Here is a 70,427-nt window from a genome sequence, read left to right on the forward strand (position 1 = left end):
AGAAACTGAAGACTCTGGCTTCCATAAAGACTTCAGTAGGTCCACAACTTGCTGTTTAACTATCTACTACTATTAATGTATATGGAAAGCATTTATGCATTGAGGCTGTTCTAAGCAGTCATAAGCTGTTTATTGTATTTTATAACGCACTATGGGTGTAAACGAAGGCACTATAAAGCCATTACACATAGGTAGGTCATATGATGAAGGCCCCCAATATATGAGCTTTTGCTTGTTGAGTTTTAAGATTGTTTTCTAAAGTTATCCTATCATAAGATCACACAACTCTAACACATAAAACACCTTTATAAAGATGCGGGCGTCTGACGTCTGTTTTGTCATCATCAGGATGAACTTGACTCTGAGATCTCTTTCGTCGATGCTTTGACTATGGTAAAGAAACGGCACTGAGCCTCGCTAACAGAGACCTCCATCATACTGTCACAAAACAAAGACCTTGTTCACAGGCATCAGCTCTGAGCAGATAATGACCTTTATAAAATCTGAAACAGAGTGTGAATTTGATTGACAGATGTAGATGATATAAAGATCATTGGAACGGTGCAGTGCAGTAACTGCTGAAGCTGATCTGGTGAACAAGCAGTGTGTGTGGGTCTGGTTACTGTGTTGATGGTGGCTTTGAGTACCGTTTTGTTGTAGTGAGTGTCGTGTGTTGGAAGTGTGTGTATACTGTAGATAGTGAGCTGTTGGGTTGCCTTGGTTACAGGGTGTGGTGTCTCTCTCTCGGATCCCGCTGATCTCAGGGGGCTCTCTACGGGACTTGCTGGGCTCTCTCATTCTGTCTATTGTAGGTGGGACCAACCCTCTTCCCCCTGCCTGCTCTCCCCTTTCTTTCTCTGTTTCACTCCGTACCTGACCATGTTTGTCCACCTGAATGCCCTGAAAGGCACTGTATTTGAGACACCGCGCAAATCGAGGGCACTCATTTGCTAAAACTGCAATCAGTCCACTTCCTGATCCCTGTCCATTCATCACTACAGGCATGTTTTAGGCACAGCAGAGAATGTACTGTCCCTCCACCACCACGTCTTCACAGAATCCTGATGACTCTAAAGTTGAACTTTGGCCCAGGCGTCATCAAAGATGGACCTCACTGTGTTTACATTGTACCCCTAACAGGGTACAACAGTAACAATCCAACATTGTAGTACATACCCTTACTGTGAATTGTTAGAGGTGGGGAGAAATTACCAGAAGGAAATAGTAGTGTCTTTTCTGTGCTGAGATTTTCTCCAAAACTAACATTTGCCCGAATTAATGATTTATGTACAAAGTATACACAGTACATACAATATAATGGTCAGTTGTAAGAGTTAGTCATGTATATAAAGTCCATGGAAAACACAGCCATGTCCATTGTGAATGGAAGTCATAGGCATTGACATTTATGCCCAAACTTTTTTTAAAGTTGCATGATTTAACAATCTCCATGCAGACCAGTTTGACTGCTCAAACAGAGGATGTGTGTCACAAACCCAGGCATCTCCATAGCATCACATCACACAGCTTCTCCGGCCCATTCTCACACAGTACACCTGTTTGCATGTTAATGACAACAGAGTTTTAAAGGTCAAAGGTTATGATCCTGGATGTGTGGAACCTCACCTGTGTGTCTGTCTCACCTTTCCTGTGCTGCAGGTGGAGGATGAGCTCAACTCTCCAGTAGTCGTGTTCAGGTTCTCCCAGGAGACCAGTGCAGGTGAGTGGTTAACACTACTCTTCCTGTTCCAACACATTTTCCTCAACTAACCAGGAACTCTTATTCAGCTGCATCCAACTTACTTTAGATGCAATGTGTGCATTCAAATGATGTAATAATGCAATCAAATGAGAATCACGTAAATATACTATGTATTTGAATTTGGCATGTTACATGTAATAGGTCATAATGCTATGCCCTCTTCCCTCTACTCAGAATCCAGTGGTGGTTCTGTGGAGGGCTACTTTGCTGGAGAGAGAGAAGTGCTAGATTCCCTCAACAGATGGGTGAGCATTTGTATACATGTGTAACGGGTGAGACAATCTTGGTTGGTTGATTGGTTGATTGATTGTGTCTGCCTGTAGCTGTGTGAGCGGTTGGCACAGCTGGTGCCCGCCAGCGGGGTAGACATAGTGGAGTTGGAGGACGAGGGCACCTGTGTCCGCTTCACCCCTCTTATGACCGCCGCAGGTAACACACACAGACTCACCTGTAGGACACACGTACATACATCATAAAGAAAGGCACACACTCACCTGTAAAATAAACATTCACATGTAAGACACACACTCACCTGTTAGACATACCATAATTTGTATTACACACACTCACCTGTACAGTTAATGAAGAACACCTGATCATCGTCAGTCAATCCACCCACCATAGTGGGTGTTAGTCAGGCACAACTCTCCTTTTGTTGACCCTGTAGCTGTTGACCTCTGAACTCTGCCCTCTGACCTGTTCCCTCCCAGCCCTGGAGACCCAGAGGTGTGACGTGGATCTGCTGGTGGAGCGGTTGACTGAGCTGGTTCCTGTGCTGAACTGTACGCTGCGTCTCAGACTGGACTTCAGAGAGGAGGTGTACCGCCACTCTGCCCTCAGTTACATAGAGGACCTCAGCTGGCCTGGCCTGGGAGCCGTCAGGTAGGAATATACTGTTATTCATTCAGTATTAGTATCATTAGTAGCTATGTAATTACCATTTTACCATTCCATTTCATAGTAAATACCTGGTCATTTCTGTACAGTAAAATAATGTGCAACTGCAACCAAAATGTTTTGTGTAAAGCAATGTGACTTGTCCACAAAATGATTGTGTGTATCCACTCAGGTATGAGCCGAGGATTGAGGAGCTGAACGACAGTAAGAGACAGCTGGAGGTGGAGAAGATCAACAGTGAGCTGCTGGTGAAACTAGGGGATCTGGACGCAGACCTCATCTTCTCCACCGGTCAGTACTGTGCCTGTCCACAGCACAGAGCTCCTTTTATCACATCTGAAACGCAAGGTTTCATTCTTTCACTCAATTCAAGGAATGATTCAGACCTGGTTCTGATTCTGCCTGCTTTACCTCTTAACTTCTCTCCCTCCATCCTCAGGCTTGGAGTTCGGACCCGAGAAGGACTGCATATTTATTGGCATGGCAACGGAGGACCTAGACGTGGCAGAGCTAGTGGATATGATAGCCGCCCTGGGGAGGGACATAGAGGAGAACGGCAGGGTAACGCTATCTCCTTCTACTCTGTTTACCTACAGTCTGTCACTTCCTCCAATATGGCTGGTACTTCTGTTTACCTCCAGTCTGTCACTTCCTCCAACATGGCTGGTACTTCCAGATTATATAGATTTTTGATGATAAAATGTAATCAAATCTATGCAATACTACAATCCTATTGCATTGATTGAGTTGTAAATGACTTGTCTTCTGTCCCATCTTGTCACTAGCTATTAGAGAACATGACAGAGGTCGTGAGGAAAGGCATCCAGGAGGCAGAGCTCCAGCTCCAGAAAGACAACCAGGACAAGCTCATGGAGGAGGTGTGTGTGTGTGCGTATTTTTGTATGTGTATGACATTAATCAATGCTTTGTATACATGCACATTTTATGGACTGATTTGTATAAAAAATATTCACCATCATCTCTCTCTCTCTCTCTCAGGGTGTGTTGAGACAGATTCCTCTGGTCGGCTCTGTGTTGAACTGGTTCTCTCCGTTCCAGAGCACTGTGAAGGGCAGAACCTTTAACCTGGCTGCAGGTACACAACTGTGTGTGTGTGCCTTCTCCTAGGTTGCTCCTGTACATCTGCATTCCGGTGGTATAATAAGTGACTGTGTGTTTCCCATAGGTTCCCTGGACTCCACAGAGCCCACCTACTCCATGAAGGCCCAGACAGGTGGGCTGGCGTCACCAGAAACCCCTACCTCCTCTGCCAAGAGACTGCCAGGTATGGTCTCACTTAATCTATAGATGGGATATTCTTGTTATTTCGCAGTCATTCTCTTTTAAAATCAAGGGACATATTTTATTTATTAAAAATACTGGAAATCTTAGACTACTATTCTCTGATTCCTCCTCTTTTTCTTCCTCCACTTGCAGGACAGAGGCTGTTCCGGCGCGAGGGTGCGGGGGGCTCTGACTCCCACAGTGAGACCAGCTCCGTGGGCCAGGCTGAGGATCTCTCCAGGGAGAGGGTCCCACAACCCACCCCACCTTACCTTGTCCCAGACGAGGCGGTTTCCATGGCCCCTGAGATCTCAGAGACCCCCCAGGTGCCGGCTAAACCCGAGCCCACGCAGGAGAACGGCGAGGTGGGTACACAGGAAGGGGAACAGGAGGAGAGACAGCCTGAGGGCCAGGAGGCACCAGTGGAGGAGACAGGCAGATAGGACAGCCCCCAGGGCAGGGTTATTTGAAACGAGCTCTGAAAGGTTCCAGGCCAGTCCAGCAGGTTTTGCAGAGCAGGGATTCATTCCATTCTCAAATAATTCTTCCTTGCCTCTTTTCTTGACAACTGTCTCCTTATAGATCTAAAGGGACTGGAAACTGGGATGAGAGATAATTAGACAGCAAAGGCTTCATTTAGCCTACCAGAAGGGTTGTCATTTTATCTCTACTTTATTTTTTCTTTCCAGTCCCTTGATGACTGGGCTCTAGGTCAAGGACAAAGGGAAGGAACCAGGATTTCAGAATGGAATCCAGCCTTAGTCTCTAGGGTTGTGTCTGACTGTCTGAGGACTCAATCATTGTGGGTTAATAAATAACTATGTTGGAGTAGGACCTAAGAACTCTGGTCAAGCAGGAACTACACCTGAGGCAGGGAGTCAAAGGTGAAGGGTCGTCTGAGGACTTCCTGGTTCATGGCCTCCACTCTACTTCAGTCGGTCTCGTCATGGCCCGGAGGTAAAACGGCTTATATGCAAGCCAAGTAATGTGTGACTAACACTGGAAATAAAACAATTTTAGTTTGTATGTAATGTATACACACCTATTTCTATCCACTCAATCGCCATCATGATCAGTAAAACCAGCTCTATATAGAGGGAAATGTAGTAGAAAAATGAAAGCATACTGTGATATGAATTGAACGAGAAAGAATACACACATCCACCTGTTTCTGATCTTTAAACACACCCACAGTATATGTGCACTACCCCAATAGACCCTCCACGGTTTGTCAAACACCCTCCTGTTAATTTTTTCACATACTTGGGTCTGATTGGTGTATGTTTTTAATAATATGACCAATGGGGCTAACATTTCCTTACATCCCAAGCAAAGTCTTGCTTAACATGCATTCTGAGGAAATACTTTTTTTTTTTCTTTGCCAAAACATATAGTGGCTGTAAGTTATGTTGATGTTTCCCGTGAGAAAGACATACTGTAGCCTAGTAGCTATTATAATGCCTAGACTAATGATAACATATTTGCAGGTTAAAGGATTTGGTTTCGATGCAGCTGTTTAAAAAAGAAACGATATATTCCATTTGTTCTGTCCATTATTACTGCACTACCTTATTTAATGTTGCACATAGTATGTGTTAATCAAAACCTTTTCAATTCATTTATTTTTATTCTCAAAATAAGTCTAGAATTTGTTGCAATAACTACTTTGATGAAGAATTATGATTCCTGACTTGAATTGACACTATTTCCGTCCTGCTTCCATTACAATCTCTATTTGATTTCACATACCTTTTCTCTAAGCCCTTTGTCAAGGATCCAGTTTTATGTTCCTTACATACGATAGTCTTCAAAAGGGAGAAGTTACCTAGAGAATTTAACTATTCTCGACCTACAGCTCTAAAGGGGTTTACGACATGTTTTGTACACAGTTGTAATTACTGAAATGAAAGGTGTTACATTCTCGTTGCCCAATCATATTTCTGCTATGTAGTCATAAAAATTGGGAGAACTTTAATGACCTAGGGTGTCAGACTACTGACGTTACAAGGACTTTGAAATGTGAATCATTTGCTTATAAAACTGCTTTTGTATCCACTGTACAACACTGTGCCGTTAGACATTTTTATATCCAAAGCAGACAGAATGGAATGAGCTTATACTTTTAAGTTTTTCTTAACTTAGAATGTGCACTTAACTTGAAAATACAAACGTAATTGTTGTCTTCTGAATTTGATACTATAAAGATGATCTTGGTTCACTGTACTCTGATATAATTTCCGTTTGTCGTAAGGCTTTGTTATTATGTCTTTATCACCTTACTTTATTGAGGGCATTGTTTTCATATTCATTAAACATGTATGTACATGTTACTTTTTATTCCGCTCCTAATCAGCAATTCTGGTGCAATAATCTACTCATAGCAAAGGAGAAAAATAACATATTTAATGTTGAACTGGGAGTGTTATTTTTGATACACCATTAATTTAGTTTTCTGAAGTGAAAATATTGAATAGATTAATGTTTTAAGGACATAGGTGGTTGAAGTACTGCACTAGTATCATTGAAGTTCAATGCCTGTTTCGCAAAGATGTCTGAAAAAACACTGGTCAAATGTAATTTCATGGGATGGAAAGAGGGATATATTGGATTCTTCAATCAGCTTTATTAAAACATGATATAAAACAGGTTTGTGTTATCAATCATTTGCAGGGACTCTTGAATTTACAAGTCAAAAGTGTTAATCATTGTTAGTTACGAATGTATCAGTAATTCCACAGTCAACATCATTGAAATCCTGATTAGTACCAATGTCAGGTTGATGTGTTTCTCCCCATCAGAAATAACCAGTGGAATCAGTATGGGGAATTAAAGAACCCAAATACACTCTGCAATGCTCAAACCTTTTCCTCAGTGTTATTTCGCCCTGCCTTTGTTGATGCACCGTTTTGTGCTGCTGGACATTTTGCTAGACATTCTCCCCCTAGTGGCAGAATTAGTACTTTGCACCAAGGCCTCAGCTGAACCTCAGCAGTGTCCATACAGAACAAAATTATAAACGCAACATGTGAAGTGTTGGTCCCATGTTTCATGAGCTGAAAAAAAGATCCCACAAATTATCCATACGCACAAAAAGCTTAACTCTCAAATTTTGTGCACATTTATTTACATCCCTGTTAGTGGGCATTTTTCATTTGCCAATGTAACCGATGTGAAATGGCTAGTTTGTTAGCGGTGGTGCGCGCAAATAGCGTTTCAATCGGTGACGTCACTCGCTCTGAGACCTGAAGTGGTTGTTCCCCTTGCGTTACAAGGGCCGTGGCTTTTGTGGCGCGATGGGTAACGATGCTTCGTAGGTGTCAGTTGTTGATGTGTGCAAAGGTCCCTGGTTCGCACCCAGGTTGGGGCTAAGAGAGGGACGGAAACACTGTTACACCAAGATATGCAACAATTGTAACTTGACAGGTGTGGCATATCAAGAAGTAGGAGTATTTCTGTCTGTTGGGAACTCATTCTGGTTGGCTGGGCCTGGCTCAACAGTCACGTTAAATCCATAGATTAGGGCCTAACGAATGTATTTCAATTGACTGATTTCCTTCAATGAACAGTAACTCAGTAAACACGTTAATTGTTGCATGTTGCGTAAATTTTTTCCCCCCAGTATGGTTCACATTTATGGGAATGAAAACGATCTATCTAGAAAAAAGAGAAACGCACACCTATAAAGGCGAGGTGCTGGCTAGCGGAGTAGAACACTAGAAAATAAAGGAAAGCCGCACACTCTAAGAGCTCAGATGCAAAAATTTTATAACCAACGTTTCGACAGCGAAGCTGATGATGATACCCTGATGAAGACAGCTTCGCTGTCGAAACGTTGGTTATTAAATTTTTGCATCTGAGCTCTTAGAGTGTGCGGCTTTCCTTTATTTTCTAATGAAAATGATCTAAACTTGCATATGTTTACCTATGTGAAAAGGACTGCAATGCCATTAGATACCCACTGTCTGTCAATAGAGAAGGCCTACACTGTGGAAAGAACTCAGAAACAGGCCTATACAAAAATATCCAATGATACCGTTTGTTGCAGATGCACTTTCTAGATTTTTGTGCGGGATGTTAATTTGAGGTAATGAAATTGAAGTTTAAACGGGATACGTGTGTTTTGTAAATAATAATGTTCAGACTGGCCTTTGCGCGTCTCGTGCAACGTTTGCCGAATCGGAACTAAAAAATGTTGAACCTGCAAGATGGGTCAGCAACGTTGACGTAAAAAGTGTGCTTTCCGTGTGTATGGAAATGTAGTTTTCTCGCTTCCTCCATTACGTTCTTCCGAATAACGGCGACACCTGCAATGCACAGCATCTCCCAGTATGCAACTGGTTGTCGCTCCCGTCGGCTGGGGAGAGTCAGCAGCACACGAGGACTTGCTGGGAGTGCTGAGTCGAATCTTGCTTTCTCGTATCCCTTTACCGAGAGAAACCGGCTATTTTATCGCAAGTAAATCGAACACATATTAGACAGAGAGGGGAAGTTTTATCAATTTTATCGGGTGACCTCAATAACGGGTTAATAATAGGGGCGGACACTAGCCAGTTCAGCAACTGCGTAACGCAAGTATTTATCCACAGTAGTGAACATCTAGCAAAGACCCACGATGGACCCGAGAGACGCTGCCCCTGATTCCTGGGAACAAGAGGATGATGTTGAGGTCCCGGTCGACGGGAAACTCGATAACGAATTCGCCGCCCTCAACGTGAATGCCAAACCGTTTGTCCCCAACATAAATGCCGTCGAATTTGTCCCGTCCTTCTTTCAGAAAGGCCCCTCGGAAGATCCTGATTCCGGTGGTAAGTTCGCGGTCACTCACGTTTGCGTTTTGCTAGATGGTTAGCTAGCTTGTTAGCAAGTTAACTTAGTTAGCTAGCTAACAAGCGCCACAACACACATGCGTCTACACTTCAGAGACCGCGTAAAGTAGCTAGTTAACGTTGAAGGCAAGCATTAGTTACCAAATTAACGGTATTTAGCTAGGCTAGTTAGTTAGAAACCGAACGTTAGTTTGTTAGTTAGCTAAGTTACTAACGTTAACTGTATTCGGTAGTTGGTGGATTGTTAATGGCTTGTTAGTAGCTAATATTTTCGGTAGGTTTTAGCTAACTATAGAAACCTTATGTTTCTAACCACTACTTAGTAGCTAGTTGCCGGTTAGCTAACTTAGCTTGCATTTAGCAAGCTGTCGCCGACAGTGTCTATAGTTAAATACGTTAGCTAATATTAACCATATGTGAGGTTTTGGACATTCGAGGTTTTAGTTAACTAGGTAAAGTAGCGAACGTTATCATTTTACCGAATGTTAGTTACTGGCATAACTAAGTTAACGTTAGTTAGCCTATCCTATGTCAGTCGTGTGACAATTGTGTACGTAACGTTGGTAAGACAAACGGTCCCACATTTTTTTACTGTCTACGTGGGCTATGTAGTCAGAAATGGCTAGCTAAGACATTCTTGGCCAATTGTGCTTTTTTTGGTCTACCTCCCACAATGTAAGTTAAGATTTCAAGATATGTACCCAACTAGCTACTGTAGATAGATAACTAGTAATTATTTGAACGGGTACAACCTTGCCCCTTATAAATTGCAAGACATGACAACTTTAGGAGCTGGTAACTAGTGTTGACATTATTGGTGTGACGTGGACGATCTTACTTTGCATACGGTCCATAAGTGGAAGACAAACTTGTGAACAACGTGTCCCAATTGAGCAGACCAAGAAAGCAGAAATAACTAGTCAGAGCCATTTATACATGTTACTCTTACGTTTTGATGTAATGAAAATGAGCTGTGGCATGTTTTGGTCAGTTCTGTCTTTTGCCAAATCCAATATGGAGGGGAATGTGTAAGGTGCTTGTCTTGAAACATAAATTACCATCCTTTCTAGAAAAGCTCTTAGGTTGTGGTGGTTATGCATTATCTATTAGGCAATACTAACTTGTAAGTCATGAGGGGATTCAAATCTAGCTATTTTCCCAGTCTGATATTTTTGACCTACAGCTGTCTTATCCTTTAACCTCGGCTTACCTGTTAACATGCTGGACACGCCTGTACAGGCATTCTGTTGTTGATGGACATCACCAATGTGTGTTTATACTAAAGATATTCAACCGCTCTCGAGGAAAATGTCAGCCCAGTAAAAGTATAGTAAACATCGAGCTGTTGGTGGGTTAACCTCTTCCGGTGGAGTGTTGTTGCGTATGGATGGGCTAGCCGACAATGTCACAAGTGGTTGACGCTTCAATGGGGCAGAAGTCAGATGTTGTGATTCTGGATGGCCAGATGGCTACCAACAATGACAAGAAACTGCCATGCGGGGAATCGTGACTACTGTCAGCTAGTTTCATCTTGTTCTTGAGACCATTTCTTGTGTTCATGTGTTTTAACTGATTCCATGTTAACTGAAATTTGCTAGCTGACCAAGAACTTTAACAATGTATTTGAGATCACAAGTGCTGATTTTGCACACAAAAAATTCAATGAACATTGAAGAAATATAGTTTACATGTTGTCAATAATCTAAGCCAACCCGTATGTTTTGCCCCATAGTTGCGCAGGCTTTGGTTGTTGCTAAACAACCAACCTGTCTATAGTACATATTGCGAACCAGTTAACTGGGGGAACTGGTGTTGCAGTTTGTTGGCCTCATAAGAACTGTGTTAGTTGTGACCATTGTGGTAGACTGGAAGAGCGCTGGTCGGTAGATTTCACACCAATCCCACCTTACATTTTATTTGATGAATAATGTCTGATGAAAGAAGCGTTAATGTGAATATGCTCTACCTCTTTTTTTTAGCGGACATTGAACCAGTTGTTGCCACCATGGAGGTCGCAGAAACTGCAGGTATGTATATGTGTGTGTTTTACACCTGTGGTCATTTTGCTCTGTTCAGCGTTATCCATGAATGGCTTAGCTAGCCTCACAATCTATGGGCCCAGACTCTGGCCTCCGTAAATCCTGTCAACACACTGTTCAACGTCCACCAAAGCAACGGTCACTGGCATGAATCACTAATTGATGCTCGTGGGCCTCAGTCTTCTCACTTAGTAGTCACGAAGTTCTGACATGTATCTAGTACAGCTTCTAGAACACATTTCTGGTGCACATTCATTGTTGCCGTGGAAGGGTTCTGTATGTCAGCTATTTTTGGCCGCTGTGTGTCCCTTCTAGTCTCATTATGTGTAGATGACCACCAGTTGACTAGCTAATGTCTTGTTACATTATATTTAGACAAGAACCCACCCTCTCTATTATACGTACAAATTAAGGTGTGTTGTAATGCCAGTGAATTCTTTGAGGGTGCTGTACTGTCATAATAAACAGATTGATGCTGGCTAGCTCTGTCTGCGCACATAGCTTTGGTGCAGACAAAGACCAAACTTGATGTCTGGTGTGGAAACTTGGTGCCTTATTCCATTTGGAGTAGCTGCAGTTCTTAATTTTCTGGGAAACGGAAGTTTTGGACTGAAGAGAGATTTCTGCGCATGTGCAGGATCCGCTGCGTGCTTTCCCCTCCAAGTCCTTTGAGCTACTGCTCAGTGCTTGCTCACTCCGTGACTCCGCTGCCACTTGTTCGAAGAAACGTTGTTCTTTGTCTGTTGTAACAGTAATCAAAGCGAACATAAGCACGACACAACAGGCAATTTATTTTTCATGGGGGGGTTGTTATTTAGGCAAGCTGTATGTACACAGCCTATCAACAAAGCAAGACTCAGGCAGTCAGTAGTACGGGTGTAATGGTACAAAGATTCCTACTGAGCCGTTTGGTACAGGGACCTGGGTTCATTCCGCACTGTGAACCTGAATGAATACATAAATAAAAATGCTAGGCATGCACTGCGTTGTATGCCTCAAGTAAGTCAAAATTGGGAAAAACATTTTGGGATATTCCGTTAACAACTGGAGCTTATGCGTGCGTTGTAATCAAAACTCAAATGTTATTTGGCGCATTTCAATCTGTTCTTTTGTGAGGCGCTGCCGGTAACTAGTTTTGTACGATTGTGAGTGGTGTGTTCAAAAAACCAGGACGATTCTCCGTTGTTTAAATCTCCAGTTTGGAAACCTTTTTGCTTACCAGAAGATTACAGCGGCAATGAACAGAGTATGTCGCCACTGATCAACAAAAATGCCTATACAACTGCCAACGCCTCAAACATGACACATTTAAGCCGACTTCACCCCGGTATTCCTACCACTGGAGCAAGATGGAAATGCAAAACAGTAACTGTCTCCCCTCTGCATTCAAGCAACCCTTTGCAGCTGATTCTGCCACGGAAATTACAAGAGCGATAGCTATGTTTTATAGCTGCAAATATTTGCGCCCATTCTCGGTTGTTGAGAAGAATAGGGGGTTTCATCACCTCGTGAAAGTGCTCAAGCCACGTTATGAACTTTGCCCTCTCGCACCCGTTTCAGCAAACGGGTGTTAGTCCCCGCTCTATGTAAGCAAGCTAAAGAGGAAATTGTCAATTAATTGACCAATGCACCCTGTGTTGCCCTTACGACAGATGGATGGACCACCAGGGCTACAGAGCTACTTCACTGTGACAGCCCATCACTTTACCCCGGAGTGGGAAATGAGAACTACTGTGCTACAGACACGCCTCACTCGAGTCACACGTGCGCATATTTTTCTTTGTAAGAAAACATAGCATAGGCCTACACAATGTTTGAGTCATGTTTACATATTGATTTCACACAGATATTGCACTTTTATTTTAGTTTTGTAGATGGGTGGTCGTGTGTTTTCATTTAAGAAAATACAAAGTGTTGGTATTCCTGATTTGTGCTCTCATCAGGTATTATGACTCATGATCATATATGGAATTTGTAACTGTTGGCATTTAATTTTCCGCTTTACCGAACCGTGACCCCAAAACTGCAATACCCACCTAACTGGGTTTGGTAAACCGTTACAACCCTTGTCAACAGCGATGTTCTTTATTTTTTTTTTTGTATTTTCTTTTTGTATTTTTTTTTTTTTAATATGCAAATGTTGGCTATTGGGAGGCAGAGTTCTTTATCAGTAACTATGTCGGCATAAATCAAAAGATTTCATCACAAAACTCTGATCGTTTTGCACCAATGCAAAGTGCAGACTACGTCTTGCTTGTGCTACAGCAATATCTGTTACAACAGACGGAGCCTTCATATATATTTTTGGAATGTTCGTTTCAATCAGCTTTTCAGAACTGAGGCAGATAGACGGGCTACATGTCAATCAAATTGGTTGAGGGTTCAGTAAAGTGTGAGTAAAGCATAGAGTTTATTTCACTTTTTGTATATTACGACTTCACTTGCTTTGGCAATGTATAACATAATAACCTATGTTTCCCATGCCAATAAAGCCCCTTGAATTGATTTGAGTAAAGAGAGACTTGAACGTGCGTGTGTGTGAAATAACATGCGCAGAACATGATTCGGCTCATTCGTTTTGAGAAGTTGGGGGTGGAAACTCTGTAATTGTAGCCTCTGCCTATTCCATTTTCCACTTTACCCCAGAGTGTGCACTCAACCTCATGGTGAAGTATAATTAAAGTTTTACCGATGAAACGTCTGCTTACCAACCATTTGATCTCTATCAGTTTCATGGGGATTTTCATTTAGATCTTGAGTTCTACAGTTTGGAAGTAGCCTACAGTTGTCTAAAATGATGAACAGTAACCAGGTTTCCATCCAATTTTTTTTATGCGAGTAAAGTACACCGGATAAAAATGTAGTGACAGGCCTGATGTGAGTAAAAAAATGTGGGGAACTTTCAAAATGTCGACAAACTACGCTACACAATGTGGGATCTTTTTGTTGGTTTAACTGAATTCTAGAGCGCGCGTGCCAATTCCAGAGTTGGCACACGCTATATTATTACGTGTTTTTTGTGTGAGAAACCCATCAGTTGAAATGTGAAGGAAACCCATTTAACTTGTACCGCAAAGGGTATTTTTATGTGCACTGTCATCACGCACAGCCTTATCTGCAACAGGTATATTTGATGGAAACGCGTCTCTGGTGGGGAAATGCGCATGTTGGTTTTTATACAGATTTGAGAATGTCAGCGTCAACCTGTGGCCAATTGGATGGTAACCGAGCCAGTGAGTGAAGTTCAGAGCAGATGGTGTTAAGAAGCTGTAGCAGAGCCTACCTGTGTGTTTAGTTTAAGTCAAAGCACTTATTGAGTTTTGGACAAGAGTAACTCGTAACATTATACTAGTTATTATATTATGTAGAAGACTATCATTATGTGATCTAGCAGACATTGATTCAGCTTTGCTCTAACTTTATTGAATGAGCGCCATTCGTCTGAGTAGAGCAGAGACTGTGGGTAAAGTAGAGAATCCGACACGTGCAGAAGCTTCGGGACCTTTCGCTGTTGGGAAGAGGGGTCCAGAATGATCCCCAGTCACTCCATTCAATTAGTCTGACTTTTCCTGTGACTGGCAAAATGACTTCAGCCTGCCTTACTGTTGAGGTCTTACATAATTTACATTAGGCTAAAAGTTGTGAATGTGCAGGATGGAAGAAAGGCTTGAAGTCCAGCCAAACAGGTCCGGGCCCAGGCTGCCTTGGAGCACTCACTGACCTCTAACCCATATTCTACTGCAAGTGTTTCCTGGTCCTGGGGACCCAGAGGGGTAGACATTTTAGTTTTTTCCCCTAGCATTACACACCTGATTCCACTAATTTAACCTTTGATTAAGTGGAATCTGGTGTGTAGTAAGTACTAAGTTAACCAAATGTGCACCCATTTGGATTAAACACTACGGATTTCACTGTCTCGTAGTTGGAATGATGAGCCATGCTCTTCAAGTGTCAGCATGGTCTGTCATCACTACTACGGTCTTTAAAGCAAGTAGGGTGCTGAATGGTTACACTATTTCAGGCGTTAAATGGCTTTTTCTAGAAATCAAAGAAGGAAAAATTGTATCAATGTTATTGGAATGAACTCTGACCTTAAACTCTAATGTTCTGTAGATTTGGCATTCTGTAGTTTTAGCTGTAAAATCTTGTCAAAACTGATGCCAGAAGTTTAGCTGTAGTAACCATTAACAAGCTTACTCGTAGAACAATCCCCTCATGGCTAATTAATTGGCTCTAACTGTACTATATGAGTACTCTGCATCAGTGCCAGCCTGTAGTGTACCCCTAGTTAGGTTTTCCCCTTTGAATATGAAATCTTATGTCAAACTAATTACATTACATTTACATTTATTTTATCTATCTAAACTAAAACATTTGTAGAGAAACTTAATTTACTAAATTCTTAGCTACGGTGGTAGGCTTTTTCACATCAGACCTGAGACCAAAGGAATCTATTTTCAAACTCAAATCATGATTACTTATTCCACACCACTAATGCTCTGTTCGGTTTGTCCCTGGTCAGCCCCGGTGGAGAACGGCGACTCTGAAATGACCACAGAGGAGACGTGGGACCTGAAAGGGGTGGAGCCCAATGAGGAAGAACCAGGAGGAGGGCCTGGTGGCGACGGGGGACCAATAGTTGTTGAGGAGATTCTGGAGGAGGAAGTCCTGGAGGAGGAGGAAGATGTGCCAATCATGCCTAAAGTGGTAGCCCTCCCACCAGACGCGCCCAAGAAGGAACATGTGAATGTGGTGTTCATCGGTCATGTTGGTGAGTGGGGGCACATCTGCTTATTTCTTCCTCTTTTTCATGGCTATTGCAGTGGTTTCACATACTATCACTTAGGTGTGTGGGTCATCTCTGCGTTGCTCTGTTATTTCTTGGTTTCATTTGATCCAATAAAACATGTTTATTGGCAGCCCTATATAACATCCAGAGTGTATAGTTGTCACTGCCACACCTGGATTGCTGATTGGGGTTTCTGTCAAAGAAACAAATCTAGGGGAAACGATGCTATTGCCTTAATAGGAAACAGTGAAAAAACTAGGCAATGTTTTGTATTTTTTCATTTAATCAGCCCTGTTACAAGGCTAGACAGCACAGGCCATTTTTATCTGCTCTCACCACTCCCTGTTGTCCCTCATCTCTCCCTAGATGCTGGCAAGTCTACCATCGGAGGACAAATCATGTGAGTATCTCTCTTTCTGTTGTGGTTATGAATCATTCAGTCCAATGGGGCTTTTAACACCTGTTGCATTTCTCACCACCCCTCCACTCTTTGCGCCTTCCCCCTCTCTTCATCAATCCATCTGGTTATCCCCTTCCTCACTGGTAGGTATTTAACGGGCATGGTGGAGAAGAGAACTCTGGAGAAGTATGAAAGAGAAGCCAAGGAGAAGAACAGGGAAACCTGGTGAGTTACACTCTGCTTTTTACCAGGGTCTACTGCAAAAAGTATATGAAATGGCATGACTAAAGCCTGTCAGTATAACAAGGGTTTAACCCCCTCCCCTCCTCTGTTTGCCAGGTACCTCTCCTGGGCTCTGGACACTAACCAGGAGGAGCGAGACAAGGGGAAGACTGTGGAGGTGGGCAGAGCGTACTTTGAAACTGAGAAAAAGCACTTTACCATCCTGGACGCGCCAGGCCACAAAAGCTTTGTGCCCAATATGATCGGAGGAGCGTCGCAAGCTGACCTGGCTGTGCTGGTGAGTCCATAGTGTCATGCTGTTGTGGCTGCAAATACCAAAAATATCCAGTTGAGAGACAAAGATCTCTTGAAATGGTAAATATAAAGATTATAAAAATAACGATTTGAAATTAAGAAGGAACCATGATAAATATTTGTTTACTTGGTCGTAAAATACATTGTTTTGAAATCTACACAGCAATGTCACGGTTCTTTGAATGATTTTCGATGTGTATTTCTCCTGCCTAGGTGATCTCAGCCAGGAAGGGAGAGTTTGAGACGGGCTTTGAGAAGGGTGGACAGACACGGGAGCATGCCATGTTGGCCAAAACGGCGGGGGTGAAGCATCTGATCATCCTCGTCAACAAAATGGACGACCCCACAGTGAACTGGAGCCTAGAGAGGTGCGCAGTTACCACTTAGAGCACAGAAATCACATCAGGCTACAGGAAACTGGTAGTCATGAGTGCTTGTTTCAGTTTACATGAACATGAAAACACCCATTACAGACAAGATGCTATAGTGATGGTCAAAGCCTAGGGTGGAATCCTTTGTTGATGTAGGGTCTTTGTAGAACTTTAACCACTTACATCAAGATGTGCCGCTAGCGGAACGCCTCGCAAATATCCAATGATAGAGCGTGACGCGAATTACAAACACCTCAGAAATCCAAAAACTTCAATTTTTCAAACATATGACTATTTTACACCATTTTAAAGACAAGACTCTCCTTTATCTAACCACATTGTCCGATTTCAAAAAGGCTTTACAACGAAAGCAAAACATTAGATTATGTTAGGAGAGTACCCAGCCAGAAATAATCACACACCCATTTTTCAAGCTAGCATATGTCACAAAAACCAAATCCACAGCTAAATGCAGCACTAACCTTTGATCTTCATCAGATGACACTCCTAGGACATTATGTTATACAATACATGCATGTTTTGTTCAATCAAGTTCATATTTATATCAAAAACCAGCTTTTTACATTAGCATGTGACGTTCAGAACTAGCATACCCACCGAAAACTTCTGGTGAATTTACTAAATTACTCACGATAAACGTTCACAAAAATTATTTTTTTAAATAGCTTTTCGGTGAAAGCACATTTTGCAATATTCTGAGTAGATAGCCCGGCCATCATGGCTAGCTATTTTGACACCCACCAAGTTTGGCACTCACCAAACTCAGATTTACTATAAGAAAAATTGGAAATCCATTTGCTGTTCTTCATCAGAATGCACTCCCAGGACTTCTATTTCAACACCCAATGTTGTTTTTGTTCCAAATAATCCATAGTTGTATCCAAATAGCTGCGTTTTGTTCTTGCGTTCAAGACACTATCCGAAGGGTGACGCGCCGGCGCGTATCGTGACAAAAAAATTCAAAATATTCCATTACCTTACTTCGAAGCATGTCAAACGCTGTTTAAAATCTATTTTTATGCGATTTTTCTCGTAAAATAGCGATAATATTCCGACCGGGAGACCTTGTTTTCGTTCAAACACTAAAAATAGAAAATGGAGTCTTCACATGCACGCGCCCACCCGTGTCATTGTTCTCAGAACGACCACTTTCCAAAAGCCCTACTGTTTTTCGCCCAGGGACTGCAGAGTCATCATTCCCCATTCTGGCGCCTTCTGAGAGCCTATGGGAGCCTTAAAAAATGTCACGTTACAGCAGAGATCCTCTATTTTCGATAAAGAGGCTATAGAAGGACAAGAAATGGTCAGACAGGGCACTTCCTGTATGGAATCTTCTCAGGTTTTGGCCTGCCATATGAGTTCTGTTATACTCACAGACACCATTCAAACAGTTTTAGAAACTTTAGGGTGTTTTCTATCCAAATCAAATAATTATATGCATATTCTAGTTTCTGGGCAGGAGTAATAACCAGATTAAATCGGCTACGTTTTTTTATCCGGCCGTAAAAATACTGCCCCCTATCCTAAACAGGTTAACGGAAATCATGCATACATTGAAATCATTACAAGATTTGCTCGAGAGTTTAACATTTATTCTCATGCATCAGAAATCCAGCTCAACCAACAATTAATTTTTTGTTTAACCTGAAACCTCAGGTACGAAGAATGCAAGGAAAAACTAGTGCCATTTTTGAAGAAGGTTGGCTTCAACCCCAAGAAAGACATTCACTTCATGCCCTGCTCCGGCCTCACAGGAGCCAACCTCAAGGAGCCTGTTGAGTCGTGCACTTGGTATACGTGAGTATCACCAGCTTTTACACTGCTGTTCCTGGGCTGTGTTCACTAGGTACGAAACGGAGGAAAACAGTCAAATGGAGAGGTACTATCTGTTCTTGCCCAGTAAGAAACACTCCTTCCTTCTCTGTTAACGAAGCCACACCAAAGGTACTATAACGTTCCAGTGTGAATGGATTGAATATTCTCCTGACGCTACTGTCCTGACCTGTTTATTTCCTCTCTGTCTGTCTTCCAGGGGGTTACCATTCATTCCACATCTGGACAGTTTGCCAAACTTAAACAGAGCGAGCGACGGACCAGTCAGATTACCCATTGTAGACAAATACAAGGTGAAGACGACCACATTATGGAACCTTAATATTTTTATTCTATTGCCATAAATATGGCAACCAACTCATTATATTTAAGTGTTTATTTAGATATGGTTGTCCTTTACATGACAGTATTTTGATGGTCAACAACTGTAGTGGGCCATGTCATTCGTACTGCCCACATCATCAGCAGCTACTGTACATTTAACATCCTATTTCCTGGTAATAAAAAGCCTATTAAACCACACTAGTTTTTAAGCCTCTCACACTACTGTAGAATACCTTTTTTTGACTTGGGTTACTTTCTACTGTTGTTCCCCACCCTATAGGACATGGGTACTGTCATCCTGGGGAAACTGGAGTCAGGGTCCATCAGTAAAGCACAGCAGCTTGTCATGATGCCAAACAGGGTAAGACATTCTCCAGCAGCCTGCCATGGAACATCCAACGCCCATCAGAGCATTAGAGCTATAGCTAATCCTAGCTAATGGGGTGGCAAGTATCTTAAGCCAGAGTTTAGTCATAGGTTTTTTTTTCTCATATTTTCCATTTGTCTGTGCCACACGGTATCGCCCTCTGTTTTTTTTACCATAAAGGTGTTCGCTCCATCTCTTATGAACGTGTGTTAATGGCTGCGTATCCCTTCCATCCTTCCTCCTTCCATCCCTCCTTGTAGCACACAGTGGAGGTGTTGAGCCTGCTGAGTGATGACGTGGAGACAGATGATGCTTCTCCTGGAGAGAACCTGAAGCTGAGACTGAAGGGCATCGAGGAGGAGGAGATCCTGCCAGGCTTCATCCTCTGTAACGCTGAGAACCTCTGCCACTCTGGACGCACCTTTGACGCCCAGGTACGCCAGTCACCACACGATACTAAGGTGGTTGGAGTTGGCCCGTAGTCCTGTCTGAATGTCGCCCTAATGGCAAACATTTTGGATTTATTGGTGTTTGTTTTTACTCAGTGTTGTGTGTTCTCACAGATTGTCATCATTGAACACAAGTCCATTATCTGCCCTGGTTACAATGCTGTCCTCCACATCCACACCTGCATCGAAGAAGTGCAAATTACGGTAAAGATACTGTCATAATGCCATAACCTACAGAAGGAACCATCTTAATTTTGAATCTGCAATGTATTCCCTTTAACTGCACCTGACAAATAGTGTTTTAAAGACATGCCACTATAGTTATTGTGATGGTTCCGCTCCACATCTAGGCCTTAATCTGTCTGGTAGACAAGAAGTCGGGAGAGAAAAGTAAGACGCGACCGCGCTTTGTGAAACAGGACCAGGTGTGCATTGCCCGTCTGCGCACTGCCGGAACCATCTGCCTTGAAACCTTCAAAGACTTCCCCCAGATGGGACGGTTCACCCTACGGGATGAAGGTACGGGCCTCTGCCATCACTGGGACTGTTAGTAGGCGGCAGGTAGCCTAGCGTTGAGCCACTAAAGGAAAGGTTTCTCGGTCGAATACCCAAGCTGACTACTTGAAAAATGTCGATTTGCCCTTGAGCAAGGCACTTAACCCTGATTACTTATGTAAGTTGCTCAGGATAAGAGCATCTGTTGACTGATGAAAGTGTATATGTAAAATTTTAGTAGTCCCTAAATGGCCATGCTGGAAGGGACAATGGTTTAAATGTAGTCCAAACTGAAACCAAGGTTAAGGTAGGGCTGGGTGATATACCGTATTTTATGATATACCGGTATTGATGCAGGGACCGACTGGTTTGGGTTTTTACTTTACCTTCTATACCGGTATTTGAATGTTTGGTTTGTTAAATGTGATACGCGATGTGTAATGTCCATTTTTATAGGTTACTTCGTTACTTGAGTCAGCTCTCCGCTCTTTCTCTCCGTGCCACTTTCCACACAGACCTAGCCACGCCCCCTGTCACTCAAGGAGCGCATTTGATGTTCCTTAACCACTAGACACTTGTGTTGAGTCTGCATGGTCAATGCAACAATGTTGATGACAGCAATGCTGTTTTCACTTTGCTTCTTAATATAAATCCACTAGCGTTCTATAATGACACTTAGTGTGTTTCTTACATCAGCAAACAGCTAGTTTGTCTTTTCTTAGCAAGTTGCCCTAAATCTTGAGACACTAATTGTTAGCCACTAATGCTAATAGATAGCTAGCTAATAAATGTACTGAGTAAGAGTAAACGTAGCTAGCTAATACAGCCTGATAATACCAGTGATGGTGTAGACCTAAATCAGCATGTTTGTGCAACAGTATCTTCTAAATCAAAGAGGAATATGCAAAGCAAGAATATGTTAGCTACATGAAGTAGTTAAGAGAACATGCAATGTAGCCAAAGCTTATCGGGTTCCCTAGGAAGCACGTATCAACACTTTAGTTCCTTCCCTGTCACAATAACTCCTCCCTGGCATTTTAATTCGTTGTCATCTCAAACACTGTATTCAAAGTGCCCACTATTATATTCTAACTATAGAATTAGAATAGTCATTATATTTCCATGATTCAAACAGTTTTACTCTAATTCGCAGGTCAAGTTGCATTTGCAACATTTGGTTAAAAATAAGTTCTTGATTATTTTCCCATATCGTGCAGCCCTACATGGCAGTATGGAAATTCTCAATTGAGCAGTGGTGTAAAAATACTTTCAAGTTCACCTTGTTTTTTTTTGTATCTGTAAATTTTACTTCACTACATTCCTAAAGAAAATAATGTACTTTTTTACTCCATACATTTTCCCTGACACCTAAAAGTACTCGTTACATTTTGAATGCTTGGCAGGACAGGACAATGGTCCAAGTCACGCACTTGTCAACAGAACATCCCATGTCATCTACTGCCTCTGATCTGGAGAACTCACTAAACACAAATGCTTTGTTTGTAAATTATTGTTGAGTGTTAGTGTGCCTCTGGCTATCCGTAAGCAAGAAAATGGTGCCGTCTGGTTTTCTTAATATAAGGAATTGTTAATTATTTTTGCTCTTGATACTTAAGTACATTTTAATCAATTACATTTGTTTTTTATACTTAAGTATATTTAAAATCAAATACTTTTACTCAAGTAGTATTTTACTGGGTGATTTTTACTTGAGTAATTTTCTATTAACGCATCTTTTACTTTTACTCAAGTATGACAATTGGGTACTTTTTTCCACCACTGTAATTGAGTGCAGGAGATGCAGTAATGATAAGTGCTGACATTTGTTTTGGTTGAATTGAACACTATAAAACAATCAGAATGGGGGAAAGACTCATTGAAATCACTTAATGTATGTGTTGCCACCCTAGGATCACTCACTACTCATAAAGTAAATGTAGAACTTTTATTCAAAAACGAAAAAGTCTTACTGTCAATTTTTTTTCAAATACCGTGATAGAATATTTTGGTCATATTGCCCAGCCCTAGATTAGTCTGTTAGTGTTTGAGTTGCATTCGTGGTGAAAAAGTACTGTTGGTTGGGGAGTGGGGTAGAGCGGATGGGTCATTCATTGGGACCCTAAACAGGGAGGGAGTCTGTAGGAGGGGGTCGGAGAGTGGAGGGGCTCCACTTATGACGTTTTGATTTTAATTTAAAACTAGCCCATTTGGACACGAGTAGACCGGGGCTTTGCTGTTAACCTACGTCTCTGTGTCCTCTCCCCAGGTAAGACCATTGCCATTGGTAAGGTGTTGAAGCTTGTTGCTGAGAGGGACTGAAGCGGTTGCATGGGAGTCCCCGGTCACAGTCCGGCACCATGGTGGGGTGGGGGTGGGGGTGAAGAGTGGGGTCAGGGGTCATCGATGGGAACACAGGCGGCGGTGACGGAAACTCTGCTCGCGGCCCTCCTCTCTTCTCTCCCCCCTTTGACCTGTTGATGATCAGCTTAAAAAACTTATCTGAAAAAGAAACCTGTTTTTAAGCAAATGAAAAACGAGATCAAGTACACACGAGTCAGCTTTCTCATATTGAGAGCTCAGCTATGCCATTTTTGGGTTAGGCCCCGCCCCCCAAACCCATTCCCTCACACCCCTACTCTGGTCTACTCATGACCATAACACAATTGTTTTCTCTTCCAGTTTTTTATTATTTTTTCTTCCATTATTGAAAATGTAAAATGGCAGCAGTTATATCTGTAACCAGACGAGGACCAGGATTTGCTTGTAATACAGAAAAATATATTATTTACAAAAAAAAGATGTTTGAGAATTTAACAAGTTGAAACCAAAATGTTATTATCTTGGTTGTACAAACGGTTGCAAATATCCACTAACTTCCCAAAATTCAGAATCGGGGGAATAGGCAGGAAATCTGGAATCCTTCGGCCAGGATTTCTGGAAAACCTGGGAATTTTGTGAAAATTAACAGATTTTTGCAACCCTAGTTGTACATGTCTCCCATTGCTTTTACCCACTTTTGGTTTCTCTTATATGGCGTTCTGGCAGTGTGCTTGAGCGCCTTCACATGTTGTTAAAGCAAACTACTATGACAATAAAATATAAAAATTGGAGATGTGCTAGTTCTTTATTTGGGCTGTTTCACAGAAGTGTTTAACGCTAGAGGAAAAATATAATTAAGTTGACATGAAATTTGTCATTTAATCTTTATCATGCATACCAATTTTTTTTATTTACCCTGTGAGAAAGATGGAATTTAGTAGAGCTGTTTCATGGCACAAGTGTGTTCGGGCAGTCCTTTTCAAAGCCTTAAATACTTCATTTCAACCCATACAGAATGTGCCCTACAGCTGGATATTTGCCTGTGTGTAATGATGACCACTTGTGTACCTTTTGTACTCCTCTAAATTACATGACCAGCAGGTGGCGCCTCTCTTTTCTCCCTTTTAAGTTTTACCGGAATGGATATTGTTTTAATCACAGATCAATTTAATAAATCAAACATGACTTGTATTTACGCTAACCTAATTATCCATACACAACTGACATCTGGACCCAATTAGAATGTGTCTATAATACTCTCCCATACCATAAATTGCCCATTCTCCATAAGCATCATGCCCTTTTCAAACTTAAATTCGATCAATTTGTAGCATTCAAATGTACAGTATTCAATTGATTTTATTTGTAGAATTTGGCCATCAGGCCCCATCAGAAACAGTCCTGATGGCATGGCCCTGCCATAGCCCTTCCAGCTGACATCTTAGAAAGAATAATTTGCTGTTCCATTTTCCCATAATACATAGCCTAAAATACCATGTGGGAAGAATATACTGTATGTCAACAGGGCACAAACTGGAGCAAAGCAGAGATTGTCATGACATGGTGGAGGGACACAGAGCGGGATAGGGAACTACAGGGTGGGGTCACTGTTCTGTGGGTGTGGCTTTGGCCATAGTGGTTTTGACAGTAGTCATCAGAGGAGCAGCCAGCCAGCCTCTGACCAACACTGGGCAAAGAGCGAGAGGCAACACAGGCGAAACGCCTAATGGTAAGTGAGGACATCGTTTTTTTGTTGTTGTTTTGAATTAAATTGAAAACTACAGGATTTGATTTAATGTAGAAATGGGATGGAATTTCTTTTTCCATATTTTATTGCAATTTTCAAATATGATCTAAAATAGTGAGTTCTGCAATGACAGATTGGTTGATAAAATAGTAAACCGTACATCTCTGAATGTATGTCTGTGAAGTATCAGTGATTTGATAAAGTCCTATACTTTTAAGTGGTGTCTGTTCTGATCTGGTATCCCTTCCTAAGCACAACCCAAGGATGCAATCCACAGTGGTCACCGTTGTTGACGTGGATCGTAAAACCAGCTGCACCAGCACCAACCATGACACCCAGGACACTGAAGTAACGACCCCACTGAACCATGTCCCTGACGGGGTCACCCTGGGCACTAACTTCCCCTGCTGGTACTACACCAGGCCCATCCTGGCCATCCTTATCGGCGGAGTGCTGTTCGGCTTGGGCACGGCCCTCTCCCTGCTCTACTTTACCCAGGTGGGGAACGTGCCCTACCTGCTGGGTCCTATGTTCCTTTCTGTGGGGCTCATGTTCCTGGTCACGGGGCTGGTGTGGGTGCCCATGGTGAAAGACTAGAGCACAAGGCTCTGACCAAGGTCAATGGCAAGGCGCTTCAGGTGCACGAACAGCACTGAAGAGCCATGGACTCTTCAAGCTAAAACTATGTTGTTCTGTTTTGTACTGTAGAGTAGGTCAACTGTGTTAGTGGGGTTTTCTCCCAACATAATTCTGAAAAGCACACTTTCTAAAAGATGTATAAATGTGTGAGGAGGCAGGTGTAACATATCATAGATGTATTTTTATTTAACCTTTATTTATGCAGGTTAGTCTTATTCATATAGATTCCATTTTGCAAGAGAGACCTCTGTGAAATGCACTGTTTATCTTCTGTATGTAGCTGTCCTCTATCTAGGCCCTAATACAAATATGGGATTGAATGACCTCGTCCTGTAAAAGTGCACATCATGTGATTGCTCTGTTGGAGGGTTTTAACATGATCGAAACATGGCCCTGCTGCTGCGGCCCAGGCTACCCCATGTTTCTGTCTGATTGTGATCTGTAATAGTTGTTTTTCCTCCATAAACCGCTGTTGTAGTGGATTGCTAAATCCTTTAGAAACAGGATTACAGAGTCCGAAAATTCTACCGGACATTATTATAGCTGATTGTTGAAGTCATTATGGACACTGAGTGGTAGTGGGTGCACCCTCGCTCTGTCCCTCAATACTGCTGCTGGATTAAATAATATAACCTTTTATGTTTCTGGGTCAAAAAGGATGTGTCCATCTGGTCAAAAGCAAAACATTTTTTAAAGGAGGTGGGGCCAGTGGGATTTGAATTCGGTCTAAGTTAGCCAAAATGTTTACATTTTTACCTAAACTTGAGATGTTAGTTTTACTTTGCATTGTGCATTTGTTCATTCAATCATTCATGTAGGCTACTCTGATTCCATTAATATCCAACATTGTGAGAGCAGCAAGTCTTCAGATACCCTTTATCTTCTTTCTAAATGTGTAATTTTATTTATGAACATAATGCAGCAATTGTGTAATGAATAATAAATTAGATTTGATAGACTAGTCTCATTTTCAATGTACAGTAATAAATTGTATGGGGGCACATGTTTTTCTGTACAAAAGACCACAAGGTGGCAATAGACCTACATGCCATTACTTAGCAGTCAGGTGAGAGGTTGGGTGTATCACATTATACTGAGGCTGCAGACAGGCAGTCCAAATCAGATATTTTTTTCCACTAATTGGCCAATCAGATCAGCTCTGGAAAAGATCTGTGAAAAGATCTGATGGTATTGGACAAACAGTAATTAGTGGAAAAAAGATCAGAATATGGCTGCCTGTGTAAACACAGCCTTAGAGGCTTTTGTCTGTCATTACTGTTTTAATTTATAGAAAAAATCTGGATGTGAATAGATTTCTGCCATTCTTCTTGTGGAAATGAGGGTGAGAAACACGGAATGAGTCAAATGTTGTCCAGAATGTCATTCCACAGGTGAAAGGAATATCATGATGCTTGTGAACAGACATTAGTGTGCCATGTTTGGCGTCTCTCTGCATATTGGACTGATGACCGATATCTAGAAAATCAGAACTATCATGGCTCCTTTCTACAATGCATGTCACACATGTCCTACCTCCTTTACAGTATTAATATGGCTGGTGTCGTGCCAGTATCCCGTCTACCCAGCACCCCCCCGACCTCACCTGTCTAAGGCTACCACGCCCCACCTCTGTGCTGTGCCCTGTGCTGTGACACAGGAAAACCTGAATAGGGCGAGCTTCCTCACCTGTCTCACCTTACCTGTTCAAACAAACGGCTCCGTTTGAAACTCTACCCCAACCGAATTCCACCAGGAAACCAACTGCAAATGATAGTTAGAAAATAAAAAGTGGTCTAAACAAAGTATTTGTTAGGCCTCTATCTCCAAGCCAATTTAGAGGCATGGAGCCGACGTACCGCGGTCTAGGGCGCTGTTCCTGCGCCTTTTGGTTGGCAGTGTCCTTCGACATATTCGGGCTGCTCGTTCTTTTGATCGGTGTTTTTGCGGACATGTTCTTCTATGACTTTTTAATCTACGCCGGGGCCATTATCATCTTCCTCAGCCTCGTCTGGTGGGTGTTCTGGTACACGGGCAACATCGAGGTCCCCCCGGAGGAGCTGGAAGATGACGTCGGGCTCTTGAAGAAGGAGCGGGGCATCGCAGGTGCGGTGAGGCGGTTATCCAGCCGTCTCTCCAACAGTGTCAGGAACTCTCTGCGGAGGAATGGAGGCCCCCCCCGCGGGGTCGCGAGAAGGGCAGGGACCGGGCTGTCTACGACGCACATGAGGGATGCCCAACAGCAACCGAAGCCCCCGCCTGTCGTATTGGCGATGGGGCCGCTTGATGAGGACATGCACACGGTGTCTGCATCCGTGGACACTGACATACCTGTCCCTCACACAGCTACAGAGACCTCGGCCATATGATGCGCACAAGGTTAGCCTATTATTTCCAATCGGTCATTAAGCCATTTAGGCTATAGCCTAGGGATACATTTTGTTATTGGACAGGCCTAATTTTCATTAAACATGTGCATAGATTATAGGTTTTATAGGCCAACTTCATTCTAGGCTATTGTTTTTGCTTGATAATAGCCCACAACTTTGATCCACAATTCAGTAGGCTATAATGTTCCTTATAATAAAATGACAATGTGTTTCAGTGAATGAGGAAAGAAACTGTGTGATCTAATGGAAACAGACTTCCTTTATCTTTCTGTTAACCATTAACGCCATTGAATGGCAGTGCACGCCTAAAGACAAGCCCTGTTCAAACAATACAACTGTTTCTGAGAGGGCGAAATAGATCTGCTGCTACATGAAACAAAGAAACGTAGGTTGACCAGGAATTGTCTATCTTAGGAGTTAGGACACATTTTTGACATCGATCTAAACTGATGTAAGCTACTGTATGACTGTATGTTGCAACTATGACATCATGAGGTGACCATATATTTTGTCCAACAGTAGTTAGAGGCTTGGCAGCACTGAACCCCATAAGGCTATTTCACGTGTCCATCTCACAATGTTTACAAGTGCATTTCGTTTTTAATATTGTCCTATGGGCTTTTTTCTTAACATTTCATTTTTAAAATCAAATTGTGCTCCTCAGTGAGGACTTTTTGTTTGTTTTATGTTAATTTTGTGAATAATTTGTGAATACTTTGTGGATAATCGATGCAATACTTTGATAATACAGAGATTTTTTTCTAGCAAATATGTCAGACTTAAGTGCTACTGAGAAGGTGTTTGTTGTGAACTTGACCTCGCACCTGTATTCTACATCCCCGTCCACAGTGGTGATAAGCAATATAGCACATTAACAACCTTTGTACCCTATGGATTTCCCTACCTTTATTTATACAGACATTACTTTTGTATGTCCATATGGCTGCCTCATCATGCTTTATGATTCCCAAGGTGAAAACAAAACATTTTACCTGTTTTGTATTTCCAACTGACAATTCTCAGATTTTTGCCAAACACAATACCTACACATTGACTAGAGTAACATGAGTGTTACTGTGTGGAATGACAACACTGATTATCTACGATAGGCTAGCTTAAACCTTGACGCCTTGTTACTCCACACAAAGTATGGGAGCGGTGTACTGTATTATGTTTTTTTTTGCTTCAGTCAGGGTCCTTCTATCACATTGACAGTGATTATATGAGGAACTGCAAAAAAAAAATGTAATGGCTGAGGGGTACTACAGATGTAGGATCTTAATTTGATCACCCGGTTGCAGGAGAACTTTCCTGGTTTAAAAAGGCTTCTGAAGTTTGTAATTTCCACTTTGAAATGTCAAACTTGTCCATTAATTATAATCCACATAACAATTCACATTTCTTGTTGCTGCAGGATTATTTTCCTGCTGTAGCAAACTGGCTCAAATTAAGATCCTACATCTGTAGGCTTCCCTGCCAAATTTCAGGTGGCTGAAATTTTGGACATTTTACATATACTATACATACATTCTATCATGTATGAAGAAATAATCACACAGATCTCAAATCATTAGTCACCAAACAAATTATCAATCACAAACAAACGCTTTGTCAGTCAGCAACAGTGGCGACCTGTCATTCAGGGCAGGTGGTGCTTTTGAGCCCCATATATTTAGCCAAAACAAAAGCAGTTTTTTTGGAGGGGGGTTGCCTATTTTGGTATTAATACGTGTCACATATCAGTTTGCAAACATTGTAAAAAAAAATAACATAATAATCATTGAGTTAATAAAGCTGCATACAAACATGGTCTATTTTTTTGCTCTCTTGATTAAGGCAGCTCCAAAATGCAGGTTTTTCAGCCTAGCTCAGTGGTTTCTGTGGTGGTGGGGCAGCCAGCGGAAAATACGGAGCGTAGGGGTTGGCAGTGTTCTCTAGTTTCGCCTTAATTTGCTCAGTGTTCTGTCACTCATGGGGACACTACGTCACCGCCAACTCTAAGCCCCTTGGGCGCTGCCATAGAGTTACATTAGAAGTGCCCATCCAAGAAGGCTCAAGGTCATTGGGGCGGCAGGGTAGCCTAGTGGTTAGAGCGTTGGACTACCGAAAGATTGCAGGTTCAAATCCCCGAGCTGACAGGGTACAAATCTGTCGTTCTGCCCCTGAACAGGCAGTTAACCCACTGTTCCTAGATAAAATGTCAAATCACGTTATATCTACAGTAGCTTTGAATGGACTGATCATGTCAACATCATACTTTCAAAATCTTAGCTAGCAGTCATCATCATGAATCAAGTCGACAATCTACAGGGAAATCATTTTTAATCCTTGTCATATGAAGATAAATAATAGATAAAAATGTATCAGTACTCATCGGCCATTGGACATAAACACTACACATCAAGTTGGAAATTGCAAATTCAACAATGGTTTGGAAGGAATCAGTGGCTAACTGCAAGCATTGGGAAGCAATCACTAGCCTGCTATTCAGTGGAGTGGCTGTGTGGTCCCAAGTCTGGGTTTAAGGTTCTATTTTCCAAGCTTAAAATGATAAACATTCAGCATTGGCCATGCTGTCAATCCAGCATGATTTCTGCTGCACTCAAAACAACTGTTAACTCGGAACTGAGAAATCTGACTTCAGTGAGTTAAAGACAACTGGAAACTCGGGGGGGAAAAAACAACCCCGACTGGGAAAATACGTTTTGAGCGGTCATCCAACGCAGAATTGTAAGTTGGGAACTCAGGCCTCTTTCTAGAGCTACAACCTGAAGATCCCTGACTTCATGATGATTCAACCTTGTTTTTTTCTGAGTTCCCAGTTGTCTTGAGAGCACCATAGATCCAGAGAATGCCAGATTTTGATGACAAAATTTGCCCACAAATGACTGCCGCGCCACCTTCCTGTTCAAGTGAGCACAGCACAACAAGGTGAGTCCAAAAATGTCTTGTATGCTGCTGCATAAATGATGTAATATGACAGGGAGATATGTATACTGTAGCTAAGAAAGTAATACTAAGTGTATGTTGTGCAGTAAGCCTCACCCTAATAATTTGGTCCATTTTCCCCTCTTAATTTCGCCTACTGTTCTGACTTGGTGGTACACTTGTAGCCTATAATCTGTTTTAGAGAAATGTAATCATCGAATATTGGAAGAGCTTTCATTGTCTGCTTATATGCCCCTTTATTTATCCTATGGTTCTGACTTGTTGTACAGGGAAAACACTGTAAGAACGGCCCATGTTCTGAATTCTGTCGCTGCACATTTCAATAGTGCTCAACAAATAGTTACATTGACTACGTCCGTCCTAGCTCGCTTATTAATGTCTTAATCGAAATTACGGATTGCCTCTTATCCGCTTGTCGTCCCCTTATGCCATAGTTTGTACATCTCAATTGTCAGTAGAAACCACATTTGTTTAAGCAAGTCAGCCATATCAGCTATGTTTTTTTAAAAGGCAGTAAATGAGGCTGAATGAAATGTTTAGCTGCCTGACAAGGCTCAGCTGATAGCCAGGTGTAGCAGTGGTAAGGTGTTGGGACTGCTGTTGGGACAGCTTTATGTAGGTCCTAACAGTTTGTGGGCTCAAGAAGAGGAAATGGGTTCAACAAGAGGCAATTATGCTCAGCTTTGGTATGGAATTCCCCTTCCTGTAACTATATCTGGCCTGCCAGCCATGTACATACCGTACATATAGTGCCTTCGGAAAGTATTCAGACCCCTTGACCTTTTCCCCATTTTGTTACGTTACAGCCTTATTCTAAAATGGATTAAATAGATTTTTTCCCTCAATATCTCATAATGACAAAGCAAAAACAGGTTTTTAGAAATTGTTGCACATTTATATATATATATTTTTTATATTACATTTACATAAGTATTCAGACCCTTTACTCAGTACTTTGTTGAAGCACCTTTGGCAGCGATTACAGCTTGAGTCTTCTGTATTTGGGGGAGTTTCTCCCATTCTTCTCTGCAGATCCTCTCAAGCTCTGTCAGGTTGGATGGGGAGCGTCGCTGCATAGCTATTTTCAGGTCTCTCCAGAGATGTTAGATCGGGTTCAAGTCTGGGCTCTGGCTGGGCCACTCAAGGACATTCAGAGACTTGTCCCGAAGCCACTCCTGCGTTGTCTTGGCTGTGTGGTTAGGGTCGTTGTCCTGTTGGAAGGTAAACCTTCGCCCCAGTCTGAGGTCCTGAGTGCTCTGGAGCAGGTTTTCATCAAGGATCTCTCTGTGCTTTGCTCCGTTCATCTTTCCCTCGATCCTGACTAGTCTCCCAGTTCCTGCCGCTGAAAAACATTCCCACAGCATGATGCTGCCACCACCATGCTTCACCGTGGGGATGGTGCCAGGTTTCATCCAGATGTTACGCTTGGCATTCAGGCCAAAGTGTTCAATCTTGGTTTCATCAGACAAAACAATCTTGTTTCTCATGGTCTGAGAGTCTTTTGCTGCCTTTTGGCAAACTCCAAGCAGGCTGTCATGTGCCTTTTACTGAGAAGTGGCTTCCGTCTGGCTATTCTACCATAAAGTCCTGATTAGTGGAGTGCTGCAGAGATGGTTGTCCTTCTGGAAGATTTTCCCATCTCCACAGAGGCACTCTGGAGCTCTGTCAGAGTAACCATTGGGTTCTTGGTCACCTCCCTGACCAAGGCCCTTCTCCTCCAATTGCTCAGTTTGGCCAGGCAGCCAGCTCTAGGAAGAGTCTTGGAGGTTCCAAACTTCTTCCATTTAAGAATGATGGAGGTTGTAAAAACATCTCAAATTGTAAAAACATCTCAATGATGATCAATGGAAACAGAATGCACCTGAGCTCAATTTCGAGTCTCATAGCAAAGGGTCTGAATACTTATGTAAATAAGGTATTTCAGTTTTTTATTTGTAATACATTTGCAAACATTTCTGAAAACTATTTAATCCATTTTAGAATAAGGCTGTAACGTAACAAAACGTGGAAAAAGTCAAGGGTTTTGTATACTTTCCTAATGCACTGTACAGCTGCAATATCAGTGGCTTCAGTTTCTGCAAACCCTGTCTGGAGGAGTTCTGGGAGCAGCATGGCTCTGAAAAAGGTCCTTCCCACTTACAAAAAAAATAAAATACTACACTACACACTGTAGTATCCCTTGATCATGTGTAGGATTTAGCATATCATTTTCTAGTATTCTGTAGAATACTGTAGTAAATACTACAGAAATGTCAGCTGAAATACTACAGTCCACAAAAAAGACTACAATTTTTAAACTATAGTAAATACTACAGTATTTCATTTGTATAGACCCTGCACATTCCCCTCTCCCATATCCCAATATGTGGAACCCGTAAGTGAAAAGCCTACATGTCAAGTATAGACTTTCTATCTATCCTTTTGTTATGGAAAATGTGCTCTTTTAGTGTTCCTCAAGGAGAAGCCTCCACTTCTATGTCAAAGATAATAAAACAAAAACACTTTTGCACTACTATCACACCCTGATCTGTTTCACCTCTCCTTGTGCTTGTCTCCACCCCCCTCCAGGTGTCGCCCATTTTCCCCATTATCCCGTGTGTATTTACAGTGCCTTGCGAAAGTATTCGGCCCCCTTGAACTTTTCGACCTTTTGCCACATTTCAGGCTTCAAACATCAAGATATAAAACTGTATTTTTTTGTGAAGAATCAACAACAAGTGGGACACAATTATGAAGTGGAACGAAATTTATTGGATATTTCAAACTTTTTTAACAAATAGAAAACTGAAAAATTGGCCGTGCAAAATTATTCAGCCCCCTTAAGTTAATACTTTGTAGCGCCACCTTTTGCTGCGATTACAGCTATAAGTCGCTTGGGGTATGTCTCTATCAGTTTTGCACATCGAGAGACTGACATTTTTGCCCATTCCTCTTTGCAAAACAGCTCGAGCTCAGTGAGGTTGGATGGAGAGCGTTTGTGAACAGCAGTTTTCAGTTCTTTCCACAGATTCTCGATTGGATTCAGATCTGGACTTTGACTTGGCCATTCTAACACCTGGATATGTTTATTTGTGAACCATTCCATTGTAGATTTTGCTTTAGGTTTTGGATCATTGTCTTGTTGGAAGACAAATCTCCGTCCCAGTCTCAGGTCTTTTGCAGACTCCATCAGGTTTTCTTCCAGAATGGTCCTGTATTTGGCTCCATCCATCTTCCCATCAATTTTAACCATCTTCCCTGCCCCTGCTGAAGAAAAGCAGGCCCAAACCATGATGCTGCCACCACCATGTTTGACAGTGGGGATGGTGTGTTCAGGGTGATGAGCTGTGTTGCTTTTACGCCAAACATAACATTTTGCATTGTTGCCAAAAAGTTTGATTTTGGTTTCATCTGACCAGAGCACCTTCTTCCACATGTTTGGTGTGTCTCCCAGGTGGCTAGTGGCAAACTTTAAACAAAACTTTTTATGGATATCTTTAAGAAATGGCTTTCTTCTTGTCACTCTTCCATAAAGGCCAGATTTGTGCAGTATACAAATGATTGTTGTCCTATGGACAGAGTCTCCCACCTCAGCTGTAGATCTCTGCAGTTCATCCAGAGTGATCATGGGCCTCTTGGCTGCATCTCTGATCAGTCTTCTCCTTGTATGAGCTGGAAGTTTAGAGGGACGGCCGGGTCTTCGTAGATTTGCAGTGGTCTGATACTCCTTCCATTTCAATATTATCGCTTGCACAGTGCTCCTTGGGATGTTTAAAGCTTGGGAAATCTTTTTGTATCCAAATCCGGCTTTAAACTTCTCCACAACAGTATCTCGGACCTGCCTGGTGTGTTCCTTGTTCTTCATGATGCTCTCTGCGCTTTAAACGGACCTCTGAGACTATCACAGAGCAGGTGCATTTATACGGAGACTTGATTACACACAGGTGGATTCTATTTATCATCATTAGTCATTTAGGTCAACATTGGATCATTTAGAGATCCTCACTGAACTTCTGGAGAGAGTTTGCTGCACTGAAAGTAAAGGGGCTGAATAATTTTGCACGCCCAATTTTTCTGTTTTTTATTTGTTAAAAAAGTTTGAAATATCCAATAAATTTCGTTCCATTTCATGATTGTGTCCCACTTGTTGTTGATTCTTCACAAAAAATTACAGTTTTATATCTTTATGTTTGAAGCCTGAAATGTGGCAAAAGGTCGAAAAGTTCAAGGGGGCCGAATACTTTCGCAAGGCACTGTATACCTGTGTTTTCTGTCTGTCTGTGCCAGTTCGTCTTGTTTGCCGAGTCATCCAGCGGTTTTCTCCTAGAGCCGTTTCCCCCCCCCCCCCGTCTCTGTTTTTCTCCCCAGTCTCTGTTTTTCTCATCCTCCTGGTTCTGACCCTTGTCTGTCCTGACGCTGAGCCTGCCTGCTTGATCATTCTGCCTGCCCCTGAACTCGAGCCTGCCTGCCTCCCTGTACCGTTTTGGACTCTGACCTGGTTAGGAACTCTTGCCTGTCCCCGACCTGCCTTTTGCCTACCCCTTGGACTATAAAAGATATCAGAGCTCAAACCATCTGCCTCCTGTGCCTGCATCTGGGTCTCGCCTTGTGTCGTTATAACTACAGTGAATAATATAGTATATACTCTTTTTTTACTACAGTATTTATACTATAATAAACTGTAAATACTACATTAATGTCTGCAAAAACTGTGACTGTGTGTAGGTTTGTCTGTGTGTGTGTGTGTGTGTGTGTGAGAGAGAGATATAGAGATATGGATAGAGAGGGGGAGAGAGAGATGGAGAGAGAGAATCAGTATCTGGGAATCAGTACCTGGGAATCAGAAGGGACGTGCATGCTACTCTTCAGAGGGGTCATCTTATGTAAAATTGTTCTCAGTTGATTTATACTTTTCTGTGAAGTGATAATGTTCTGTTCATGTGTAGATAAAACATTTTTTTGCACAAATGACCTGTTCACTTGTGGATTCCCCCTTCTCCCATTCAATGCCACATTCAATAACACTGTATTTACAAATATTTGGAGAAAAATGTGTCTGAGGGGCGAAACCTTACAGGCCATAGGTTCAGGTCACTGTAACCATATCTGAGGCAACTGCAGCCTGTTATAGACACATGCATGCAGTAAAGAGCCGTACATTCAACTCCAGCTCTGAGGTAGAATGGAGGCTAAACTCTCCAGGAACACGTGTTCTCCTGCTGTGCTGTATGTAGTGAGGTCTTCACTGTCCCATTGGACCTCAGCTGCCAGACCTGTGGCTGTAGCTTCTGCATACCCTGTCTGGGTGAGTTCTGGGAGCAGCAGGACTCTGAAGTATGTGCATCATCAAAAGACCTCCTCAGAAACCTCCACAGAGAAAGTGTGAGGAACATTGGATCAAACTGTCACTCTTCTGTGTCACGGACTTGCAGCCTATCTTTTCTGAGTGTCCTCTAACAGGGCAGTATGTGGACCACAGGGTGTACCCCATTAAAGAGGCTCTGGAGGACTGCAAGGTATGCTTAATAGAGTAGTTTGTTATGGTCTGTTTCACAGATGTCTGCATAACCTTAAAGAATAAGTTCAGTATTTTACAACTTAATGTTAGATGGTTCCTTAACCTGAAAGTAGTACATGGGCTTAGAGAAACCACAATCTATGGTGCAAACTTGAGCCACCGCTAGATGGGACTGATAGGGGCAACTGTGCAATATTCTACATTTCAAAGTCAAATCAACTGAAATTAACTCCATGACTTAATTTGATGTTACTTTAAGGTGATTTGGTCAAAAAACTTTTGAAAATTATGCTGTTGTCCCAATCATTCTATTGAATTTTAGCTAGCGGTGGCTAATCTCAGCTGAAGTTTGTAGTGACTGTTTAATGAAACCCGAACCATGGACTATAGTTTCTCCTGGCTAATAGACTACTTTCAGGGTTAGGAACCATCTAACATTAAGTTGTAAAATAGCCTAAAGATAAGGCTATTTATGTCTCATGCATGATTTAGCCAAGATTTTGAGTACCTTAAAAGTTTGGGCAGTAACACCCAGTTTTTAACCTCAGCCCCCATTCCTCCTTGGGTCAGTGTGAAGTCGGTCACTCATGTCAGTCTCTTCAGTCAGCTATATTGTAGGGTGGGATGAACCACCATATGTGGGCTCAGTTGATTGGCTCTTTCATTGGATGGTTGTGTGTGTGTGTGTGTGGGTGTATGTGTCAGTAGTACCTGGTAATCAGAAGCGTCCCAGTGTCGGCGCTGGTGTACATTTGCATAGTAGCTGGAGTCCATCATTGAAGAGTCTCTGTACTTACTTCATGCTGCTCATCAGAGGGGTCATTCTGTCAGGGAAATTGATCTCAGTTGATTTTTTTGTTGTACTTTTAACCGCTTTTTCTCCCCAATTTTTGTGATATACAATTGGTAGTTACAGTCTTGTCCCATCGCTGCAACTCTCGTACGGACTTGGGAGAGGCGAAGGTCGAAAGCCACGCGTCCTCTGAAACACGACCCTGCCAAGCCGCACTGCTTCTTGACACACTGCTTGCTTAACCTGGAAGCCAGCCACACCAATGTGCCAGAGGAAACACCGTGCAGCTGGCGACAAGGTGTCGCTAGAGCATGATGGGACAAGGACATCCCGGCCGGCCAAACCCTTCCCTAACCCGGATGATGCTGGGTCAATTGTGCACCCCCTCATGGGTCTCCCGGTCGTGGCCGGCTACGACACAGCCTGGGATCAAACCCAGGTCTGTAGTGATGCCTTAGACCGCTGCGCCACTCTGGAGGCCCTCAGTTGATTTTGAAATTTTGTCTGAGGTGATAATATTCTTCTCAAAAGGTAGTTCATTATAATCACAAATTATAATAATTTTCCAGTTCAGGTTCTCTCACAATTTACAGTGGCTAGCGAAAGTATTCACCCCCCTTGGCATTTTTCCTATTTTGTTGCCTTACAACCTGGAATTAAAATATATTTTTTGGAGGTTTGAATCATTTGATTTACACAGCATGCCTACCACTTTGAAGATGCAAAATATATTTTCTTGTGAAACAAACAAGAAAAAAGCCCCAAAAAACTGAAAACTTGAGCATGCATAACTATTCACCCCCCCCCCCCCCCCCCTAAAGTCAATACTTTGTATAGCCATCTTTTGCAGCAATTACAGCTGCAAGTCTCTTGGGGTAGGTCTCTATAAGCTTGGCACATCAAGCAACTGGGATTTTTGCCAATTCCTCAAGGCAAAACTGTTCCAGCGCCTTCAAGTTGGATGGGTTCCGCTGGTCTACAGCAATCTTTAAGTCATGCCACAGATTCTCAATTGGATTGAGGTCTGGGCGTTGACTAGGCCATTCCAAGACATTTAAATGTTTCCCCATAAACCACTCGAGTGTTGCTTTAGCAGTATGCTTAGGATCATTGTCCTGCTGGAAGGTGAACCTCCTTCCCAGTCTCAAATCTCTGGAAGACAGAAACAGGTTTCCCTCAAGAATTTCCCCGTATTTAGTGCCAGCCATCATTCCTTCAATTCTGACCAATTTCCCAGTCCCTGCCGATGGAAAAACATCCCCACAGCATGATGCTGCCACCACCATGCTTCACTTTGGGGATGGTTTTCTCAGGGTGATGAGAGCTGTTGGGTTTGAGCCAGACAGAGTGTTTTCCTTGATGGCCAAAAAGCTCAATTTTAGTCTAATCTGACTAGAGTAGCTTCTTCCATATGTTTGGGGAGTCTCCCACATGCCCTTTGGCGAACACCAAATTTGTTTGCTTATTTTTTTCTTTAAGCAAAGTCTTTTTTCTGGCCACTCTTCTGTAAAGCCCAGCTCTGTGGAGTGTACGGCTTAAAGTGGTCCTATGGACAGGTACTCCAATCCCGGCTGTGGAGCTTTGCAGCTCCTTCAGGGTTATCTTTGGTCTCTATGTTGCCTCTCTGATTAATGCCCTCCTTGCCTGATCTGTGAATTTTGGTGGGCAGCCCTCTCTTGGCAGGTTTGTTGTGGTGCCATATTCTTTCCATAAAAAAAAAAAATGATTTAGTGGTTCTCCGTGGGATGTTCAAAGCTTCTGATATTTTTTTATAACCCAACCCTGATCTGTACTTCACAACTTTGTCCCTGACCTGTTTGGAGCGCTCCTTGGTCTTCATGGTGCCACTTGCTTGGTGGTGCCCCTTGCTTAGTGGTGTTGCAGACTCTGGGGCCTGTCATAACAGGTATGTATATATACACAGATCATGTGACACTTAGATTGCACACAGGTGGACTTTATTTAACTAATTATGTGACTTCTGAAGGTAATTGGTTGCTTCCAGATCTTATTTAGGGACTTCATAGCAAAGGGGGTGAATACATATGCACGCACCACTTTTCTGTTTTTACATTTTTTAAAACAAGTAATTTTTTTCATTTCACTTCACCAATTTGGACTATTTTGTGTATGTCCATTACATGAAATCCAAATAAAAATAAATTTAATTGACAGTTTGTAATGCAACAAAATAGGAAAAACGCCAAGGGGGATGAATACTTTTGCAAGGCACTGTAGATATTCACTTGGGCTGAATATTAAGTTCACACTTGATTTACAAAGCTTGGAGTAAAATAAATGTCAGAGGGGCGAAGGCTCACAGGCCAGCGTAACCATATCTGAGCCACTGCGGCCTATTATAGATGCATACCGGAGTCCAGCTCTAGCTCTGTGGGAGAATGGAGGCCAAAGCTTCCACTCTCCTGGAGGATGATGATCTCTCCTGTGCTGTATGTAGAAAGGTCTTCTCTGTTCCTGTGGTTCTCTGCTGTCATACTGTAGCTGTAGTTTCTGCCATCTCTGTCTGGATGAGTTCTGGGAGGAGCAGGGTTCTGAAATATGTCGTCTGTGCATTATCGACTACCCTGGAGGTCCTCGGAGAACATGTGAGGAACACAGGGACAAACTGAAGATCTTCTGTGTCACAGACCTACAGCCTATTTGTGATTATCATTGGTCAGTTGACCATAAGGATCACAAAGTGTACCCAATAGCTGAGGCAGTGGTGGACTGCAAGGTAAGCCGCGACAGCAAATCTATTTAGTGTTTAAATCTATTCCCAGTGCAGGAGTTGATCCTTGTGAGCTAACTCCCACTACCCAAACTATTAGGTTACTATAATAATAGTTTCGGCAACCAGAATGCACATTCAGCTAAATGCCACTAAACTTTAATGACTTCGTCCCCAATAAATAGTCCCTAAGTGTGCCCAAAAGTGTTGCTGTTTTGATGTTCCTCTTATAAAATCCATGATTCTGATTTGAATAAGACCGTCAGGCACCAGAAAGCTGGACAGAACAACAAAATGAATACATTAAAGGGATAGTTTGCTTTTTTTAAAGTTTGGCTTATTTTCAACTTTCCTAGGGTGTTTTTGTTTCCACCAAACCGTTTTTAAATGAGCTTGCTGGTTATTTAGTAAAATCCAGAAACAACAACACCCTAGGTTGAAAATGAGCAAAACTTTTTAAAAAGCAAACTATCCTTTTAAGACATTATAGGTCTTAGAAATTATACCTGTAGGCTTTGGATAAAGTGTTACCAACAAATGCAGGTTAGTAATTTACAGTGACTTAAATTGACTTATTTAGGACAAAATAAAAAATAAAGTAAATTATGGCCCGTTTGTACAACAATTTAGTATTTTAAGACATCTTGGACCCTGGGCTGTTTTTAGGACAGGGATTTGTCAAATGTTAGACCCAGCACTTAGTCAAGGCTAAGGAAAACTTTGCAGGGGTCAGTGGAGGTGTATTTTCTTACCCTCCTCCCTCCCACCTAATACATTCTCGCCATCTATTAATACTCACCGTCTTCCCATCTTTTCTTGGTTATTGTGTTTCTTCCCAGACATCCCAGACGGACCGTATCAGTCTTATGGAATACGCTGGCCTCACCAGTCTTGTGACTTATTAAATGATCAAATGATTATTGCATCACCCTCATCAAAATGTTATTGGCTGTATAAGACAGACCCCCTTGCATCATCACTCTGACGTGCCAATCTCCTCCCTTTCCAACAACACTGATCTCAGAACACTGCGTCAATGAAATGGGACTATCACTCGCTCTCTGGTCTTCCTTCAAAGATATCTGGTGGATAGCTGTGATTTATCATGCAGTGGGAGGTGTTTATTTGCATATCCACTACTCAAGCCGATGGAAGCCCTATGGACATATTCATTTCCTTTAAGCATTAAAGTTTAACTGAGGTAGACCCCAGAGAACCCCAGCAACAGCGGTGGGAGGAGCATAGTAACCTTATCTGACCCTGCTGCTGCTCCAGCCCTGTTTTAAAAACCTGACAGGCAGAATGACGTCCAGGCACCGCCAAGACAATCTCTCCTGCCCCGTCTGTGGAATTATCTTCAACCAGCCCGTTGTGCTCTCCTGCAGACACAGGTTCTGTAAAACATGCCTTCAAGACAGCTGGAGTACCCAGGATGGTGAGGACGACTGCCACTTCTGCCCTCTATGCTGGAGACGTTCCTCCATGAATGAGATTGTGGTAAACACCATTCTGGAGAAGACCTGCGAGTCCTTCAGGAAGGAGATGAGCAGCAGGAATAACCCTATAGTGTGTAAGGAACACGGAGAGACACTATCACTCTTCTGTCTGGACGATCTGCAGCCCATCTGTGTTGCGTGCCAGACATCGGTGGTACATAAGGGGCACAGGCTCTACCCCATTGGGGAAGGTGCACACGACTGTAAGGTAGGCGAGCACAACCTTGGTTGTCTTCACCGTGCCGTCAGTGTCACTGTCACTGAATGTGTCTCTCATCAGCCATACCCTCGCTCTTAACTTTGCTTGTCAGAGGGAAACTAACTTTCATCTGTACGTTCAGTCTCATCTAACCTCCGGCTGCCATCCTTTACCGCCCGCATTGTCAAATAACTTGCCCAAAACTTTCACAAGTTGCTAAACCAGCAGCACTTCTTTCATCATGAAAAGGAATATATTACTTTTAATTTTTTTGTTTGGCAGTTTTGTTTTGTAAAAACGTGCGTGTTATAGAAACCATCTTTGACACAGTGGGATGGTTAACAGGGGGGTTTGGAAAAGTTGATCATTCTATTAATAGATTCATATGTTGGGTTGGTCGATGCTTGGGCCCCTGGGAGGAATGAAACCAGATCCCAGGTCTCTCAAGTGTACCCCTCTACATTCCCCTCCTCCCCTGGCCCACCAGCTGTCTTTGACCCTGTTTTAGGAACAAGAACCATTTTAATGTTAGACTTTAATACTCAAAGACAACATCAACAGAGCATGGATCATGAGCTTCAGTGTGCCTCAATGCAGAAAACTCAATGTCCAAACTTTCTACATTGCTCTGGCACGTTGACTTTCTGAATCTGTGTGTAGTCTTTTGTTTCATCATCGTCTCCACCCTCTCTGTCCCTCAGTCACATATTAATGTTGCCGTGGCATTAGCTAGGTCCAGCTATCAATTGATCTGGATCTTTCAGTCAAGGAGGTATTGGGAACTTTTACACATGCAGCTGAATGCTGTGATTGGGCTGCGATGCAGCGGTACCTGACAGATGAAACCAACACATTGTGCTGTTGACAGCCTGGCTTATGGCCAGCCTGACCCTGTAGTATGTGTTAAAGTGTAAATATCTTGCCATTACATTCCAGGAGGAACTCAAGACTGCATTGACCCCATTGAAGGAGAAGCTGCAGCTGTTCAAGAAGGCTATGGTCGTCTGTGATCAAACGGCAGAGCACATCAAGGTGGGATATTGTATTTCTAGCACTTTAGAAAGATTTTGATGGTGTCCTATCTGGATCAATACATCTTCTAATGCTGATGGAACACATCATCAGTAATGTAACCTGGGTTCATTGAGTGTTCCAGGTATTTCATGTCTAAACATGTCTAATTCCAGAACCAGGTTGAGCATACTGAAAGGCAGATAAAGGATGAGTTTGAAACCATTCGCCAGTTCCTGAGAGATGAGGAGGCAGCCAGATTGAATGTTCTGAAGGCAGAGGAGGATCAAAAGAGTCTGCTTCTAAAGGAGAAGATTGAGGAGATGTCCAACGAACTGACGTCCCTCTCAAACACCATCAGAACTGTAGAGCAAGAGATGAGGTCTCAGGACATCCCATTCTTACAGGTATACACAGTATGAAGTTAAACCCTACTTACAGTACAAAGGGAATTCCCATAGCAAAATAAAGACTAAAATATAGAAACATAACATGCATGTGGAATATTGTAGCTGTCCATCTAAAAGTGATACATTTACTTGCTTTTCAGAACTACAAGGATATCATCAAGAGGTAAGTAGAGTCAGGAATAGCCATTCGTTTGACCCATGGGTTGATGTCATGAGCTAACAGAGGCAAAATACAAAAATAGACAGAGATCCATACTGCCTCACTATCATGTGCCCATAATATACTAATGAAAACAGTCATCTAGCTAGTGAATGTGGCAGACACATCTAAGGCTGTGTGTTTCCAGATTCAATTATTATCTTAACTTAGGCCAAGAATCAATCAGATCGATCTTTAACCAGCGATAGCCGACACCTGCATTGCTGATGGTTTGGCGGTATCGGTGGTGTAACTGTGTTGGAGCTGTCAGAATGGTGAGCAGATGCTCTTGATCATAGTCACAAAGCCACACCCCTCCCACTCACGTTGAAAGTTTAAAATGAGAAAGTTTAGGCAATATAGAAATAATGACCCTCAAATAGAAAATCATAAAACTAAATAATAAGGATTTGTATCAGCCTAATTGAGGTGTAGATTACATCTCAAACTCCAGTATTCGAAATTGTAAACAAGGCGACTCTGTGCAGACAATAGCAATGTCCACTTTAGGTGTAATGCCAGGAGCCGCTTGTGTATTTGACAGCTCTAACACAGTTCCACCTCCGATATCGCCAAAACAACCGCTATGCGGATGTCGGCTTAAGCATAACTGATTGAAAAGAGCCTTTAAAGGTAGACTCAGCGATATGACGCAGGTGCACAAAGTAAACAGCATACAACAACTAAGAGCGTTGAAGCGCGAGGCTAAACTTCTTAGCTGTTTTGGTCCCTACCACGCTTTAACAGCATGAAGGGAACCCATGCACACATAGATACCGTGTATGACTGTGTGAAAGTCTTGCATCTCGCTCATCGCAATATCTGCGGTGCTGCTCGTGGCAATGTAATTTCACAGAGTCTACCTTTAATAAAAACAGATCATCATGTTAAAATGAACTTTACTTTGACACAAAATAGCAATAAATATGATACAATCCATCATACATCAATTTCATGGTAAAAGAAGATATATTTTCGCTGGTATAATAGACAGGATATGACTCATCACTGAATGTCGTCATTCCAGAACCTGGCATATGCCGCTGGATCCAAAGATGATTCCTGGAACTCTGATTGATGTGGCAAAGCACCTGGGTTCTGTAAAGTTCAACATCTGGGACAAGATGAAGAGCATCATTCAATATAGTGAGTATTAATGAAATATGAGTCAGTAGAAGTGACTGTACTGTTTCCTCACTGGAAATAAAGTTATTCTATATATTTCACTTAATCTCAGTTCTGCCCTTTCTATCATCTCTGTCTTCCATTTGAGGCTCATCTCTTCTCCTCTCTCCCCAGCTCCTGTGACTCTGGACCCCAACACAGCCGCTAGCTGCTTCATCCTGTCTGAGGATCTGACCGTGGTCCAGTGCTGCTCCCAGGTCTTCAAGCTCCCAAACAACCCCGAGAGGTTTGACATCAGCGCTGAGTTACTGGGCTCTGAGGGGTTCTGCTCTGGCCGCCACAGCTGGGAGGTAGATGTAAAGGCTAACACGTACTGGGTGGTAGGCGTGGCCAGCGAGTCCATCAACAGGAAGGGCAAGCACGTGCTGACGCCAGCCGAGGGCTTCTGGACTATACGCTTCCGCAACGGCGAGCACAAGGCGTGCATGGCACCGTGGGCACCCTTGACCATGATGAGGAAGGAGCCCCAGGTCATCAGGGTGGTGTTGGACATGGACAGGGGCAAGGTGACCTTCTTTGACCCCCGGGAGAGGACACCCCTCTATACGTTTACAGACCTCATCTCACCCCGGGTGTTTCCTTACTTCTGCACGGCCTGTAAGGAACACCCACTGAGACTGCTGCCCGTCCGGCTGTCTGCTGCTGTGGAGCTCTAGAGGGCTCCATGGGGGTTCATCACTAACAAGCAGTGGAGGCTCAGTTACTTACAGATAGATCCAGTTGAGTTTACTACCTAGTCCTAGATGATGAAGGCTGATCACTTGGAAGGGACAGTCTGGAATAAAGCATGTAATGGTCTTATGTTTGTGAGTATTATGTGTCTACAGATGATATACACTGAGTATACCAAATATTTGGAACAACTTCCTAATATTGAGTTGCACCCCTTTTGTCCTCAGAACAGCCTCAATTCGTTAGGGCATGGACTCTACAAGGTGTAGAAAGCATTCCACAGGGATGCTGGCTCATGTTGACTCCAATGCTTCCCAGTTGTGTCATGTTGGCTGGATATCCTTTGGGTGATGGATCATTCTTGATATACACAGGAAACTGTTGAGCATGAAACACCCAGCAGCATTGCAGTTCTAAACACACTCAAACCGGTGCCACTGGTACCTACTACCATACCCCATTTGTCTTGCCCATTCACTCTCTGAATAGCACATATACACAATTGTCTCAAGGCATAAAAGTATTTCTTTAACCCGTCTGTCCCCTTCATCTACACTGATTGAAGTGGATTTAACAAGTGATATAAATAAGGCATCATAGCTTTCACCTGGTTAAGCTTTGTCATGGAAACAATAAGTGTTCCTATTGTTTTGGACAGTCAGTGTACATGTTGACTTGAGAAGTAGCAAGTCCTGAAATCGGTAGACCTGAAACTAGTTAGCAGCCCTAAAAAGGTACAAGTTTGTCCTAGCATGCCAGAGCCCTTATAACTCTGTTCTGAATCACAAAATAACATAACACTGGTGTCTTTTACAAACCTTTATTCTGAGTTACACCTAAACAAATGTATGAAAATGGAGAGCTAGACTAATGTTCAATCAATTCTACAATATTGCTTTATTACATAATAATAGGGCAACCATGATCGCTGACTAATTGACAGATTTTCAAGATATTGTTTAAATAATGTTCTTTCTTATGTATTGGAGTTTCTTAGTCAGGTTAAGCATAAACCCCCAATAGTTCCAGGACACACAGGGCTCCCACAGGGCTTCCACAGGGTTCCCACAAGGCACATAATATCAATGTGTGTGAACCTGAGTGGTCAGTCAGTACATATCATCCATTACTTCAAACATGTTACGTAATCGGGTTTAGTTTTACATAAACAAATGTAATCTCACAATGGAAACTCCTACAGTTAGTTTTTGGAATAAGAGGCATGTTCAGCTGCAGAATGTTCTATCATACTACTAACACACTGGTAGCAACACCTCATCCAACATGGACACTCAAGTACTGCTAAAACCTGTTCAGGATTTTGTTCTTTACATGGTGGCACACTACTATTACAAGGTTGGGAGCAAATAGCCTGGAACACAATCTTCTTCCAGAGACTGGTATCTCAACGACTGTGGTATATTCAGTCCCAGCTCTTTTACACTCTCATTGTAACAGACGTCCTGGTTTCAAGTGAAAACTTGTTCTACTCTATGTGCATCGTAGTGTTGAAGGCTTGAACGTTTTCATTTGGCTAAACTAAGAAACAACACAAATGAAGAAATATATAAATCCAACCTTGTCCTTGGACATTATTGATACAGTGTTAAAACATGGTTTTGTAACAGTACTAAGGTTTCCCTATTGATGAATCAGTAGCCCTTCGGTCCCCTGATCTAGACTAGATCCAGGGAGCTGGTGTAGGGAGAAACACTGATACATGGAGACTTCAGCAATAACACTACTTAAAGCCTGCAGGTGTAATGCTTTATAACATGTTCTAAGCACAGATGAGCCTTTATAATAAGGCTTATACTATGTTATTTTTCACAACATATGAAAATATCAACTGACAAAATTGCCGGATGTTTAGACAGGATCATTATGAGTTGATAAGACATAAGGGGTCATGCATGCTTATGACAAGTCTTATAACGCATTGTAACAGCATGATAAGGCTTTTCCACTCCAGCATATCAGTCTCCAGTATCTGACACCTTGACAGTCACTTTCCTAAAGCCGGGTGTGCACTACATGACTTTCAAAATCCTAACATGGCTGAACCTCTCGCACTAAACGACCGTCTTTCCTGTAGTATTTTGTTGTCTTTCCAACGTAGTGGTGCCACACAAAACGATGTGGCACAGACAGGGGTCACACTACAAGATTCCTCACTTGGTCGTGAGGATTGTCCATACCAATGTGTCTCGCGAAAACAGTTATGTGGTTAGATTTAACGTAGCTACAACAAGCTGTGGCTCAAAGCAGCCTCATAAACGTGTTGTGTAAACCCAGCTTAAAGTAGTCCATCTCATAGAGCCATTCTACCCTCCACTATAGCACTGTGTAGCTCCTCATTCACAGCCTCATAACGCCCTGCTCTGGAGTTCAAAAAGTAGATCTGGTCAGTTGATAAGCGTGGATCGTATCCCTCCCTCTGCAACCGGGTCTTCTGGATTTTAAAGGTACCTAGGAGGAGGGAAACAAAGAAAATAGGTCATTAATGCATTTCATTTTTCTTGGAATGAGCATTAGATGCTTCATGCAAGGCCTTATAAAAAATACAATTGATCAATATTTCACATTAGAATTAGCCTTGTGTCCAGTCCACTCACCTGTGGTGTCTACTTGTGGGGAGATGCGTAGGAACACAGGGCGGGCGTAAGGAGGCAGGGCCTGTTGGACCTCTCGCAGGAATGCATCACAGTCAAATGTCCCTGTTGGGTCTGCGATGGCAGCCATCCCTGCCTTCCCTTCCACATCTACGGGGAGACAAACATACACGTCAGGCTTTTCACAACACCATGCTGCAAATGGCCAAAGACAAGTCTTCCTAATCACTCAACTTCCCTGTTGACTGGTCGATTTTTACATTTATTTAACAGGGACAATGCTGTCAAATCAACATTTAAAAAGGCCCAATTCAGCTGTTTTTACATCAATATCAAATCATTTCTGGGTAACAATTAAGTACAATAGTGATATTTTTCCATTAAAATGTAAAAAAATAAACAAATAGCTTATTTTTAGCAAAAAACTATTTCTCAAGCTAGAATTTTGCCTGGGAGTGGTTTGAGTGGAGAGGAGACAACTGAAAACTAGCTGTTACTGGCAGAGAGGTTTGGAACTCTTATTGGTCGATTAACTAGAATTACCACCTGGTGATGATACCAGGCGAGCCAAAACTCCACTCAGGCAAAACCTGCTGATTAGAAGTTCCTGTGTAGATTATATTTTCAACCAACAACTATCAGGAAATAGCACTGGACAATTTTGTTAACACTTTTACAGAGTTTGTTTCATCAGCTGTACAATGAAACACAGGAAAACAGAATTTTGACTGCACTGGGCCTTCAAGTGGAGAGTAACTCCTGGTTTCACCTCCTGTCACTATCATACATGTAACATGGTGCACATAATGTGAACTTCATCTCACCTGGTACAGCTACCCCATACACAGCCACATCGGCCTGGCCCAGCAGACCACTCAGTGTTCCCTCCACCTCGGTGGTGGAGACGTTCTCTCCTCTCCAGCGGAACGTGTCCCCACTGCGGTCCCGGAAGTACATGTAGCCCAGCTCATCCATCACCAACACATCCCCTGGGAGGAGGTAGAGAGAGGTGAGTTGATTACACATTACATTGTGGTAAAGATAAGGACTGATATAAAAGCATTAATTCCAAGTATGATAATCGAAGTAAACATTAAATCCATAATTATTGTTTAATCACACTAAGGGCCTGTGGGTTTACCTGACAGATATGCCGAGTCATTTTTCTTGAAGACGTTGTTGGCGATCTTCTTCCTGGTGGCATCCTGGTTGGCATAGCCATCAAACCTCCGTAGCGGGTCCTGTTGGTTGATCCTTCCCACCAGCAGCCCTGGCTCCCCTGAAGAGAGGAGTCGTACATGGAGAGGTCAATCTATCCAAGTGTAGTTATGAATCCCTTTTTACATACATTTTTCACAAGATGCTTTACAGTTACCCAGGTTAACATTCACACACACAGTTGGTTTTGTAAAAGTCCTATATTTATCGATATCGTGTCTAAAAATTTCGATTTTCGATATCGGTGCCCATTTACTTACCAGGACAGCAGGGCACACACAGGCCGTGCCTGTCCCTCACTAGTTCCGTGGTCTCCTCATCCACTTTCATGAGGCGGATTGGGTACACATTGGGCAGGATGCGGCTGTTGAACCCACAAGCTCCCACCTTGTCAGTGGAGAAGACATAAAAAGTATTTGATACCACAGGAAGACCCTTTTATGTAAATAAGAAATAATAATGGCCCAAGAATAGATCCTTGAGGTACACCACATTGTGTTGTGGCTCTATAAAAGTCGCAGTCTTTAGCAAAAATATATTGCTCTCTATTATTTACATACTTGTTGATCGAGGCAGTTGACAACATTGCCCATGACCCCTACCTTGCCGTCCATGTTGGCAATGCTACAGTTGCATTCGGTGGCTCCGTAGAACTCCCCAACCTGGGCCACCCCAAAGCGCTCGGTGAAGGCCTCCCAGACGCTAGGGCGCAGCCCATTCCCCACCGCCAGGCGAACCCGGTGACCCTTCTCAGATGGCCGCACCGGCTGGGACAGCAGGTAGCGACAGATCTCCCCTATGTACTGCACCACCTAGTGGACGGATGGGGAACAGCGTAGACATCAGATTTAAATTCAATGCGGGTTTCAATCAAAAATCTTATAGCTGCACATCGACCACTCAAGAGTCAGGATGTTCTTCCTATGCTCAAAGAAAAGGATCCATAAGCTTTTTTCTACTTACAGTGCAGTTGTGCTTGATGCAATCTTCCCAGAAGCGACTGGCTGAGAATTTCTTCTTCACCACCACAGTGAGTCCATTGATGAGACACTGGCCTACACCCATGATGTTACCTGTACAGGAGAGGAACATTGGACAGCCAGTGAGGGTGACAGGTTGAGGAGCAGAATCAGGACCATACTGTCAGACCAAACCAAATGACTCCTGAAAGACGGTGGAAGGTGGTGGGACAGAAGCAAAAGATGGAGAGATGAATGAAGAGAAGACACACACACCTGCAGAGTGGTAGAGGGGAAGGCAGTCGTAGATGATGTCATCCCGGCGCATGCGGAAAGCATGGTATCCAAAAGCAGCGATACGGTAATACCTGAAGATAGAACAATACAAAAAGGATTCCATAATCAAATACATGAATGCAGTGGGTGCTAAGCTATAGCATTGGGAATCATCATACGCAGAAACACACCAGACAAGTGTATCACTGCTGGATATTAGGATGCTGCGACAGAGACTCACCGACTGTGCACCACTATGGCAGCTTTAGGGAGTCCTGTGGTGCCTGAGGTGTATATATAGAACAGACGATCTGTTGAGGTTGGTGGTTGTGGGGGAGGATGGAGAGAGAAGGGTGAAGAGAAGGAGAAGGACAGGGGGGGAAATGGGAGGGTGGAGGAAGTATAAAAGGAAGGGAGGGAAGAGGGAAGCAGGGGAGGATGGAGAGAGGAAGGGAAGGTTAAATAACATGACTGAAACAACACATTCTATTTACAACAGTGAGACTGACAATCACAACAACAGAGAGACAAGTGGTAACTGGTACCCACGCAAACCAAGATGCGGACACCCACTCACACTGTCCTCACACCACATCTAAACGAGAGCACAGAGACCCCAGATAGCCCATTTAGCAAAACCCCTGCATCTCCATACAGTAAGGGAAGAAAGTATTTGATCCCCTGCTGATTTTGTACGTTTGCCCACTGACAAAATAATGATCAGTCTATAAATTTAATGGTAGGTTTATTTGAACAGTGAGAGACAGAATAACAACAAAAAAATCCATAAAAACGCATGTCAAAAATGTTATAAATTGATTTGCATTTTAATGAGGGAAATAAGTATTTGACCCCTCTGCAAAACACGACTTAGTACTTGGTGGCAAAACCGAACCTTCAGCTCCCTCCACAGATTTTCTATGGGATTAAGGTCTGGAGACTGGCTAGGCCACTCCAGGACCTTAATGTGCTTCTTCTTGAGCCACTCCTTTGTTGCCTTGGCCGTGTGTTTTGGGTCATTGTCATGCTGGAATACTCATCCACGACCCATTTTCAATGCCCTGGCTGAGGGAAGGAGGTTCTCACCCAAGATTTGATGGTACATGGCCCCGTCCATTGTCCCTTTGATGCGGTGAAGTTGTACTGTCCCCTTAGCAGAAAAAAACCCCCAAAGCATAATGTTTCCACCTCCATGTTTGATGGTGGAGATGCTGTTCTTGGGGTCATAGGCAGCATTCCTCCTCCTCCAAACACGGCGAGTTGAGTTGATGCCAAAGAGCTCCATTTTGGTCTCATCTGACCACAACACTTTCACCAGTTGTCCTCTGAATCATTCAGATGTTCATTGGCAAACTTCAGACGGGTATGAATATGTGCTTTCTTGAGCAGGGGGACCTTGCGGGCGCTGCAGGATTTCAGTCCTTCACGGCGTAGTGTGCTACCAATTGTTTTCTTGGTGACTATGGTCCCAGCTGCCTTGAGATCATTGACAAGATCCTCCCGTGTAGTTCTGGGCTGATTCCTCACCGTTCTCATGATCATTGCAACTCCACGAGGTGAGATCTTGCATGGAGCCCCAGGCCGAGGGAGATTGACAGTTCTTTTGTGTTTCTTCCATTTGCGAATAATCGCACCAACTGTTGTCACGTTCTCACCAAGCTGCTTGGCGATGGTCTTGTAGCCCATTCCAGCCTTGTGTAGGTCTACAATCTTGTCCCTGACATCCTTGGAGAGCTCTTTGGTCTTGGCCATGGTGGAGAGTTTGGAATCTGATTGATCGATTGATTCTGTGGACAGGTGTCTTTTATACAGGTAACAAACTGAGATTAGGAGCACTCCCTTTAAGAGTGTGTTCCTAATCTCAGCTCGTTACCTGTATAAAAGACACCTGGGAGCCAGAAATCTTTCTGGTTGAGAGGGGGTCAAATACTTATTTCCCTCATTAAAATGCAAATCAATTTATAACATTTTTGACATGCGTTTTCTGGATTTTTTTGTTGTTATTCTGTCTCTCACTGTTCAAATAAACCTACCATTAAAATTATAGACCGATAATTTCTTTGTCAGTGGGCAAACATACAAAATCAGCATGGTATCAAATACATTTTTCCCTCACTGTAATACTCTCCGGGATGGCCAGTTGACTGACTGGGCTTCCCACTGATATGCCTGAGATTGACTAAGCAATAACCTAGAGTAAGTTTCCCAAACCTCTCCTTGAGTACTCCCAGCCTGTTCCACTTATTCAATTTATTCCCATTCTAGTACACCTGATAAAAATAAATAAATATATACAGTTGAAGTCAGAAGTTTACAGACACTTAGGTTGGAGTCATTAAAACTCCACAAATTTCTTGTTAACAAACTATAGTTTTCGCAAGTCGGTTAGGACATCTACTTTGTGCATGACAAGTCATTTTTCCAATAATTGTTTACAGACAGATTATTTCACTGTATCACAATTTCAGTGGGTCAGAAGTTTACATACACTAAGTTGACTGTGCCTTTAAACAGCTTGGAAAATTCCAGAAAATGATGTCATGGCTTTAGAAGATTCTGATAGGCTAATTGACATCATTTCAGTCAATTGGAGGTGTACCTGTGGATGCATGTCAAGGCCTACCTTCAAACTTAGTGCCTCTTTGCTTGACATCATGGGAAAATCGAAAGAAATCAGCCAAGACATCAGAAAAAAAATTGTAGACCTCCACCCACAAGCCTGGTTCATCCTTGGGAGCAATTTCCAAACACCTGAAGGTACCACGTTCATCTGTACAAACAATAGTTCGCAAGTATAAACATCATGGGACCACGCAGCCGTCATACCGCTCAGGAAAAATATGGGTTCTGTCTCCTAGAGATGAAGTGCAAATCAATCCCAGAACAATAGCAAAGGACCTTGTGAAGATGCTGGAGGAAACAGGTACAAAAGTACCTATATCCACAGTAAAACGAGTCCTATATCGGCATAACCTGAAAGGCCGCTCAGCAAGGAAGAAGCCACTGCTCCAAAACCGCCTTAAAAAAGCCAGACTACGTTTTGCATCTGCACATGGGGACAAAGATGGTACTTTTTGGAGAAATGTCCTCTGGTCTGATGAAACAAAAATAGAACTGTTTGGCCATAATGACCATCGTTATGTTTGGAGGAAAAAGCGGGAGGCTTGCAAGCCGAAGAACACCATCCCAATCGTGAAGCACGGGGGTGGCAGCATCAGGAAAATTATGTGGGTATATTGAAGCAACATCTCAAGACATCAGTCAGGAAGTTAAAGCTTAATGCTGGGCCAATTGTGCGCTGCCCTATGGGACTCCCGATCACGGCCCTGGGTTCGAACCAGGGTCTGCAGTAACGGCCTTAGACCGCTGCGCCACTCAGGAGGCCTGATACATCTAATCAAGGGCTTGATGATTAGTTGACAGGTTAAATCAGGTACGCTAGTACTGGAATAAATAAAATACATGGAATTGGCTGAGGGTATGTGAGGAGAAGTTAATATGCCCTGGAGATAAGTTCATACTAACAACACATAATTTACTCAAAGCTCAGCTGACACCTGGAGCTGTCAATCAAAGCCACATCTGCCCTAGATTGAATCTGTGACACGGATACCAAAAAAGAACCACGACTGAGTAGAATACAAAATCACCAGGAAATTGGGATGGATCAATCATCTTAGGGAAAGAGCTTCCAATTTAGTCTTGGTAATTACAGCTCTTTGTCTGAGTGAGACAATGAGTGACAAGGAAAAGTGACTGAACTGTTTTATTTCACTTGAAAAAGTGAGGATGACAGTGGAATATTCATTTGGAAAACACTCCATGCATACAGATCCATTTTTTTTCATGTGGGCTCATTTTACCTGTCAGCTCTGACCTACTAAGCTGTCAATGTGAGATGGGTATTAGCAGATAGTTGTGGACTCCAGCTAAACTGTTTTACATATGACGAGATACATTTTATCTTGTTGGAGACTGGCCAGAGATTGTGAGGTATATGTTACCTTGGCAGCAAGAGAGCATAGTAGTGTGTAGTATTATGATGTTATACACAATATTACATTCTGAAATGCTTCAAAATAAGTGTCCAGCCACAGGTATCTGTAAGATATAGGAGACTGGATGAACAATAAGATGCGAGGGAAAGGAGGACACTCACCATTGAAGCTCTTGGGTGGGATGCAGGGAGGAGGGGGCAGTGTAGGGGCCGAGGCCAGGATATAGTCCAGATTCTGGGCAGCCAGGGAGGCCAGACAGTCTACACTGAGCTCTCCTGTACAAAACCGCACCATCGACGGGCTCAGGGATGAGCTCACCTCCAACATGGCTGAGGAGACAAAGAGAGGAGGGAGAGAGATAGGAGTGCGAGAAATAGAGGAAAGAGAGGCAGAGATATGAGGCAGAGAGAAAGGGGGAGAAAGAAAGGAGAGAGATGATGGGAGAGATGGAGGGAGAGGGATAGAATAGGAATAGAAGAGGGATAGGGAGAGTAGAGGGATAGAATAGGAATAGAAGAGGGATAGGGAGAGTACAGGGAGAGTAGGGGCATAGAAGAGGGAGAGGGATAGAAGAGGGAGAGGGATAGAGGAGGAATAGAAGAGGGAGAGGGATAGAAGAGTTGAGGGAGAGAAGACGGAGAGGGATAGAAGAGGCAGAGTAGAGGAGTGAGCCACAGGATATTTCAGAAGGGGACTTTCACTGGGAGAGTGAATACATAATTGAAAGGTAGTTATCGATTAACTACCTGGTCAAGGGAAGAGACTAGAGGTCGACCGATTAATCGGAATGGCCGATTAATTAGGGCCGATTTCAAGTTCATAACAATCGGACATCGGTATTTTTGGACACCGATTTGGCCGATATTTTTTTTTTTTTTCACATTTATTTAACTAGGCAAGTCAGTTAAGAACACATTCTTATTTTCAATGACGGCCTAGGAACGGTGGGTTAACTGCCTTGTTCAGGGGCAGAATGACAGATTTTTACCTTGTCAGCTCGGGGATTCAATCTTGCAACCTTACAGTTGACTAGTCCAACGCTCTAACCCACCTGCCTTACATTGCACTCCACGAGGAGCCTGTCTGTTACGCGAATGCAGTAAGAAGCCAAGGTAAGTTGCTAGCTAGCATTAAACTTATCTTATAAAAAAACAATCAATCAATCATAATCACTAGTTAACTACACATGGTTGATGATATTACTAGTTTATCTAGCGTGTCCTGCGTTGCATATAATCGATGCAGTGCGCATTCGCGAAAAAGGACTGTCGTTGCTCCAACGTGTACCTAACCATAAACATCAATGCCTTTCTTAAAATCAATACACAACTATATATTTTTAAACCTGCATATTTAGTTAATATTGCCTGCTAACATGAATTTCTTTTAACTAGGAAAATTGTGTCACTTCTCTTGCAACAGAGTCAGGGTATATGCAGCAGTTTGGGCCGCCTGGCTCGTTGCGAACTAATTTGCCAGAATTTTACGTAATTATGACATAACATTGAAGGTTGTGCAATGTAACAGGAATATTTAGACTTATGGATGCCACCCGTTAGATAAAATACGGAACGGTTCCGTATTTCACTGAAAGAATAAACGTTTTGTTTTCGAGATGATAGTTTCCGGATTCGACCATATTAATGACCTAAGGCTCGTATTTCTGTGTGTTATTATGTTATAATTAAGTCTATGATTTGATAGAACAGTCTGACTGAGCGATGGTAGGCACCAGCAGGCTCGTAAGCATTCATTCAAACAGCACTTTCATGCGTTTTGCCAGCAGCTCTTCGCAATGCTTCAAGCATTGCGCTGTTTATGACTTCAAGCCTATCAATTCCCGAGATTAGGCTGGTGTAACCTATGTGAAATGGCTAGCTAGTTAGCGGGGTGCGCGCTAATAGCGTTTTCAAAACTTCACTCGCTCTGAGACTTGGAGTAGTTGTTCCCCTTGCTCTGCATGGGTAACGCTGCTTCGAGGGTGGCTGTTGTCGATGTGTTCCTGGTTCGAGCCCAGGTAGGAGCGAGGAGAGGGATGGAAGCTATACTGTTACACTGGCAATACTAAAGTGCCTATAAGAACATCCAATAGTCAAAAGGTATATGAAATACAAATCGTATAGAGAGAAATAGTCCTATAATAACTACAACCTAAAACTTCTTAACTGGGAATATTGAAGACTCATGTTAAAAGGAACCACCAGCTTTCATATGTTCTCATGTTCTGAGCAAGGAACTTAAACGATAGCTTTCTTACATGGCACATATTGCACTTTTACTTTCTTCTCCAACACTTTGTTTTTGCATGATTTAAACCAAATTGAACATGTTTCATTATTTATTTGAGGCTAAATTGATTTTATTGATGTATCATATTAAGTTAAAATAAGTGTTCATTCAGTATTGTTGTAATTGTCATTATATATTTAAAAAAAATTATATAATAAATAAAATATTAAATTGGCCGAGTAATCGGTATCGGTTGTTTTTTGGTCCTCCAATAATCGGTATCGGCGTTGAAAAACCATAATCGGTCGACCTCTAGAACAGACAAATCATAATTACAAGAAAGATAGTGTACTGATGCATTATGCATAGAATGTTGACAATAAAAGTGCAACAAAACAAATGAGCAGACAGAACATCACTGTTGACCCAGACAAACAGAAAGCCAGACAGAATACTGACATAAGCAGACGGAACACTGCTGCCAAACAGAATGTCGACCCACCCAGACAGAATCAACAGACAGAACTCTGAGATGGAATATTGCAACAGACCATCAGAAAAAAATTGTTGGAATGCTTTATAATGATAGTTAGATGTCTGAAATAAGCAGACGTAAGACTGTTGCCAGACAGTTGACCCACCCAGATGTACAGAGACAGAATTCTGAGATGGAATATTGCAACAGGCCATCAGAACATTGGATATTATCTTTGGAATGCTTGCAAGAAGAAGCCTGCAAGCATGAATAAGAGGAGTGACCCGATCCTTGATCAGCACTCGTACTCTGAGACGCTTTGTGAATACCGACCCCAAACCCCACATTTCCCCATCTCTGAATCCCACCTACCACCAGCCAGCTCGGCTCCGAACACGATCCCTCTGGACGCAGACACTCCAACACAGTGCAGGAGAGCATCCCTCTGCAGGTTGAAGTTGATGAGTGCTGCCTCCACCCCCACCTTGGCCAGGCCCAGCCAGAGGGCCACCTGCAAGGGCCGGCTCTCCATGAAGAGGGCCACCACATCCCCCGGGGCCCAGCCCTGGGCCAGAGCCCATTGGGCCACAGCGTTAGACAGCAGGTCCAGCTGGGTGAAGGTCCACGTCTCTCCTGTGGCATCGTAGATGAGGGCGAGTTTATTTGGGTGCTGCTTCACCGTCTGGGCAAAGATGGAGGGGATATTGCTGTTGCGTCGTAGGTGGTGCCACAAGGCTATCTTGACTCGTAACAACACATAAAGGCCACTGGAAGGAGTACAGAGATGGAGATTAGGGAGAGAATGTTACTATTTTACCATTACCTATAGTGATGATGACTAACTAGCAAAAGGTACATTTCCTGAAGAAAATGTGTGTGCCTGCTTCAGCAGTCTGAATGTGTTTTTTTATGGTAGTAGAAGTTGATGCAAGCACACTACATATTCTTAACAAATTAAAGGCACTCACTTTAGGTCTCTTTTGGCAGTACGGACTACGATGTAGAGGTACTTCCAACCACCTGTGCCCAGAAAGACCCCGAAGCCTGCTGCTAAGCTCCAGGACCAGGGTACCCCGAAGAGACGCAGCAGACCCAGCGATCCCAGAGACAAAGAGGCACTCGCTGCATTGCGCATCCTAGCAGTGGAGGAGATGAGTTTCAAAGGGTTATAAGGGTGGGATAAGTGAGAGAGACAGGCCTACAGCATGGTGTTAAAATGTAATGGCAGAGGGGTAAGGATAGAGGGTGTACAACACGTGGCAGTGGAGGACAGAGAGGTAAGAGTGCTTTTGGACCAGTCTCTCTTATACAAATGACTCACTTGACTGTAAATGACTACCTAACTTGACTAATTTCAACAGTGAAAAAGTAAATATGTGTAATGAATTAAAATTAAATGCGAGGTAGCCTCGACCTTATAGGATGGCTTATAGGATTACATACTGTATAGTTGGTGTTTGAACCGTGATTTATTTGTTGTTTTAGGCAGGCTAGTTAAAGTGCACTGTGCAAAAATGTTATCATATAATGCAGCCTTGCCTACAGAGCGTAGGCCTAGTCTCTTACCTGTGATCATACACGACCCGACGACGAACTATTTGAGAGCGATGTCCCTAACCTTTCACCTAGTAACCGAGTATTCTACAAAATGTTCAATAGCGCTTTAGCCACTACCAGGCTTGTACACAAATTAGAATCGCCACCACACGCTGTTGAGTTCGTTGCAAGGATAACATTTATCATTTGAAATATAGCTACATTAATACGTATCTAAATGTTAACAACAGTTTAACTGTCACAGCACCAAATTGCTATCAGAACAACGCCTCTCAAGTAACAATGCATCAAATACATAGCCTACGCTCTCTAAAGAATTCCCGAAACAGATTCACTAAATGATGGAATGACTAGACAGTTAATGGATACTTATCTATTTGTAGTAGCCGAAATATAAGATTCACAGAACTATGTACTCCATATTGAATGTTATTGCATTGCGACGACCACCAACAGCACCACCCTAATAGTATCGTCCTTTCTCTGTGAACTCAGCCATTTGCTCCTCATCGAATTACCGACTCAATCCCATTGGCCGATGTTATGATGACGAAGGGGAATCCGCCTCTTGACCCGCCTGTTTCAGGTTCACTTCATCCAGTTGACCAATGATTGCAAGTGTTGCTACATATTGAGAATATTAAATCACATTCAGACAAATACTGTGTACTGTATACAGATATCCTACTGAAACGATATATCTGTGTGATGAAACAATCCCTGATCTATTCTCTACTTTGTCATACAGAGGCACTCAGGTAGGCTGTACTTTCCTTTTGAGTGAAATAGTTTTGACCTCTACAGTAGCCTAATTCGTTCTACAAATGTTGAAATGAAACTTTATGAAGGAGCAGCTATTTATTTTGAATCACAATGAAGCAATTCCATGCGGCCATTTAAAGTAAACATAAACATTACAGTCTGGTGGGTTACAACAAAGACGATCTATTATATTGACAAGACAGTCAAGTGGCCGCTCTAACAAAGGAAATACATCTCCTCAAAGATGGAAAGCAGGTGCGGGAGGCGAGATCAGGTGGGACCATTCTAGGCAATGAGAGGGCAGAAAAAGCGTGCGAACAACAGGCATAACTCTGATATAAAGTACTTTTTTTCAAAGTTGCCGAAATACCACGTGTAACAACCTAACCATTACAAAATGTGTATTCGATCAAATAAGCCTCACGTAGCAAATGAGCAATTCATTTTTTTTGTTGACCAAATTTGACACTCATTGACCATTCAAAAATTCCTCACTTCGTGGTCATATTTTCATGGAAAGATTTTGGGCGGAGTAAACCCTGTCCCTTCGCCTCTTCTTCACTGTTTAGAAGCATTTCAACACAAATACAGTAGTACAAATTAGAGACTGATAAGCTTGCAGGTGTTTACAGGTCACCAAACTAAGTGAAACATCTCTAATGTGTTTATGAGTTGACTATCCCATGATTGCCAACTGCTCTTCTGCTATGAGTATATGTCCACATTCTTGTACTGTAGGCCTATGCATCGATGTGCAGCATCTCAAATCTGTTTCACTTGGTGTTTTCAGTTCTCCCTTCACTCAGTTCATCACAGAGAGTGTATCCACAAATGGGAATATCTTTACACACATTCATGGGTCAGTGTAGTCCAATTCCCTGTCTGCATGAGGCTGTAGTGCAGGAGCTGCTCTGTGTCAGGGTGGACCTGGAGTCTGGCTGGAGGATGCGGAAGACCCTGCGCAGCACAGCCCGTCTGAGCAGGATGTAGACCCAGGGGTCTAGGATCTGGTTCCAGGTGGCCATGCGGAGGCCCAACAGAACCAGCCTCTCTGACTGACGTACCGTGTGGCTGGAGCCTCGCCCGCCGCGGCAGAACTGACCCACCAGCAGAGAGATGGAGATCTGGTGATGGTGGACAGAAAAGCCACTATGTCAGGGACATAAAAGCCACTGTGGGTCACTGAAAGACACACTGTATATGAGACAGGCCTGAATCAATAAGGTGAATATGTTGTAATCTACTATTAATTTTAGAAACACTTGTGTGTCTGTGTTTAAACAAGCAAAAGCCTTGTCTACGATAAGCAGGCTACCAATGTTAAACCATCTGCAGTATAAACAAGGTCAAATGTTAGTGGAGGCTCTAGCTACTCACTAGAAAGGGGCTCCAGCACACACAGGACACCATCGTGATCACTGTCAACTGGGCCATCATCTCTACATCCAGCGAGCGTAGGGGAGAGGAGGAGGTTCTTCCATATCATCCTGGTGCTGCTGTAGTGTTTGTCCTGATGCCCTGGGAGCTGAGCCTGGCCTGCAGCAGAGCCAGCCCGCTCAGGGTGTTACAAATCAGGGAGAGGCTGAGCGCCATGAGCCCCAAGCCGGAGAAGGTGAGGGCCAGGCTGGTGTCAGCCGTGGAGAGCGGCTCGTGGACTGTCAGAAAGCACCAGGTACCAGGGAATTGGGTTGTGTAACTACCCACGTCCACCAGGGGGAGCCCAGCCGGCAGCAGGGCCAGGGAGGACAGCAGGAGGACAGCCAGACGCATGTGGGCCACCGTGATCAGGGCAGAGTGGAGGAGGGGCTGGGTAATGCCCATACAACGCTCCACGGCCATGGCACTGCCCAGTAATAGAGGGCACAGGCCGAAGAACACCAAGCTGGCACCGAACAGTTGGCAGAACATCCCGGCAGGCTCGGTGGTGTCACGCATCCCTGCAGCCACCCTGTGCCTCCGACTCTGACCCAGGTGCAGATGGAGGGCAAAGGCACCAGGGATCAAATTACCAGCCAAGTCGGTTAGCAGTAGAGCCCCCACTAACAGCAGGAACGGAGCTTTGGCCCGATGTCTGAAGCGTACATAGGACTTGGCCAGGATGCCCAGGGCGCTTAGGTTGGAGAGGCCACCCAGGGTCATGGTGAAACAGGACAATCCAAAGGTGGGAGGGTTGATGGGGGGTGGCAGTGTGGTGGCATTCAGGGTCTGGATGGATGGACAGGGGCAGGAGGAGAAGTTGAGCTCTGGGAGGTGGTGGAGGACAGAGGGAGAGGAGGGGGCAGAGACTGTAGCCATGATGTCATAGAGGAGCAAGGAGTATTCAGCTTCAATGCCATCTGCAAAGAATGAGAGATATTAAGTTGAAGACTGGTTCAAACGTTTGTAAGCAAACAGTACTTGCTTATTAGATCTATGTAATCCAGCCTGGTCTCATAGACTAGACGTAACATAGTACATGTAAATTCAGGGCACACAAATTTGTATCATATGTTACGTTTGGTATGGGTACATAAAACAGATGATTACTTAAGTTGGGGTGGATGGGTGCGTGTATAACGCAAATGTCTAGCAATGCAAAGGTTGTGAGTTTGAATCTCAGCACGGACAACTTTAGCATTTTAGCTAATTAGTAACTTTTCAACTACTTACTACTTTTTAGCTACTTTGCAACTACTTAGCATGTTAGCTAACCATGCCCCTAACCATAGCCCTTTTAGGTAACCCTTCCCCTAACCCTAATCTTAACCCTTTAACCTAAATCCTAAACTTAACCCTACCCCTAACCTAGCTAACGTTAGCCACATAGCTAGAATTCATAACATATCATACTTTTAGCAAATTCATAACATATTGTATGTTTTGCACATTTGTAACATTGTCCCTTTTGCAAATTTGTGACATAATACGAATTGTAATTCGTAACATATCATACGAAATGGGTGATGGACATCAACAAATTAATGCATACCATACGAAACTAAACATATACTAAATGTAGTGTCATGGATTTACGTGCAGAACTATACTAAATGCTCTGAGACCAGATTGTGTAATCAGTTGTAATAGGACAGGGATGAGTACTGGCGTGACTTTAATAAGAGACAATTTGAGAATCTGAGAGTCATACTTACATAAGGCCATTGAACAGTTAAAAATAAATTATGTTGAATTGTCAAAATGAAAGGTCTCTCCAAAGGGAAATTCATTTTCTGCATGACTACAACTTAGTACTAATTTAATTTAACAAAACTCCTAAATATCTCAAGTGCACCTGTGTGATTACGAGCATTGTATGCTTCCCTTTGAGGAGGCACATTGAGTGATTAGAATAGTGACAGGTGGTCTGTGTAGGACTCTTGAGGATTTTAACTTTGCATTAGAACAGACCCCGATTGCACTGAAAAGTCTGTAATGAGACACTAATGGGAACTTGCCTGGCGCTTTCTTTGCCTCTGTGCCCTTTCAGGAACCATATCCAAACACTTACAGTACCTTCGGAAAGTACTCAGACCCCTTGACTTTTTCCACAATTTGTTACGTTACTGTCACGTCCTGACCAGTAAAAGGGGTTATTTGTTATTGTAGTTTGGTCAGGGCGTGGCAGGGGGTGTTTGTTTTGTGTGTTTCGGGGTTTTGATGTATGTTCTAAATTGTTCTATTTCTATGTTCATTCTGTGTTCCCTATCTATGTGTTGTATTTCTTTGTTTTGGGCTGGTATGGCTCTCAATCAGGGACAGCTGTACATCGTTGTCGCTGATTGGGAGCCATACTTAGGTAGCCCTTTTCCCCCCTGTCTTTTGTGGGAAGTTGATTTTGCATTGCTGTTAGTAGCCTGCGAAATTGTTCGTTCGTTGTGTTGCTTCTTGTTTATTGTTTTTGCTGGTTCACCGTTTATATTAAAATATGATGAACCCAACCCACGCTGCGCCTTGGTCTCACTCTAACGACGGACGTTACAGTTACAGCCTTATTCTAAAATTGATTACATTTCCCCCCCTCATCAATCTACACACAATACCCCAAAATGACAAAGCAAGAACAGGTTTTTAGAATTGTTTGCTAATTTTTTATTATTAAATAACTGAACTGTCATATTTACATAAGAATTCAAACCCTTTAGTCAGTACTTTGTTGAAGCACCTTTGGCAGCGTTTACAGCCTCAAGTCTTCTTGGGTATGACGCTACAAGCTTGGCACACCTGTATTTTGGGTGTTTCTCTCATTCTTTTCTGCAGATGCTCTCAAGCTCTGTCAGGTTGGATGGGGAACATCGCTGCACAGTTATTTTCAGATCTCTCCAGAGATGTTTGATCGGGTTCAAGTCCGGGCTCTGGCTAGAGACTTGTCCCGAAGCCCCTCTCTCCCGATTGCTCAGTTTGTCCAGGTGGCCAGCTCTAGGAAGAGTCTTGGTGGTTCCAAACTTCTTCCATTTAAGAATGATGGAGGCCGCTGTCTTCTTGGGGACCTTCAATGCGGCAGGCGTTTTTTGGTATGCTTCCCCAGATCTGTGCCTCGACACAATCCTGTCTCGGAGCTCTACGGACAGTTCCTTTGACCTCGTGGCTTGGTCTTTGCTCTAACATGCACTGTCAACTGTGGGACCTTATATAGACAGGTGTGTGCCTTTCCAAATAATGTCCAATCAATTGAATTTACCACAGGTGGACTCCAATCAAGTTGAAGAAACATCTCATAGATGATCAATGGAAACAGGATGCAACTGAGCTCAATTTTGAGTCTCATAGCAGAGGGTCTGAATACTTATGTAAATAAGGTATTTAGGTTATTTTTATTTATTTTTGCCAAAAAATCGAAAAACCTGTTTTCATTTTGTCATTATGGGGTATTGTGTGTAGATTGATGAGGAAAAATTATAATTTTAGGATAAGGCTGTAACTTAAAATGTGGAAAAAGTTGAGGGGTCTGAGAGGGGTCTGATTACACCTCTCTGGGAAGAGGTTATGATTAATGACTCATGGTGTATTCATAACAATATACAGGAACTCAAGTCATTCTGCTCACCCAACCTATAATTCCTTACAATCAAATGACAGCCATTTTACTTACCAAGAGAATTCTCGTCAGTTATAGTCACAGCTGTGTACATTCCCCCTCAAGCACACACCAAGACTGCCATCAAGGAACTTCACTGGACTATATGCAAACTGGAAACCATATATCCTGAGGCTGCATTTATTGTAGCTGGGGATATTAACAAAGCAAATTTGAGAACAAGGCTACCTAAATTCTACCAGCATATTGATTGCAGTATACGCGCATGGGCAAAATCCTCGATCACAGCTACTCTAACTTCCAGGATGCATACAAAGCCCTCCCCCACCCTCTCTTCGGCAAATCCAACCACAACGCCATCTTGCTCCTACCGTCTTATAGGCAGAAACTCAAACAGGATGAACCAGTGACGAGAACCAGTCAACGCTGATCCAACCAGTCGAAAACCATGCTTCAAGATTATTTTGATCACGTGGACTGGAATATGTTACGGTCAGCCTCAGAGAACAACATCGACCTATACGCTAACACGGTGAGTGCATTTATAAAGAAGTGCATTGGAGATGTTGTACCCACTGTGACTATTAAAACCTACCCTAACCAGAAACTGGATGGATGGCGGCATTCGCTCAAAACTGAAAGCCCGATCCACCGCATTTAACCATGGAAAGAGGTCAGGGAATTTGACTGAATATGAACAGTATTGTTATTCCCTCCGCAAGGCAATCAAACAAGTGAAATGCCAGTACAGGGACAGCAATTCATCGGCTCAGACACGAGACGTATGTGGCAGGGTCTACAGGAAATCCCGGACTACAAAAATAAAACCAGCCACGTCTCAGACACCGACGTCACGCTTCCAGACAAACTAAACACCTTTGCCCGCTTTTAGGATAATACAGTGCCACCGTCGCGGCCTACTAACAAGCACTGAACCCCCCCCCCCCCCCCCTCCTTCTCCGTGGCTGATGTGAGTAAAACATTTAAACGTGTTAACCCTCGCAAGGCTGTCTCTTATTCATCCCTTTACATTTCTGTGTATAAGGTAGTCGTTGTGAATTTGTTAGATTACTTGTTAGATATTACTGCACTGTCAGAATTAGAAGCACAAGCATTTTGCTATGCTCGCATTAACATCTGCTAACCATGTGCATGTGACTAATAAAATTTGATTTGATTTGGCCCAGACGGCATCCCAAGCCTCGTCCTCAGAGCATGTGCAGACCAGCTGGCTGGTGTGTTTACGGACATATTCAATCGCTCCCTATCCCAGTCTGTTGTCCCCACATGCTTCAAGATGGCTACCATTGTTCCTCTACCCAAGAAGGCACAGATAACAACTGAACTAAATAACTACCGCCCGGTAGCACTCACTTCTGTTATCATGAGGTGCTTTGAGAGACTAGTCAAGGATCAAATCACCTCCACATTACCGACCACCCTAGACTCACTTCAGTATGCATACAGCCCCAACAGGTCCACAGATGACACAATCGCCATCACACTGCACACTGCCCTATCCCATCTGGACAAAAGGAATACCTATGTAAGAATGCTGTTCATTGACTACAGCTCAGCATTCAACACCATAGTACCCTCCAAGCTCCTCATTTACATTTACATTTACAGACGCTCTTATCCAGAGCGACTTACAAATTGGTGCATTCACCTTATGATATCCAGTGGAACAACCACTTTACAAAAGTACATCTATATCTTTTTCATTTTTGGGTGGGGGGGTTTGAAGGATTACTTTATCCTATCCCAGGTATTCCTTAAAGAGGTGGGGTTTCAGGTGTCTACGGAAGGTGGTGATTGACTCCGCTGTCCTGGCGTCGTGAGGGAGTTTGTTCCACCATTGGGGTGCCAGAGCAGCAAACAGTTTTGACTGGGCTGAGCGGGAACTGTGCTTCCGCAGAGGTAGGGGGGCCAGCAGGCCAGAGGTGGATGAACGCAGTGCCCTTGTTTGGGTGTAGGGCCTGATCAGAGCCTGAAGGTACGGAGGTGCCGTTCCCCTCACAGCTCCGTAGGCAAGCACCATGGTCTTGTAGCAGATGCGAGCTTCAACTGGAAGCCAGTGGAGTGTGCGGAGGAGTGGGGTGACGTGAGAGAACTTGGGAAGGTTGAACACCAGACGGGCTGCGGCGTTCTGGATGAGTTGTAGGGGTTTAATGGCACAGGCAGGGAGCCCCGCCAACAGCGAGTTGCAGTAATCCAGACGGGAGATGACAAGTGCCTGGATTAGGACCTGCGCCGCTTCCTGTGTGAGGCAGGGTCGTTTTCTGCGAATGTTGTAGAGCATGAACCTACAGGATCGGGTCACCGCCTTGATGTTAGCAGAGAATGACAGGGTGTTGTCCAGGGTCACGCCAAGGCTCTTAGCACTCTGGGAGGAGGACACAATGGAGTTGTCCACCGTGATGGCGAGATCATGGAAAGGGCAGTCCTTCCCCGGGAGGAAGAGCAGCTCCGTCTTGCCGAGGTTCAGCTTGAGGTGGTGATCCGTCATCCACACTGATATGTCTGCCAGACATGCAGAGATGCGATTCGCCACCTGGTTATCAGAAGGGGGAAAGGAGAAGATTAATTGTGTGTCGTCTGCGTAGCAATGATAGGAGAGACCATGTGAGGATATGACAGAGCCAAGTGACTTGGTGTATAGCGAGAATAGGAGAGGGCCTAGAACTGAGCCCTGGGGGACACCAGTGGTGAGAGCACGTGGTGCGGAGACGGATTCTCGCCACGCCACCAGGTAGGAGCGACCTGTCAGGTAGGACGCAATCCAAGAGTGAGCCGTGCCGGAGATGCCCAACTCGGAGAGGGTGGAGAGGAGGATCTGATGGTTCACAGTATCAAAGGCAGCAGATAGGTCTAGAAGGATGAGAGCAGAGGAGAGAGAGTTAGCTTTAGCAGTGCGGAGAGCCTCCGTGACACAGAGAAGAGCAGTCTCAGTTGAATGACCAGCCTTGAAACCTGACTGATTTGGATCAAGAAGGTAATTCTGAGAGAGATAGCAGGAGAGCTGGCCACGTTCAAGAGTTTTGGAGAGAAAAGAAAGAAGGGATACTGGTCTGTAGTTGTTGACATCGGAGGGATCGAGTGTAGGTTTTTTGAGAAGGGGTGCAACTCTCGCTCTCTTGAAGACGGAAGGGACGTAGCCAGCGGTCAAGGATGAGTTGATGAGCGAGGTGAGGTAAGGGAGAAGGTCTCCGGAAATGGTCTGGAGAAGAGAGGAGGGGATAGGGTCAAGCGGGCAGGTTGTTGGGCGGCCGGCCGTCACAAGACGCAAGATTTCATCTGCAGAGAGAGGGGAGAAAGAGGTCAAAGCATAGGGTAGGGCAATGTGAGCAGGACCAGCGGTGTCGTTTGACGTAACAAACTAGGATCAGATGTCGTCAACCTACTTTTCAAAATGGTTGACGAAATCATCCGCAGAGAGGGAGGAGGAGGGGGAGGAGGATTCAGGAGGGAGGAGAAGGTGGCAAAGAGCTTCCTAGGGTTAGAGGCAGATGCTTGGACGTTAGAGTGTTAGAAAGTGGCTTTAGCAGCAGAAACAGAGGAGGAAAATGTAGAGAGGAGGGAGTGAAAAGATGCCAGGTCCGCAGGGAGGCTAGTTTTCCTCCATTTGCGCTCGGCTGCCCGGAGCCCTGTTCTGTGAGCTCGCAATGAGTCGTCAAGCCACGGAGCAGGAGGGGAGGACCGAGCCGGCCGGGAGGATAGGGGACATAGAGAGTCAAAGGATGCAGAAAGGGAGGAGAGGAGGGTTGAGTAGGGGCAGAGTGAGTAGTGTTGGAGGAGAGCGAGAGGGAAAAGGATACAAGGTAGTGATCGGAGACTTGGAGGGGAGTTGCAGTGAGATTAGTAGAAGAACAGCATCTAGTAAAGATGAGGTCAAGCGTATTGCCTGCCTTGTGAGTAGGGGGGGACGGTGAGAGGGTGAGGTCAAAAGAGGAGAGGAGTGGAAAGAAGGAGGCAGAGAGAAATGAGTCAAAGGTAGACGTAGGGAGGTTAAAGTCACCCAGAACTGTGAGAGGTGAGCCATCCTCAGGAAAGGAACTTATCAAGGCGTCAAGCTCATTGATGAACTCTCCAAGGGAACCTGGAGGGCGATAAATGGTAAGGATGTTAAGCTTGAATGGGCTAGTGATTGTGACAGCATGGAATTCAAAAGAGGAGATAGACAGATGGGTCAGGGGAGAAAGAGAGAATGTCCACTTGGGAGAGATGACGATTCCAGTGCCACCACCCCGCTGACCAGATGCTCTCGGGGTGTGCGAGAACACGTGGTCAGACGAGGAGAGAGCAGTAGGAGTAGCAGTGTTTTCTGTGGTAATCCATGTTTCCGTCAGCGCCAAGAAGTCGAGGGACTGGAGGGTAGCATAGGCTGAGATGAACTCTGCCTTGTTGGCCACAGACCGGCAGTTCCAGAGGCTGCCGGAGACCTGGAACTCCACGTGGGTCGTGCGCGCTGGGACCACCAGGTTAGAGTGGCAACGGCCACGCGATGTGAAGCGTTTGTATGGCCTGTGCAGAGAGGAGAGAACAGGGATAGATCGACACATAGTTGATAGGCTACAGGAGAGGCTACGCTAATGCAAAGGAGATTGGAATGAAAATTAACTAAACAACTTGGGAAGCGAGAGAGCAGGGTCTCCCTCACTAACAATTCACTGAAACACTAAAACACTAAAATATAATTTCTAGCTTCTAGCTTCCACTTAGAAATGATAATTGATGTAAACTACAGTGGTTCAATGTTTCCAGGAATAGGCTCAAACTAGGCTCAAACTTAGTTTATTTAGCTAGATAACTTGGTACAGTATTCTTCCGTGAAACCCACCCAGTGCACCGTGTCCTATGACGCCGTAGCTAACTAGCATGCTAGCATCCAATAACACACGGTTAGCACCAATACTTGGTACAACAAATTACCAATGGATCATTCGTGTCCGTGTCTAGTTCCTTTCATAACGCAGAAGTAATTAAACGTTGGCTAGCTAACACAAAGTCAGTCCTGCTAGCTACACAAGTGGACTACACAAGTCGAAAGCTTACGTAGCAAAAATATTATTGACTAAAAATGATACAGTACTGCTAGAAATGATACAGTACTGCTAGCTGGTAGCTGGCTAACTAGCAGTGGCTAACTAGCAGTGGCTGCGTTTACCTTTATCTTTGATACAAAGACAACTATGATACAAAGACAACTATGTAGCTAGCTAACGTTACAGTAATCAAATCGTTCCGTTGTAATGTATTTAGTTTCTACAGTACTGCTAGTTGGTAAAGTTGGTAAAGTTGGCTAGCTAGCTGTGGTGTTGTGATGTTGACGCCGTTTGGAAAACGGCGCGAACGAACAAATGCAGCTGGCTAGCTGGCTAGCTAACCTTGTTAGTTTCTCAAAGTTAGTTTCTCAAAGCTACACCTACACCTTTAGCTACACCTTTATCCTTGATGCAAAGACAACTATGTAGCTAACTAGCTAACATTACACTAATCATATCGTTCCGTTGTAATGTTGTAATGTAATGAAATGTGATATTACCTGCGGAGCGAAGTGCAGCACGACTACTCGCGCCAGCATCCGGAAGCTGGAGGCCCTGGGTCTCAACCCAGCCCTGTGCAACTGGGTCCTGGACTTTATGACGGGCCGCACCCAGGTGGTGAAGGTAGGAAACAACATCTCCACTTTGCTGACCCTAAACACTGGGGCCCCACAAGGGTGCGTGCTCAGCCCCCTCCTGTACTCCCTGTTCACCCACGACTGCATGGCCATGCACACCTCCACGTCAATCATCACGTTTGCAGACGACACAACAGTAGTGGGCTTGATTACCAACAACGACGAGACGGCCTACAGGGAGGAGGTGAGGGCACTCGGAGGGTGGTGTCAGGAAAACAACCTCTCACTCAACGTCAACAAAACAAAGAAGATGATCATGGACTTCAGGAAACAGCAGAGGGAGCACCACACTATCCACATCGAAGGGACAGCAGTGGAGAAGGTGTAAAGTTTTAAGTTCCTCAGCGTACACATCACAGGCACACTGAAAATGTCCACCCACACAGACAGTGTGGTGAAGAAGGCACAACTGCGCCTCTTCAACCTCAGGAGGCTGAAGAAATTTGGCTTGTCACCCAAAACCCTGACAAACTTTTACAGATGCACAATCAAGAGCATCCTGACGGGCTGTATCATAGCCTGGTACGGCAACTGCACCGCCCTCAACCGCAAGGCTCTCCAGAGGGTGGTGCGGTCTGCACAACGCATCACCAGGGGCAAACTATCTGCCATCCATGACACCTACAGCACCTGATGTCACAGAAAGGCCAAAAGATCATCATGGACATCAACCAACCAAGCCACTGCTTGTTCACACCGCTACCATCCAGAAGGCGAGGTCAGTACAGGTGCATCAAAGCTGGGACGAGAGACTGAGAAACAACTTCTATCTCAAGGCCATCAGACTGCTAAACAGCAATCACTTACTCAGAGAGGCTGCTGTCTGAGACTCAATCACTGGCCACTTTTAATAAATCACTTTATACTAGTCACTTTATACAATGCCACTAAATAATGCCACTTTAATAATGTTTACATATCTTACATTACTCATATCACATGTATATACTGTATTTTATACCATCTTTTGCACCTTGCCTATGCCTCTCAGCCATTGCTCATCCATATACTTACAT

At 43.4% G+C, this 70,427-nt stretch overlaps 5 protein-coding genes and 1 pseudogene across 10 annotated transcripts in view; 4 read left to right on the forward strand and 2 right to left on the reverse strand.

Moving 5' to 3' along the window:
- Positions 1–6,588, forward strand: part of LOC106606759 (pyridoxal-dependent decarboxylase domain-containing protein 1) — a 14,549-nt gene extending 7,961 nt beyond the window's left edge. For 2 of the 4 annotated variants that reach the window (XM_045720047.2, XM_082976427.1), the window contains exons 13-24: positions 1–35; positions 349–393; positions 1,660–1,720; positions 1,937–2,007; positions 2,086–2,191; positions 2,473–2,644; positions 2,832–2,950; positions 3,099–3,220; positions 3,445–3,537; positions 3,659–3,755; positions 3,846–3,944; positions 4,097–6,588. The exon at positions 1–35 is cut by the window's left edge and continues 16 nt beyond it. In XM_045720047.2, the coding sequence (XP_045576003.1) occupies positions 1–35; positions 349–393; positions 1,660–1,720; positions 1,937–2,007; positions 2,086–2,191; positions 2,473–2,644; positions 2,832–2,950; positions 3,099–3,220; positions 3,445–3,537; positions 3,659–3,755; positions 3,846–3,944; positions 4,097–4,386 (1,310 nt within the window). In that variant the 3' untranslated portion in view covers positions 4,387–6,588. The remainder of the gene's footprint in view (positions 36–348; positions 394–1,659; positions 1,721–1,936; positions 2,008–2,085; positions 2,192–2,472; positions 2,645–2,831; positions 2,951–3,098; positions 3,221–3,444; positions 3,538–3,658; positions 3,756–3,845; positions 3,945–4,096) is intronic. The other 2 variants (XM_045720049.2, XM_045720048.2) reach the window with 1 other exon arrangement.
- A 1,721-nt stretch (positions 6,589–8,309) lies between these two features.
- On the forward strand, positions 8,310–23,504 carry erf3b (Eukaryotic peptide chain release factor GTP-binding subunit ERF3B). Its single transcript, NM_001140159.1, has 14 exons — positions 8,310–8,748; positions 10,749–10,796; positions 15,331–15,579; positions 15,964–15,997; positions 16,145–16,222; positions 16,337–16,517; positions 16,748–16,902; positions 18,583–18,723; positions 18,959–19,052; positions 19,364–19,444; positions 19,711–19,884; positions 20,014–20,103; positions 20,250–20,418; positions 22,661–23,504. Exons 1-14 carry the CDS (start codon positions 8,556–8,558, stop codon positions 22,711–22,713), a joined length of 1,740 nt encoding a protein of 579 aa, NP_001133631.1. The 5' UTR covers positions 8,310–8,555; the 3' UTR covers positions 22,714–23,504.
- A 3,071-nt stretch (positions 23,505–26,575) lies between these two features.
- LOC106606777 (transmembrane protein 238) lies at positions 26,576–29,296 on the forward strand. The gene has a single exon (XM_045720050.2). The coding sequence runs from the start codon at positions 26,941–26,943 to the stop codon at positions 27,463–27,465; it is 525 nt and encodes a 174-aa protein (XP_045576006.1). The 5' UTR covers positions 26,576–26,940; the 3' UTR covers positions 27,466–29,296.
- Positions 29,297–35,569: 6,273 nt separating this feature from the next.
- Positions 35,570–44,757, forward strand: LOC106606773 (E3 ubiquitin-protein ligase TRIM35). 2 transcript variants are annotated; one of them, XM_045720051.2, is made up of 6 exons: positions 35,570–35,930; positions 42,088–42,183; positions 42,339–42,569; positions 42,713–42,735; positions 43,799–43,917; positions 44,071–44,757. In XM_045720051.2, the coding sequence occupies exons 1-6, from the start codon at positions 35,751–35,753 to the stop codon at positions 44,610–44,612; spliced, it is 1,191 nt and encodes a 396-aa protein (XP_045576007.1). In that variant the 5' UTR covers positions 35,570–35,750; the 3' UTR covers positions 44,613–44,757. The 2 variants fall into 2 exon arrangements, with proteins under 2 accessions (XP_045576007.1, XP_014058606.1); XM_014203131.3 differs by lacking the exon at positions 35,570–35,930 and adding an exon at positions 40,287–41,160.
- Positions 44,758–45,432: 675 nt separating this feature from the next.
- On the reverse strand, positions 45,433–58,461 carry LOC106606772 (long-chain fatty acid transport protein 1). 2 transcript variants are annotated; one of them, XM_082976428.1, is made up of 14 exons: positions 57,962–58,461; positions 57,364–57,531; positions 56,768–57,162; positions 53,853–54,020; positions 52,317–52,463; positions 49,935–50,004; positions 49,694–49,785; positions 49,422–49,531; positions 49,061–49,270; positions 48,719–48,845; positions 48,382–48,519; positions 48,065–48,229; positions 47,244–47,390; positions 45,433–47,097 (listed from the first exon to the last, which is right to left on the reverse strand). In XM_082976428.1, exons 2-14 carry the CDS (start codon positions 57,528–57,530, stop codon positions 46,940–46,942), a joined length of 2,094 nt encoding a protein of 697 aa, XP_082832554.1. In that variant the 5' UTR covers position 57,531; positions 57,962–58,461; the 3' UTR covers positions 45,433–46,939. The 2 variants fall into 2 exon arrangements, with proteins under 2 accessions (XP_082832554.1, XP_014058605.1); XM_014203130.3 differs by lacking the exon at positions 52,317–52,463 and having other exon boundaries at positions 57,962–58,459.
- A 1,113-nt stretch (positions 58,462–59,574) lies between these two features.
- Positions 59,575–61,113, reverse strand: LOC106606758 (prostaglandin E2 receptor EP1 subtype-like; annotated as a pseudogene).
- Between the last annotated feature and the right edge of the window lie 9,314 nt (positions 61,114–70,427).

The sequence above is a fragment of the Salmo salar genome, chromosome 06 (genome assembly GCF_965601325.2).
Source record: "Salmo salar chromosome 06, fSalSal1, whole genome shotgun sequence".
In the NCBI taxonomy this organism is placed as follows: domain Eukaryota; kingdom Metazoa; phylum Chordata; class Actinopteri; order Salmoniformes; family Salmonidae; genus Salmo; species Salmo salar.

What these genes read in the sequence shown, in the direction of transcription:
- erf3b (NM_001140159.1), top strand. Translation starts at nt 8,556, where the DNA reads ATGGACCCGAGAGACGCTGCCCCTGATTCCTGGGAACAAGAGGATGAT. An exon ending in ACCATCGGAGGACAAATCAT is followed by an intron (nt 15,998 to 16,144) that starts GTGAGTATCTCT and finishes CCTCACTGGTAG; the next exon opens with GTATTTAACGGGCATGGTGG. An exon ending in TTGTCATGATGCCAAACAGG is followed by an intron (nt 19,445 to 19,710) that starts GTAAGACATTCT and finishes CCCTCCTTGTAG; the next exon opens with CACACAGTGGAGGTGTTGAG.
- LOC106606777 (XM_045720050.2), top strand. Translation starts at nt 26,941, where the DNA reads ATGGAGCCGACGTACCGCGGTCTAGGGCGCTGTTCCTGCGCCTTTTGG.
- LOC106606773 (XM_014203131.3), top strand. Translation starts at nt 40,759, where the DNA reads ATGACGTCCAGGCACCGCCAAGACAATCTCTCCTGCCCCGTCTGTGGA. An exon ending in AAGGTGCACACGACTGTAAG is followed by an intron (nt 41,161 to 42,087) that starts GTAGGCGAGCAC and finishes ATTACATTCCAG; the next exon opens with GAGGAACTCAAGACTGCATT. An exon ending in GAAGAGCATCATTCAATATA is followed by an intron (nt 43,918 to 44,070) that starts GTGAGTATTAAT and finishes CTCTCTCCCCAG; the next exon opens with CTCCTGTGACTCTGGACCCC.
- LOC106606772 (XM_082976428.1), bottom strand. Translation starts at nt 57,530, where the DNA reads ATGCGCAATGCAGCGAGTGCCTCTTTGTCTCTGGGATCGCTGGGTCTG. An exon ending in GCCATAGTGGTGCACAGTCG is followed by an intron (nt 49,786 to 49,934) that starts GTGAGTCTCTGT and finishes TTCTATCTTCAG; the next exon opens with GTATTACCGTATCGCTGCTT. An exon ending in GTGTGTGCCCTGCTGTCCTG is followed by an intron (nt 48,520 to 48,718) that starts GTAAGTAAATGG and finishes TCCTCTCTTCAG; the next exon opens with GGGAGCCAGGGCTGCTGGTG.